We start from the raw sequence: 60,478 nt of genomic DNA, 5'->3' as shown, positions 1-60,478 counted from the left end.
AATAAAATCTTCCAGACTGGTATAATGCCTGATGACTGGAGTTCTCAAATAATCATCCCTATTTTAAAAACAAACAAATCTCCAAATTTTGGATCCAACTACAGGCCAATCGCTCTTTCATCCACCCTCAGTAAACTTTATGAAAAATTAATTAAAAACCGATTAGAATTTTTTGTCGAGAGTAAACAGCTTCTCTCTCCATCTCAATTTGGATTTAGGAAAAAAAAATCCACTCAGGATAACCTTGCCATCATCAGCACTGATATTAATTTATCAATTTCTAAACAGGAAGTTTGTCTTGCCGTCTTTATAGATATAGAAGGCGCCTTTGACAATGTTTCCATCCCAATCCTGAAAAAAAAACTTCTAGGCCTTGGCCTTCCCCCCATGTTTGTCCAATCAATTATTAATCTATTTCTAGATAGAAAAATTTTCATTGAACTTCCAGATATTTCTCCTCAAAGTAGGTCTATTTGGAAGGGTTTACCACAAGGCGATGTATTGTCCCCCTTACTGTATAATATATACACATATGATATGCATGTCACTATTCCCCCACAAATAAAAATTATCGAGTTCGCAGATGACATAGCTTTCTTCTTATCATCCAAAATCATCCCTCTTGCCGTCAAATATCTTAACGAAGCCATGAATGCCCTTTGCACATGGCTCACGTTACATGGTCTTGAACTTTCAATCCAAAAGACTCAGTGTGTCACCTTCTCAAACCGCCATAAAAACCCCCCCGTTCAAATTTTATTTAAAAATTCTCCAATCTCCAACGCTTCTGAAGTAAAATTTTTGGGAGTAACATTTGATAGGAAACTTAAATGGTCTTCCCATATTAATAATTTAGTTACTAAATGCGAAAAAAATTTAAATATCATCAGATCATTATCTGGCGTTTGGTGGGGAGCTCACCCTACTTGCATTAAGTTGCTTTACAATGCACTTATTCGAAGCCATCTCGACTATGCCTGCCCACTTTTTAGTACTGCCTCAAAAAATGTACTTAATAAATTAGACAAAATTCAATCTAAATCTTTGCGAATAATAACTGGAGCGATGCAATCGTCACCCATCAATTCCCTTCAAGTAGAATGTTCTGATCCTCCTCTTTATTTAAGGCGTCAACTATTTGCTGACAAATTTGTTCTTAAATGTTTAAATTCTAAATGTCATCAGGTTATCCCCAGCGTCTCGTTGTTCATTGACTCAAACCATTCATCTACAATCAGAGCTTCAACTAAACCTCTTCCTGACATCTGTAAAAATTTTAAGTCTCTCTCAGAGCTCCACATCATCCAAAATGATCTACTTCCCTTATACAAACTAAAATATAGTCACGTCACCCTATCCCCAACAATATTAGAAGGGATCGGAATCTTTAAAAGTCATTCCAATCTCCCGGCCCGAACTGTCAATAATATGTTCAATGACATTATTTTATCTAAATGGCCCAACTTTTCTCTTTTATTTACTGATGGATCCAAATCTCCCGACTCTCCTAACTGTGGTATAGGTATTAACGTTTACCACAATAATTCTAATGATAGAATATTTCATTCAATTTCAAATCAATTTTCAATATTTTCAGCTGAGTGCATTGCAATAATAGAATCTCTCAAATATATAATCAAAAATAATTTTGAACATTCCCTCGTTCTCTCTGACTCTCTCAGTTCCCTCCAAAAACTTAAATCCAGTCCTCTTCTTCATCCTGATGATCATTTTGTATGCCTTATTCGAGTGATGATAGCATCCATTCAAAGCTCTGGTAAATCTGTAACTCTGATTTGGATTCCTGGACATGTTGGTATCATGGGTAATGATATTGCGGATGCCTTGGCAAAACAAGGAGCGTCCAACCCTGTTATTACCCTCGTAAACCACATTCCCTTATCTGACATTTTTTCCATCATCAAAGAAAGATCCCGCAATGTTTGGTCAGAGTATTGGCACATTGCTAGTCAATCCAAGGGAGCCTGCTATGCCTCAATACAAAGGACTATACCATCAAAACCGTGGTTTCAGCAATTCCCTCATTTTTCCAAAAAAGAAATTTCTTCACTCATTCGAATGAGGATCGGTCATTGTTCCGTTCCTTCCCATCTTTTTAAAATTCACGTCCTTGACTCCCCAGATTGTACATTCTGTGGTCTAGAAGTGGGAACTTTAGATCACATATTTTTTGGTTGTCCCTCTCTAAACAAATATCCTCTCTTCTATCAAGCCTTAACTAAAATTGCCTCCCCTCCATTCAACATTTCATCTCTTTTAAGTCTGAACTCGACTCCAATTTTCATTATAATTTTGAAATTTGCCTATTTAAATAAAATTAATATTTAAATTCACCTTTCAATACACCTTTCTCAATAATTTTAAATGATGGCCAAGAACACCCTTGAAGGGTGAAAGCCAGAAATAATGGAAAAAAAAAATAATAATAATAAATCAAAACAGTTTCTATTTTATAGAACGGCCAAAGTATTGTATTCTTATACACAAATAAGTACCTATAGACAAAAAATATTACAATAAGCGGCGATTAATTAGTTAGTACTATAAAAAATAGTGATATATATTATTAATTTTCAGTATACATACTTTGTATCCTAATGAAGACATCTTGAAATTTTTTTTGGTTTTGTAGATAATATTTTATTAAATAGTGGTGTAAACAAAGTTTGTTATTTTTAGTTCATTTTAATAACTGTCTATAATAACATGTGTATAAAAATTAATATATAATATATGTGTATGCAAAGATTAAGCAGCTACATCGAAAAATCTGTCTAACAGCGCCGCAATCTGAGCAGAATTGTACTTCAAATATTTATCAGGATTTTTGGAGAAAGATGTGTTGGCATATGTTTCATAAAACAAGTTATACTTGGGCAGGAGAATCTCCTTATTGTCCCTTTTCAGGGATTCCCTCAGCTCTAGATCTGGTATGGAATAACTTCTCTGGACCTTGGCGCACTCTTCCATTTCTTTGTTGAAAGTCTGAAAAAGGACAAGGTAATAATTATTAATTTTACAATTAAATTAAATTTAACAAAACATTTAATTGACAACTTGGAAATTATTTTTGTACACTTATTTACTTTACGTATTTCACTTTCAATCAAATTTCCACTTAGAGCCAATGAAAGGAAACAGATAGATAGATGCCCTCGAAACCTGGAGCTAGAGAAGAATGCTCAGGATACCATGGACAGCCAGGCGTACTAATCTATCCATTCTGGAAGAGTTAAGGATCCAACATTGTCTGCCAACTATCTGCTTACAAGGTATTTGTATTGAATGTGAATGCAACCCAAAAGCCGCGAAGCAGCTTTTGACCATGACAGGAGAAGAAAGCCAGTATTTACGTTACATCCCCTTCCCGACCTGGAAGATTTCTTCATACCAATGTCGGGCTAAGGACCCGCCGTACAATTTAATCTAAATAAAATAAAAATGATAGGATGAAGTAGTTTACACGTGACGAAGCGGCATGATGTACTACTGCAAACATCATTTTAATATCGACAATTAAATACACATGAAAACACACACGAGGCTTCACAGAAATGCAACTCGTTATCGAGGGGCGGCACTCGCGCGCGCACCCAAATTTTGCACACGGCCCAAGCCACCCTATAAATATTGCACAAAAAACATTCACAACTCAAACCTGCAGCTTTGTTGGTAGAAATTCAAAACAGTATTTGTATTATAAAGTGTACAACAACAAAAATCTGAAAAAAAAAAAAAAAACAAAACTTACAGAGAACTTCTCTTTGATAGCCGCGCGGTCTTTGTCCTTTAATTTGGAAGATATCTCTTCATCACCCAAAGTGATGGTTGACAACAGCTTGTTCCAACTATAAACAACACACAACATTAAAGAATTGAATGTTACAAAGAGTTACAATTTAAAGAATGAATTTTAACACAATTATTATGTACCTCTGTAGATAGCTGGCTTTATGTTCTTGGATCATTTCTCTGTAATTTTGTTCACAATTCGGCTCTGATAGAGTTAAAACTTCCAGTAGTTGCGATCGTTGTAAACCCTGAAATGAAAGTACAATAAATGAATATAAATCAATCTTATTGGTATTGTTATTGTCTACTTGTATTGGCAAGTATTGTTCCAGTAAAGCAATTTAAAATAATTGACACTCATCTTCTGTTCGAAGAAGAGTATCCCGGTATACAAATCTATAGTTTTATTCTGAGATAGATGAAATTTTGCACACTTGACATTCAGAATAAGAGGAAGGTCACCCCACCCTCCTTTCACGCCCTTAAAGCAGAAATAATAAGACTTCAGCTAGTGATAACAGTCAGTCCCCACCAGGTATTCCCAAAATCTAATAAAAGAAAAAAGCCTATCCTTTGTCTGAACCAAAATGAATGAATTCTTTAAAGATAAAACCAATTAACACATTCTCAATGCGCAGAGCCTACAATGCACTTGGGGATAGTGAGGAGATGTCCCTTTAGGCATTTGGTTTATTCTTTGCATTTCTTTCTCAAAGAAATCTGATAACCGCGCATGCTTATTTGAATGTGAATTTTGAATACCGAGGGGACAGTACATTGAATCCCCTCGTAACAAAATGCTGAACCATTTGTTTTAGTTCAAGAAAGTTTTGCAGTTTCGGGTGGGAATCGCTTGCACTCAAGATATGGCGTTATTTTATATCGTTATGTATCTATTGTCAGCAATAATAAAAAGCTAAGTAAATGGTTACGATGAAATACAATATTGTCTTCACGGTCTATGACAATAATAAAATCTAATATTCAGTAATATTATATCGCGCATCGCCCAGTTCAAAAACCCAGCCATTCAAAATTCTAAAAAATATTTACTGCACAAAAATACAGAGTACAAAGGGTATAGCTTATAGGTTACATCCTATTTCTTCCAGCTAACCCAAATTAAACCCATTGGGACGGGACCAACTCTTCCCGGGTGTCCAGCAGGTCCGGTCAATCTCTTGATACGCACGGCAGCTGGAGTAGTTTGTTGGCCAACAGAGCGCACCTCTGGTGGCATAAGAGCGAACCAAACGATTGTAGCGCCAATATTTAAATATGCAGCTAACACTACAGACATTTTAATTTATTTTGTGCTTAGGCATCTGATAAGGTGGCATAACTTGACCATGAACATTTTATATTACATTCTCCCCATCCCCACCATCAAAGTGCTCGAGCCGCCACTGGTGATAATACATCAGAACTTTCGTCACCAGCCATAAGTAATCATTTTCTTGTTTTTATCAATTTATTATTATTTTTGATAGAGGAAAAAAAAAGACAAAAAGGAAAAAGCTGCCTATCGGACGATGGGAGATGGCATAGAGATATTTGGGTTTTCTACTGAACTATGAAATAAAAATTCATAAAGACTGTTGCGAAGGTTAAAGATGTGTTCGGTGTTGAAAGTAAACCATGTTATATTTTATAATAGATTTATTACAGCAAGGATTATTTGAGTAATCGCGGCGCGAAAGGAATAAGTTATTTTGATTAGCGCATTCAAACTTAGCGCGTAGTAGACTGACTAAGTACCTTCCCGCAGTCGCTTATAAATAAGGAGCCAATACAATTCAAGTTGCACCTAAGAACGTTCCCGAACATTCTAGTAGCTATGGCTACAAATGTTGCCACCCGTAACGCTGAGCAACGGCCGAAATTTCCAGTATGTTCTATGACAGCTTAGGTACCTTAGTCAATAGACAATTCTCTTTCAATAAATAATATCTCATCTCATCTCTTCCCCTTGCAGATGTTCGTACATTTGTTGACATTTTGTCAACGTCCAGCCGGCAAGATTGTTCCCATTCACGTCGTCGAGACTTTAAACATGGCGTCACTTGTACCAGACATTTTTTAACATTGCTCGGAACAAAACAGTCAACAAAGACAGGATATAAAAAATAATAGCTACAGCAACTCTTTGGTTGTGAGTGGGGTTATGAAAGCATTCTAGTTTTGAGGTTTCGAGAATTTAAAATTGGTGGCGATGCGGGTATGACTGTATGACAAGCTATTTGCGATGTGAGTGCACAACATGTGTATGAGATACTTGCGTATCCCTGTGGAAGAAGGGCCTTAGTGCCCAAGCCAACTTATTTTTGACTTTTGAATAAAGATTAGCAGCGGTTCGATGCAAAGCACATCTAATAATGCAGAGATAGTAAAAATGATCATTCTTACCATTAGTAAATAGTGATTATTATTCAACCGGAACAGAGCACGAAGAGCCGAGTCTCCGTATTGTTCGCTTTTACTTCTCAGGGTTAAGTTCAATTGCACTAAAACTTTCCCTGTAAAATATGAAGATACATAATTAACAACAGATTTGGATTTTCAGCAGGTTATTAAAAATTATTTCAATACTATTAATTAATTTCCTTACGAACATAGATGGCGAGCAATGCTCTAGCTTTTGCCTCCTTATTTGAAGCAATCTGAGTATAGCACGTTAATAAGGCCAGTGAATTAACATAAACCATTTCTTGAGATAAAACACCACCTAAAATCATATAAATCAAGTGCAGCATGTAATATTTTATTTAGAATATGAACATCTCGTAATGTTTCCGCAGGAATAGGCAGAGAGGATGGACCACTACAAACTCCTTGCTTCATTGACATTCAGAGTAATTAGATACTTTCATTATCGCCCTGGTGAAAGACCATCATTCAGAATGGAAACATTGCTTGAAATTACTTTAACGGGGTTTGGTGATCAGATATCAATAGCCAGATACTTCCCCATCTTCCCTCACCCATCCCCTTCCCAAACCCTCTACCTTAAGCCTCACAACGTGCCCGAATTGGGGATGCCATAGTAGCTACTGGCTCCAGAGAAATTCACATATAAAAAAACTATGTGCTCTCTCATTATTGAGTCTTGACATCACCCTCTAGTCCTGACATGACTCAAGTATTCAATTCACTTAATCATGCCATGTTTTCCTAAGGTATTATCGACTTCTTTCACCATTCATATATTCTCCTTACACTCCTCTCTTTGTTCATCCGCTCTACGTGTCCAAAGCATCTAACTTATTTATCAAGCTATCACAATCTCCACATTTTCATTACGGTCATACATGGTTTTATCACACATACGCCTCAGGGATCTCATTTGTACAGCATTCAATCTACTTTCATCTTTCCTCTGCCAGCTCCATGCCTCACTGCCACACATCAGGTTTGGTATTAGCACACCATTGACAAAATAACACCGCCATGGATTTGATTATGATTGTAGTAGTTACAGAATGCTCACCAATGGTATCAGCGTAGTCCAATAGCTGATCGAGGAAGACGAGTACATTTGTGGTTAACTCGTGAACAGTTCCGTCCACCGGCAGAACTCCACTGTCTGATTTCACTCCATCAATGAAATCTTCAAGAGCCTTAACTCCCTGTAAAAAAATCATTTTTATTTATTCTATATATTCAAATCGAAAAATAATGATGGAGTTTTACCTACCATTAAAACTCTTATTATGTTGTCTTGCTTATCCAGAATATATAATGTGAGATATCGCGCTTATTTCTCGCCAGCGCCGTCGCATCTGCTGCCGTAATCTTGAATTTCCCGCCTTTCTTTTTGTAACACCCTTCAGTTGTCTATTGTCACCTTAGCAGTTGGCGTCCTGAGACGCCATCTTGATTCAATTTGGACTCACCAAGCAGAGCTTAAGTATATTCTGGATAAGCAAGACAACATAATAAGAGTTTTAATGGTAGGTAAAACTCCATCATTATGTGTGTCGTTGCTTATCCAGAATATATAATGTGAGAAGTGTTTGTTATCGCTTGGTGACAATTCTAAAGCCAAAATTGTGACTATTACTGTATTGCTTGAAATAACTTAGTCAAAGACTGAGAGTGAATGGGGGGATTCAGCACCTCAACATTGAGAACTCTGATTTGCTTTTTATAATATTTCTTGAAAGTGTTTTCTGAACGCCAGTTTCCTCTTTCCAAAATGGTGTCTATAGGGCAGTCTTCCAGCCAACTCCTTGAGGCTACTGCTGATCTCAAACTCCCAGGGGAGGCGTCAATCCCAGCGTCCTTCAAAATAGTTTTAATCCATCCACCAATAACAGTTCTTGAGGCTGGTCTTGCAGGCCCCAGTGTGGAAATAAACAGACATTCAACACCAGCTTCATGTCTCCTGTTCTCACTCAAGAACATAAGTTTTCTCAACCAAAATATAGGATCTATATTACGATCCTCTGCTTTGCAAAGCTTCCAACCAGACTGTCTATGTGTAGAGGTGTCCGTCTTAGAACCAAAAATTGGCCATAATATAATGTGATCATCATTGTCAACAAGATTATCAGGAGATGTATGTAGCAAGGTCAGATCATGTACTCGTCTTCCTGACGCCAGTAGTAAAATAACAGCACATCTACGAGATGCTTCGAAAAGAGTCAGGTCCTTTGGAGGATTTTTACAAAGCCAAGACACCAAGAGTCCTGGATCCCAAGTAAATGCTCTAGGCTTCTCATTTACAGAATTCCTTATACCTCTCATCACTCGCTTGACCAAGGGATGATTACTAGTTCTCAAATCGCCATTGGGGTCACACAAAACCGACACTGCAGACTTGTGAAGGGCTATGGTACTGGGAGCCAAGCCTTTTTTCACTCTTAGGTATGCTAAAAACCGTGCCAGCTGAGATCCCGAAGGGTTATTAGGACAGGTATTGTTAATGGAGCACCATTCCTTCCAGCTCTTCCATGCCATGTGATAAGTTGAAAGCGTAGATTTGCGCCAACCCGCATTCAACAGAGCTTTCTCTTGCTGTGACCAATCGTTCAATGCTTCACTCCACCCCCAATCTTCCACACCTGTAGTTGGAGCTTCTGGACCTGTTGAGGATGAAGTCCTGTCGATAAGTCTATCAAGTTGTCGACCAACATGGGTATTATGTGAGGTTGGTCTAGGGCTCTTTTCTTTAGGTCTGGTAACCACAACACTTTTGGCCAATCTGGGGCTACAACCAGATACACCCCTGACGACTTGTTCAGGTGTGCCAGCACTCGTGGCATTAAGCAGGGGGGAGGAAAGATCCATGCCAAGGGGAAATGCCAACTCCTGCTGAACGCATTGTGAAACATCGCTCTCTTGTCGTGGGGATCTATCGAGACATACTGATCCACGACGTGAGCCCTCGAAGAAGCGAATAGATCCACTACTGGACTGCCCCACTTGTGAAAGACAGCTCCTACCGCTGGGGGTAGGAGGTGCCATTCTGGTAACGTCATCCCTCGGGATAGATGATCCGCGAGGCCATTGTAGCGTCCCGGCAAATACTGCACTTGTAAAGAGATTCTGTGCTTGTCCAAAAGCGCGAGAATCTGAAATGTCAGATGAAGGAGACCCATTGACTTGGTGCCTCCTTCGTTCCTCAAGTAGGCTACAACTGTCCTGTTGTCTGATTGAATGAGTAACGAAGAACTTCTCAAATTCTGAGTCAGAGATGTTAAGGCATTTAAGATTGCTGTCATCTCCTTCATGTTGCAATGTCCCCCCCTCTGACTGTCTGTCCAACAACCCGACAGAGGTACATCGTCGATCAAGGCTCCCCAGCCGTGATCCGCCGCATCTGTGGTCAGAAAATGTGTTGGGCTGGGAACATGAAGAGTTGAAACATGATCTAAGTTGTTCATCCACCATTTCATTTCCGACAAGACTTCCTTCTTTATCGGAGATTTCTGCTGAGGGGTCAGCTTCAGCATTAACTGCAACTGTAATTGTATCAGTCGAGTATGGAGTCGACCTCTGGGGACCACAAAGGTAGCAAAATTCAACTTTCCTAAAATACTCTGAGCTTCTTTCAGAGTCCATCTTCCCTTTGTCACGAGGCTCTGAAGTGAGTTCCAAAGACCTTGTTGTCTGTATTCGGTTAAGGTCTTCTGATTCAGATGGGGGTTCCAAACAATTCCTAGATATTCCACTGACTGTGCTGGCTGACGGACACACTTTTGGAAATTTACCAACCAACCTAACCGCTCCAATAATTGAAGAGCTTCTCGTGTTTGACTGAGGAGGACCTCTCTGGTCTGATGAGCCAGGAGAAAGTCGTCTAGGTACACAATGATCCTGATACCCCGTCTCCGCAGGATTTCTGCAATCCAATTTGTGATGGCTGCAAAGGCCTGTGGTGCACTGCTCAGGCCTTGAGGCAGGCATGTCATCTGTAAGTGAAGGCCTCCGTAATACAATCTCAGAAAGCAACGGTGAGCTTTTGCGACCGGTATGTGGAAGTAGGCCTGTGAGAGGTCTATTTTTGTCATCCAATCGTTGGCTTGAAGAAAGTGTGGGACCTTGTGGTGAGATATCAGAGAAAACTTTTTCCAAGCTACATCTAAATTGAGAGCTTTTAAATTGAAGATTGGTCTTCTTGAGCCGGCGCTCTTTTGAACCAGAAAAAGTGTTGATAGGAAGGAGGCATTGTCGCCAGCTCTTTCCAATGTACCATCTCTCATCATCTTTCTTATTTCGAGTGTCATTTCCGGGGTTACTTTTGTTTTGAATCTCCTTGCGAGAGCTTGGCTTGGACTTATCAACAAGGGCTTTCGGATGAATGGTATGCGGTATCCCCTTATCATACGTAAGATGGTCTCTGGGGCATCTAGGGTCCGCCATTCTATCCAATAATCCTGTAGTTGACCGGCCCGAAATGGTTGATAGTCATCTGTTGAAGCGGCCACGAGAGGTCTGCCCCCTCGCGCCACGCTTCTGTTCCCTACCCCTACCCCTCGCTCGGGAGGAATACTGGGGGTCTCGCCCGTGGTCTGCCCGCCGGGGAAACGAGGGAAATGCCATCTTTTCCTTTGATGTCTGCTTGGGGGGAAAGGCAACAACTTCCTTAGATGTTGAAGGGCGGTTGTGCGCCGAGTGGCTACCCTGAGGTAGGCGCACTTGACTAAAGCACTTTGTTATACCACCCAGTTTCTGCAACTGTGCGGACAGTGCTTCTTCCCCAAAAAGATGAGTGGAAGAAGGAGCAATTCTGCTGAATAGCTTCCGTTCCACTCCAGTCTTACAGCTGCTCAAAATCTTATCCCTTCTGTGCTGAATGATTTCAGCTCGCTTTCCGCAGGTTATCTGCAAGATATCGTCAGAGCATTTTATAAACTCGGAGTCCTCTCCTAACAGGCTGTCCAGTTGTTCCTCTAAAGCCTCGCCTGACAGAGAACTTTCTGAACTGCTTCCCCATTTAATGAGTTTTTGGAGAGCCTGTTGAAGGCACTCTCTCTGCTTCAATGAGGCATGCGTTACCGCAGCCAGCATCTTTTCCATAGCCGGAAATATTGGTGAGGCGGAGTCAAATGCCAGCACCTCGCAGTTCACCTCCAGCTCCTTGAAGCCTGGATCAGCCACATATTCTTTTAAAGCGGATGCGTAGCGGACATTGGCCCACTCGCTCGAGTTGAAGCGTTGGAGATTCTCCACCAAACCCAGATGTGTTGCAGAAGGTTTTGGCGCTGCAGACTCCTTCAGAACAGTAGAGGGACCCGGCATCTGATACTGCCTTTCAGGCGACAACGAGCAAATGCTCCCAGATGCATGCGAGGGTGCCACTATACTTGGCGTGCTGACAGTGGCTTCCTGCGTTGACCTGTCCATGACAAAATCTTGCAGGGTCTTGACTTGACATGCTAATCTTTTGAGCAGATGTCTGTCATTCCGCTTACGTCTCTTTGTGCGCCTGCGTCGCCTACTATTTTGCGACGCCGAACCGCTAGATTGCGAGCTCGACGAACTTGTTGATATTGAACGGCGTCGCCTCTTTCGATCACGTCGTTTAGAGGTTACGTCATCTTCTACATGGTCCTTGTCTGAGGCCATTTTAACCCCGTGCACAAAATGAAGACGCTAATAACTGTCAAAAATGTTCGCACTATCACTAGCACTAATTTTCATAAAAAATTACGACAATTTGCGGGTAGCAACAGATATTCTTTTCGTTAAAACAATCCCAAACGAAAATTACACGACCGGCGTGGGTGAAAAAACGCCAAAATTGAATCAAGATGGCGTCTCAGGACGCCAACTGCTAAGGTGACAATAGACAACTGAAGGGTGTTACAAAAAGAAAGGCGGGAAATTCAAGATTACGGCAGCAGATGCGACGGCGCTGGCGAGAAATAAGCGCGATATCTCACATTATATATTCTGGATAAGCAACGACACACATAATAGTTTTTATGGGTTATGTATATGAACTGGAAATGTTTTTCTTTATTTTTAAATGAATACGGTTAATTTTGTTAATATGTATTTATTTCTATTAAACTTACTGTTGTGTGAAGTGTGGTTAATATAGATGTGAATTTGGATTTGACATTGATGTCGCAATGTTCTACAGTGCGTTCGAACTCTGGCTTGAGCGCCAGTAGTTGTTTCAATATGGGGAACACAATCAGGACAGATCCAAAGTCATGACGGCTCATGCACTTCTTGGCCCTCGTTGCAATATTCTGGAGACATAAAAACATAGTAGCAACGTTAATTTAACCTTTTTACCTCCGTACCGCCACAATTTACGGCTGCTATAAAATAAAAACACCGGGCATTTTTATTATTGTAAATTATTGACAAATTAATCATCCATTTACAGAACAGGATTTCTTATTTTAACATTTTGGGAAGATGGATATAGAAAAGTTTTAGAAATTTCATTAATTACTTTTGTCATGCTACGCTGTGCATCGTAGAGCATCTGTTCTACCGTGTGGTATTTTGAACAAGTCGTGGCAATGACTATGGCTAAACTTTTCAGGCACTTATGAGAGACTAGCTGCGAATATGTACATACATAGTATGACATTTTCCAAGATATACTATTAAGGCGATGCCATACGTAGTAATTTAAAATCATGTGTTTTTGGTTTGAAAATTTGGTCGCCTAGAAATGTTTCAGATGCTTTAATTAAATACTGCGAGTAGAATACATCTTGGCCTTTGAAATAATCAGGTATTTTTTAGATAAATATTTTTATAAGGCCAGAAAAAAATAATGTATAAGGCCTATGAAAACTGCTTTAAAGTTCAAAATCTCCTACTTACGAACCCATTTTCGGTTATGGTTTTATTTTATAATGTGGAAAATTAAGTTATTTATAAAATGATCGGAAAACATTTAAATATTTGTGCCTGAACATCCACAAAATAAAATAAAAGGCACTTTTTGGCCATGTTTTTTTCTTGCATAAATCAAAACAGGTGGATGGTGTTAAGCTGGAATTTAAGCCTTATCGTCATCTACGTAAGGTGTTTTATTGATAGCGGCTCGATTCAAAATATTACACGACATAGTGCATAGCCTTAAAAGGTACGGTTGCGCGGCCCTTTTCATACAAAATTTAAATTTGGTATTGAGGTCAAAATACTTGACTGAACTAAATAATTCTTTTTAATCAAAATGAGTAGCAAATATTTAGTACGGATATGTGCTACTTAATTTATTTGTGTTTCAAATTATAAAATATGAAAATCGATTTTTAACGATTTTAGACGCAATTTTGGCAATTATTTGTGAGTTAAGGATAAATAAATATTTTTTAATTGCCTATTTTGCTACGCAAATATAAAATCAAAAATATTAATTATTAAAAAAGCATGTTGATGAGCTTCAATTTAAGCCTTAACCTCTCAGAAAAAGACTTTTATTTACTTTGTGTTCCTTTGCGAACTGTCAAAACGCGAAAATTTTTGTGTTATTCACAAGTTTTGTTAAAAGCTTCATAACTCACGTTTTGGGAAACGTAGCCTCATTCTAAAAAATGTTTTGGAAAGATTATGAAATTCACTATCGTATTGTTTTGTTTTACGTAAATATTTGCGTTTCTAAATATACATTTTCTGAAAACGTCAAAAATATGTAAAAATCGCTGACCATTATTTCAAAGCTGTGAAAAATGTACTTTTTTCTGAGTATCATAAAGAAATAACACTTTATATATTGAAGAAATATAATTAAAAACTATTAGTCACCTCAAAATATTAACCGTCCAAACTAAAATATTTTTAATAAATTATTTAGAAACGCAATAAATTATGAACGAACAAGATGACAGATTCAATCGACTTAGATAATGCACCTCTATATTCTATAGATATTCTTGAATACAGACGCGTAGCGTTATTCATTATCGATACTCTGTTTTTTAAATCATGGCAATCCGTATACTAGTGATGGAAATAAATCGATTTTTGTAAAATCTCGCGCGTTTACGTGAAAAGATGTACTAATGTCTTGACCGCTATTATCATATTTACGTCTTTTGACGTTCTAATGTTCCGAGTGGTTAAGGTGATTTTTCACAAAAACGGCGCTATACAAATCATCCAAATATAATTATTATTTAAATTACAAATGACCGATTTACATTGGAACACAAATCTGTTGTACATAAATTTTAAATTTCTACCCAAAAAACGCCTTTTTTACAATGTTATTTTATATTTACATAGTGGGTTGGGCAAGATCATTTTTTTAATAATTAACATTAACTCACAAAAAAATTGCTTCAATTGAAGTGTTGTTGTTTTTTTTTTTAAGAAAAACAATCATTCCCAGATTTCAAGTAACTAGACAATGTTTGAAAATCTCCTTCTACCACTACAGTAAGTGGAAAATGTTGCTTTTGTTGTGATGGATGACTTTGCCAGCCGAGGAATTGAACGCACAACAGTGGGACTCAAACGCGATGCAAACTAAGCCACTGACCAGTCACCCATGACTATGTATCTGATAGTATTATTATGCTATCGTCTGGACGTTTTCGGCCCTCTGATTGGTCGAATTCAAAACGTACGTGAATTATCGAAGCTCATAGAATTGAATGAAAACGAATACGCAATTCATAGACTTAAATAATTCATCTTAGACGTGACCGATTTATTACATGTTTCAAATACGACAAAGTCCTCAATAACAAATTAACTCCCGTTTAGTATCAAAAAGTACATACAAAGTGCCAAAGTATCTCAGACTTGTGATGTCCCGAAAGAAACCATTCATCTGTTCTGAATGCAATTTCTAATGTTATCCAAATTGAACCTGGTAATAAATTACATCTTTGCGATTCTTTCAAGGATAAAGAAACCATCCTGTCACTTCGAATGCAATCAACAATGTTCTCAAAATTTGTTTTGACAGCATCGCCATTCCATTGTAAGAATATTATGTACTAAATACACAATTTGGCTGTCCTGAAACGGGAATCCTTCCCAGTTGGACAGACAAAGGTTCATTTTGTTTTGTATTGTTTGTAATTTATGTATATATAAAATAAATAAAAGAAATATTAAAGTTAATATTTCCATTAAAAATTGGAAATGTATTGGTTTTACTCAATTTTTTAGGACTTATCCCAATAAAATAATTCTTAATAGATTTAAAAGTTGGGGTGAAGGGTGTTCCTCTCATTGTCCGCGCTCTGACTACTACAGAATATCTTAATATTATGTATATACTTGAACTAATATCTACCTATTAAATTTAATGTAACTGTAAAGTAACACTTAAACCGGGCGAAGCCCAAACAAGTGCCACCCCGCGGGTTTTTTACTGCTAGTTATTATTAAATAATATAAAATAAAGTCACTATCCGCATCTGTCTGTTTGTGCGCTTAGTTCTTCTAAACTAGGAAACGGATTTTGACAGGGTTTCACTATCATTATGAGATTTTTTTCCAGAAGGTTTATACACGGTGTCCGGAAACTCGTAGTACAAGCGGGAAACTGGAGAATCTACACCACATGGGGAACCCAAAAAAACATAAAGTTTTTTGATTTGAGCATTTTCAAAAAAAAAAAAAAACCAAAAAAAAATATTTTTCGGCTATTTTAGGGTTAAAGTTTTTTCTGGTGTTTAGGGTTGAATAACAGATGTTTTAACCCTGCAGAGCAGAAATATTTTATGATTACACCGGGTTAAATGAAGGGTGATTTCAAAATAATGCTTCAAATCCGAGTTTCTTCATTTGTTTTACTTTCAAATAGTTTTAATTAGTTGGGTACTTTGATCTTCAGTAATAATTTATAAGAATTTTATTAAAAAAAAAAAAAAAAAAAAATCAACTTCAAACTCGATTTACTCGATAACGAAAGCTCAAATAAAAAAAAAATATACTACAAAATCGACTCCAAATGTGATGTAGATTCACCAGTTTCCCGCTTGTACTACGAGTTTCCGGACACCCAATATATAGAATACATGGATATTATATTTATAGAAAGTAGAGAAAAGTTGATGTTTTGTAAACAAGTTGAAAAGAGAAATTCTAACGCTGGCTAAACCTTACGAGATACATTAAAATAATGTACTACGGAATTGTATATCTTAAAAAGCGTACATAAAACTTTACAATGGTATATGTCTATCTCCTAAGGATAACCCCCAGCAACATCGGGTACACATCAGCTAGTGTATTATGTATAAATCACACCTCTATAGTGAGGCCCAAATGACTCCAGGCTATCCTAATCTCAGGCTATAGCTGTAGTGATGTGACGTTCATTGTTACCCGTTGTTGAAATGGCTTTACATCCGTTGTAATGAACATTGTTATGTTAATAAAGTACTGCATTAATTACCTCGCCATCTTGGACAACAAGATCTAAAGCATCTCTCACAATGCTCTCAAAAACAGTGTGCTGCTGCGCCAGGGGGACCAAACCAACGAGAAGCATCTGCTCGGCCTTCATCAGCCTATGGAGTCCCATCACCAGCTCCAGGTACTGCTCCATGTCTTGTTCAGCGCCTCCTGTCCAATCGTCACCTTCTAAAATTATGGACAAAGGTTTCTTGCGATAAGGTTGTTTTTTTATATATAAGTTTGTGCAAAAGTCCTCACAAGATTTCCTAAGGCACTAACTTTTTTGTAAATAAAAATAATTAGTTAATCATTTTGCGTTCTTGAGGAGTATAGCCCTTTGAGACCCGGCCAATACAATCGTGATGGTTAGTTAAAATAATTATTTCTCATAAACGGATTGAAGTTTTTGCGGTATGCCGAGCCGAAACGCTCGGGCAGGTTCATAGTTATACCTTGATGGTGTTTGTTTCAAAAAATACCGCTAGGGGGATAATTATCGACTGTCAAAATGTCACAACAACAACGAAGCCATTCTTTGCATCGTAAGTATTGAATTTAAAAAAATATATGTATTATTAGTGTATTGAGTAAAACCTGGTCCGCCATCAATAGGTTAAGCGCTTGTTATATGATAGCGAAATTTCGCAAACTGTCAAAATGTCTTCATTTTTATGTCACTAGAGGGCGGTAGTTGTACATTAATGAACTTGTTAAAATATAACGTCACACGTGCGTTTGTCGCAAAGCAATGAACGTATAATATGAATGTGAAATATTAAGTAAAACAAACAACTTAGTAAAAAAGTATGACTTATTTGCAGAACTTACTATTTTGGTAAAGCATTTAATTTGACATTTTTTATAAATGTTTCATCATTCACTTGCTGTTGTCATTAGTGTTGAGGAACATTTCCGATACATATAGTTTGTTTTACACGGTGTTCGGAAACTCGTGGTATAAACGGTAAAACCCTTTATAGGTCATAAGCTAAAAACGGATAGTTTTGAAACCTGCAACATTAAGGTTTATATTTCTTTATGTTTACAAGTTATAAGCCCTTGGGTTGTAATCATTCTGAGGTAACGCACAGAGGTCTTGAATCGAACCAACCGCCCAAAGTTCTCACATGTTGAGTAAATTTACGAAAATCGCGTCCTGGTCAGTTTCTCTATAAAATTATCAAAGCAGTTATTCATTTATTGTCAATTTTGGGTTATGACTTTTTTTATTTGAGCTTTCGTTTTCGAGAAAATCGAAGGTGGATTTATTTGGTAAATTTCTTAATTTTATATTTGATAGAATATCTATACATATTAATACCATCATTAATAAATTGACCTCGAGAAATGAAAGAAATTTTATTTTTTTATTTATATATTTGTTAAATTATTCTGTGTTATTTAGTACAACTAAACAATAATCTTTTTTCATTTATTCGTTACTTGAAGCATACCTTGTTTGGAGTATTTTTTCCGGCTGCCATGGATAAATCATAATATTGATCTACAAAGAGAAAAATAATATTGGTAATTTTTGGTTCAATTACCAAACGTGCCCTATGATAAAACGTTCACTCTCCCACTTGGTCAGAGCGCGTAAAGACAATGAATTCTCTCACACACACTTGCATAAAGATGCCGCCAGTAAACAATGTAATGTAAGGAAAATGTTGGGTCGCCAAATGTAATGTATATTGTTGTAACATTCCAATGTTTACAAAAACGGTAGAGCAGAGATGTCCATCTCATGATTGTGGGATTAATTTCCTGTCAAGTAAGTTGGGTGATCATAAATAATAAGAATGAATTCTTAATGGAAAATATATTGAAACATCAAGAGTTACAACAAAGCAGTACAGATGATAAACATTGTAACCATAGAAATAAATATAGGCACATACCCGATGGACTCCTGAATCAAACTAAACTAACTTAACGTGAAACGAAAGAACGACAACGGATGGCGAACGAAGACTTGCTCTCGGCAGCGGGGAACGGACCCGAGTCGAAAGCCAGGACATCCTTCTCTTGGTGGAAGCAGGAGGACGCAACTCCTTCAATGGACGCCTGCAGGGGCATCAGGCCTGCAGCACGTGGTAGTCGACCAGACTCTTTAACAGAGCCAAGACAGCAATCCGTATTCTTAGTGGCAGCGGGAGAACGCAGCTCCTTCAATGGACGCCTGCAGGGGCATCAGGCCTGCAGCACGTGGTAGTCGACCAGACTCTTCAACGGAGCCAAGACAGCAATCCGTTCTCTTGCGACACGGGGACACTCCGCCAAGAACAACCAGCCACAGCTAGGACCAAACCCATCTCGGTTTCAAGTCCGAAACACGAGCACTCCGACATGACCATCGGCCAACACTCAATAAAAGCGGGATTCCATATTCCCCACTAAAATAATAACAAACACGAACTGTTCGTGAATGGATAAACACCCCGCGCCTTTTTTTAAAAGAAATAATAACTCCTATTCACATGATTAACTCAGATTGAAGCCCCTTTAAAGGATAGTGACTGGATCCACCGACCCACCGGCAAGGCAGGCCGGGGAGGAAGTGACCATAAACAAAACTGTACTTCCTTCCTACAAAATATTGCCAGAGTTTGAGAAAAAACACCATAGACAAAATAACCCCAATTAAGCAAGAACTAAACTTGTCACAAAATATTTATGTGACAATTCCCCCCTTCCCACAAAATGTTTGCCCTCAAACATGAACAACTAAGACCACTAATAAACTAAACTATGAGTCCAACAGGTGTCTAGAAAAATGAAAACATAAACAATAATTAGTAGTTATAATAACAACTTAGAATTAAGTTTCTTAAAAACTAAATTTCTTAAAAATAAATTTCTTAATAATAAAGAAAAAAAACAAGATCACTTTTCCTTGCACAGGAAATCAAGGCCAATTTGGCTTCACTTTAGGGTGGTTAAACAGCCCTCACTTACACTGAATTTACGCTATAATTAAATAGCAAAATGAGAAACCTATCTAACTAAGTCCATCCGGTTTAACAGTCTTATGACAAAACTTAAAATTAAACAATACTTAAAATTAAACAATCATATATAATGAAAATATCTTTATAGATATACATTTTTTTTTTTTTTTTTTTACAATTCAGAACAATGGAGTTCAAAGTAGGCAAAATTAGTACACAAGAAAATACTTTTCTGTGTTATTAGTAGTATAGAATCAGTTTACAAACTGTCTATTAGACGTGACCAGAGTAGGGGTTTGTATTGGATTATTTATCCATCATTTTTTTTTTTTATCGTTCGTTATTGAACCAGGATTTACAATTCCGAAGAAATACCAATAAGTTACAGAGTCGTCAAACAAGAATAATATTCAAATTATTCTTTTTGCGAAAGTCAAATCAGGTCAGGTTTATAAAACTATAAATACCTGCCGATCAAGGTGGACAGAATAGGGTTTACATAACACAATACCTATCTATTTATCAATCAGTTCATGACCAAAGTCAAATGGTACTAAAAAGCAAAACAGAAACTAGTAAGTTAAGCTCATACCTTAGGATATACAAAAATCCATATAACAATCTGCAGCAAACACTCAACAGAGTGACATTGATTGTAAAAGAAAAGAGACCAAGGCAATACCCAAGCTGGCATTCCTTAAAAGAACACTCCAAGTGTAGACAAAACGTCAGCATTTCTTGTACAAACAAAACAAAATTGTGTGATCAACTATGGCTTTCAGTGAGTTGACACTATTCGAGGGGTGATCAATCCAAAATTTAATGAATGACACTAGTAATACTTAATTTATAGTCTAATACTGGTATTAATAGTAAGACTCTAATGTTTATCACATTTAGACTTAAAAACTAAACAGAAACACACTTTCCTGTATTAGAGGCAAAGTGATAATTCCAAAGGAATTAATTACTAGTTAAGCACGCCAAAGCAGTACTTACTTTGTTAGAGACAAAACAACTTTCTTATGAACTAAGACTTATTTAAAGAACTTTTAGGAAAGCTATACCATACTTAAAGTTTATGAAATACAAACTAACAATAAAAGAACTAACAGAACTTTTGTGCATCAGAAAGTAGCTCAAGTCTCTGAAACACAAAATTCCAAGATATACATTCTCAAGTTCCCTGGAGGTTCAATGGGCCGATAAAAGGGCCTCCAGTGGACTAAAAAAGAAGGGCTTAAACTTAAAAATAAAAACATTACAACATAATCCGTTATACAGACGGAACCAAGAAATAAATCAATGTGTGTGCATGTATGTAACTAAGTGTATTATAACCAATATAATCAAATATTTGAGACTAAAATCCCAAAACCAAAATCCCGAATCTAGTGTATGTTATTAATAACAAGAAAAACATAGTAACGAAGAAAGAAAGACTTATCTAACAAAATTTGGGCGCCAGTGACCACAAGGATCACGTTCCAGTTTACCGAGGGTAAATAAACGGTTTATCGTCGATAAACTAGATTTTAGTGTCCGTACTGAGCACAAGAAATGGAGGTACCAAACTCCAAATCATGAGAACAGAACAGTCACAAAAGAAACAAATGCCATAATGTGAAGGGTTGGTAGGCCTACACACTAAAACATTAGCTTCCTTAAAGGAAAAAAAACAAAACTAATCTACCCGAACAATATCTTTTACGTGAAAATTGCCTACAATTTTACCTTGCATATCTGCCAAGGTGTATACTAAATCTGAAACTTTATTTTTTATAACATTACGCACGAATCTTGGTGCCAACTTATGAGAAAAGTAATCCGGACCACTGGATTGAACAAAATTCTTCCTCCAAACGACATCACCTATATCATAAACCACGGATTTACGGCGTAAATTATAATGTTGGGCATTCTTTTTAAAGGCCTGTACTAATGCATTTGAAACTTGTTCATAAATAGGAACTAAGTCTTCCAACTTCTTTGCAAAACCGGCTCTAGACTGATCTAAAGGTATGTCCGTGGGACTAGAAGAAACATTAAATTTATGTAAATTACCGTCAATAATTTGTTCCCTGCCGTGCATGAGGAAAAAAGGCGTGAAGCCTGTAGCAAAATTAACAGAATTATTCAAGGCTGACTGTATCTGAGGCAGAAATCTAGACCAATTACGATGGTCAGACTCGGTCAAGATAGACAAAGCAGTCCCGACAGTTTGGTTATACCGCTCGACTACATTGTTTTGCGGGGTGTAATACGCGTTATAAAAAGGCATAGGAACATTATAATCGGACAACAATTGTTTAAACTCTTTTGAAATAAATTGTTTACCATTATCACACACAAAGGTTTGAGGAACACCGTGAACCAGAAAAATGAATTGTTCAACATTTTTTACAATGCTTTTAGCAGTAGCATTTCTTAGCGGAAAAATCCAAGTGTATTTCGAAAAGACGTCAACAACCGATAAAATATACATAAATCCCGCGTAACTACGTGGAAGAGGACCAACAAGATCGATAGACAACATTTGCATCGGTCTGTTGACTATTTTAGGATTCGTAGAAATACCCGCCGGCGCTGATGTATTTATTTTATGTGCTTTGCACGTTTTACACTTATTAACAAATTTTTTGACATCATTGTACAAACCCGGCCAAAAATAACGTAGTTGGACTTTTTTATATGTTCTGAATACACCTGGGTGGCAAGAATTAATAGACTCGTGTTCTTTACTTAAAATTGCGTTACGGTCCTCAAAAGGCACAACCAACTTCCAGGCTGTATCCTCCTGCAAATCGAAACGAGATTTAGAATGTCTAAATAAACAATTATCTTTAATTTGGAAATTATTGAATCGTTGTGGATTATTCATACAATTGGAAAACAAATTATTATACCAACTATCAGAAATTGTAGGCGTAGAATCTAAGGCAGCAACGGTAAAATCATCTTTACGAGAAAGAACATCTGGAACAGTATTCAATTTTCCTTTTCTGTGCACCACATCAAAAGAATACTGAGAAAGACGCGTAGACCAACGAGCTAGTCTACCAGTTGGATTGGACAACGAAACCAACCACTGCAAACTGGAGTGATCCGTTACCACTGTGAAATGAACTCCTTCTACGTAAGGCCTGAAATGATTCACCGAATCTAACACCGCAAGGAGTTCGCGCTCCGTAACGCCATAGTTTCTCTCGTGAACATTTAAACACCTAGAGAAAAAAGAAACAGGATGTTCTTCACCGTCGAACACCTGGGTAAGCACGCCGCCGATTCCAACGTTGCTCGCGTCGCAATGTATAGTAAAGGGCAAAGAAAAATCTGGGCAGCTAATAACGGGAGCAGAAGTAAGAGCTTTTTTTAATTCTTTAAACGCGTTTTCTGCTTCTGGAGACCATGAAAAATTACTTATTCCCATTCTAGAACCAGTGAGTTTAGTCAACGGGGCCGCAATAGTAGAGAAATCTTTAATAAAACGCCTGTAATAACCGCACAGACCTATAAAAGCTTTAATTTGTTTAGAATTTTTAGGGGTAGGGTACGTTCGAATACATTCTAATTTAACGGGGTCTGTACGAAGACCTTTCGCGTCTACGATATAACCTAGATATTTCAACTCTTCTTTACAAAACTCACATTTTTTGAGGTTAACTGTTAGGCCCGCATCTCTTAAACGTTCATAAATTTTAATCAAAATCTTCAAATGTGATTCAAAATTCTCTGAAATAATAATCAAATCATCGAGATAGCAAAATACGTTCTCGTCGAACTCAGGACCAAAAAGGGCATCCACAAGACGCTGCAATTCGCTGGGAGCATTCTTAAGACCAAATGGCATCCTCACAAATTCAAATAAACCGTGGCCTGGTACAACGAAAGCCGTTTTAGGACAGGATTCCTTATCCAAGGGAATCTGCCAAAACGATTTGGACAAATCTATTGATGAAATAAAACGAGCACCCCTAAGTTTATCTAAAATACGTGAAATATACGGAAGAGGATAGGAATCAGCCAGAGTAACGCTGTTCAAGCGCCTTGAGTCCAAACAAAATCTGACAGAACCATCCTTCTTAGGGACAATCAAAACTGGGTTTGACCAAGCCGAACGAGAACGACGGACAACACCTAAATCCAACATTTCTTTTAATTGAGCTTCTAGTTGCTTCTGACGAGTTTGAGACAAAGGATAGTAACGCTGCTTAATAGGATCCCCTGTTGTCTTTATTTTATGACGTACCAAATGGGTTTTTCCTAAACCTCGTTCTTCGAAAGAAATCGACTTGAACTTAAATATAACCGAATTTAACTTTAGATTGTCTTGAGGGGACAGCAAGGAAGCTGATGTTAATTTACGAACCTCACTGACAACATTCCCAAAATCAACATTGCTGTCAACTTTTGGAAACAACTGAGGGGCCCACGTTGGGCGCCAAATGTAATGTAAGGAAAATGTTGGGTCGCCAAATGTAATGTATATTGTTGTAACATTCCAATGTTTACAAAAACGGTAGAGCAGAGATGTCCATCTCATGATTGTGGGATTAATTTCCTGTCAAGTAAGTTGGGTGATCATAAATAATAAGAATGAATTCTTAATGGAAAATATATTGAAACATCAAGAGTTACAACAAAGCAGTACAGATGATAAACATTGTAACCATAGAAATAAATATAGGCACATACCCGATGGACTCCTGAATCAAACTAAACTAACTTAACGTGAAACGAAAGAACGACAACGGATGGCGAACGAAGACTTGCTCTCGGCAGCGGGGAACGGACCCGAGTCGAAAGCCAGGACATCCTTCTCTTGGTGGAAGCAGGAGGACGCAACTCCTTCAATGGACGCCTGCAGGGGCATCAGGCCTGCAGCACGTGGTAGTCGACCAGACTCTTTAACAGAGCCAAGACAGCAATCCGTATTCTTAGTGGCAGCGGGAGAACGCAGCTCCTTCAATGGACGCCTGCAGGGGCATCAGGCCTGCAGCACGTGGTAGTCGACCAGACTCTTCAACGGAGCCAAGACAGCAATCCGTTCTCTTGCGACACGGGGACACTCCGCCAAGAACAACCAGCCACAGCTAGGACCAAACCCATCTCGGTTTCAAGTCCGAAACACGAGCACTCCGACATGACCATCGGCCAACACTCAATAAAAGCGGGATTCCATATTCCCCACTAAAATAATAACAAACACGAACTGTTCGTGAATGGATAAACACCCCGCGCCTTTTTTTAAAAGAAATAATAACTCCTATTCACATGATTAACTCAGATTGAAGCCCCTTTAAAGGATAGTGACTGGATCCACCGACCCACCGGCAAGGCAGGCCGGGGAGGAAGTGACCATAAACAAAACTGTACTTCCTTCCTACAAAATATTGCCAGAGTTTGAGAAAAAACACCATAGACAAAATAACCCCAATTAAGCAAGAACTAAACTTGTCACAAAATATTTATGTGACAACAACATGACGTTAGTGCTAACCGTTAGGAAAAGGAACGCATATTAAATGTTGAGTTTTAAAATATGACACTTGAAAAAATACAATACGTCAAATTTACATGAAAAAAGAGAATTTGTGAGTAATTACTGTTTTTGTAGCTTCATTAGATTATTGCAATGCTTCAAGTGAGTCGGTATTCTACTTTTAGACCCATTAATGAAACATTTTGATGGCATTTTCGAAATATATACGCCGTGAAACAGGGAGCGATAGCTTCAGTACCGTTCACGGGGGCTTCTCACCCGTAATAAGTAAAATACTGTGAAATGTCTTGAAAATTTGGTGCAAGATGAAGTATTTATTTAATTGTTAATATCCACAGATATCATAACGATAATAAGAGGCCGTACTTCTACAGATGTGTGTATTATATACATATTTTAAATTAAAAATATTGTGTAAAAGCGTTTTTAATGCGATAATCATGGATCGAAGTTTTAAAAGTGGGTTGTATGGTGTATCAATGTTTTTATTTTTTATAGTCGAATGCCTACAACAACTACAAAAAAAAATAGGCAGACTGAAAAATAATAGTCCATTAATTGGTATAAAAAAATATGAAGTCTGAGAATGACATACGAAAGGTAGTATTAAGCCGTTTTAGGGAGCTGTTTTCCAGCAAATCACCATTATGCCCTATAACCCACTCTTAAGGTGCTCCCATAGCCGCTGTGCCCACATGATGCACAGATGGGGCCTTAAAGAGTCGGCGATGTGTGAATGTGGTGCGGTGCAGACTACCGAACATGTGGTCAACGAATGCCCGCTCCATTCATTCCCCGGCGGGATTGATGAGGTCCACATGGCGACGCCTGAGGCCCTAAAATGGCTCGCAGATCTAGATGTCCCCCTCTGACCCCCCACCATACGAAAGAAGAAGAATGTATTGATTAAGGCGCTAATTTGTTTTTTCAGTATTTTATTTCGAATTGTGATATTTATTAAGGATTAAAATAACACGCACTATTGTGCTGGCTGGGTCTATCCTTATAAATCGTGTCACAAAGTTGTATGAATAGAAATGTCGATGTTTGAGTGGATTTTATTGTAGTTTTTGTGTTTAATTCGTAGAACTCCATTTATTTTTTTTTTAAATTTAATGTAAATCAAATTTAATAATATTATATTTTTTGGTTTTTGTTATTGGAGCTGTTTCGGCTTTCAAGATCATTTTCAAATTGTGGTTATAACCACGTTATATAATTGCAGAACTTAATAATAATATTATTAAATTTGATTTACATAAAATTTAAAAAAAGTAGTTTTTTATTACTATTTTAATAGATGAAGTCACTGAAGTATCACTAAATGAAGAGGGATTCGAAGATTTTGTACTGGATGCTATTGATGGCAGAAATAATTCTGAAATAGAAGAGTATTCAAGCGAAGATGTTGACCCTGTGGCTGATACTCTAGCATTATTAGCACACAGATCCATTCTCCCAGATGCTGATTCTGAATAGTCTTATAATGCATGTATAATGCATCCACGTCATACGAGAGAAAACCTATTTGGAAGGAGAGTGACTTCCCAGGGTGAGACCACACTGAATTTGATGTTGGTGATTGATTTTTCCAGCAGATATTATTTACAATAAAAGATATAAATTTGTTTTAGACCACTTTAATTTTAATTGCACTCTACCGGTTTCGGAAGCACCCTTCCTTCGTCAGGAGAATATTAAAACTAACCTATGATACAAAATATTGACAGATATATACACAAAAAATATAATTTAGGTGTTTGCGTGGGAGGTTAACAAATTGGGACGGGTAATTGCGGGAATTCCGGCAATAACAGAGCGGTTTACTGGAAATATATCGAGAAAGGGACTAAACGATAAATTAATTTGGTTATTCAATATACTAGCGTTACTAGTTAGGGATTTTTTGATTTCAAGGGCTTCTAAGTTATCTAATCTTTTGCTTTTATTATTACGGTGAAAAATTTTAACCTCTGTGTCCTTATTAAAAGGATGATTGGTGGAAATAAGATGATTGGCAAACTCTGAAAAATTATTGTTATTTAAACATTTTAAATGTTCCGTGATTATAATATTTATATTTTTGGTTGTCTTACCTATGTAGAATGATGGACAATCATTGCAACATAGTTGGTAAATGGCTGAATGGCTCAATTTATGATCTTTATCTTTAGTTTTTTTTAATAATTTATCTAAGGTGTTATCAGTATAGAACACGGGTTTAATGTGGGAAGGTAATTTTTTGGTATTAACTGAAGAAAAATTGGATATATATAAGATCCTACGCCAGTAGAGTGCAATTAAAATTAAAGTGGTCTAAAACAAATTTATATCTTTTATTGTAAATTATGACGAGCCACAAAGTAAATGCTTATTACAAATATGAGATATTATTTACTCAAATTGGGATAACAACTCAATCCGATGGTTCCTGAGTTAAAGAAACTGTTTGAAATGCATGTAATGTTTGCCACCCACAATTCACATGTACTGGCAGAACAGGTACAAAAGTACGGCTATGATCATCTGGCTGTATTTGATGATAATCTCACAGCATCAAAAATTTGCCGTCTAGAAAATTGTAAAAGTAGAACAAAAATGATGTGTGAAAAGCGTAAAACCTACTTGTGCCTTTCGAGAAATAAGCATTGTTTAAAAAATTTTCACACTTAGAAATAGGAGAGGAGAAGAATGGTGTTTTAATTCGAAATTTATTTTTGTTTACGCACAAAAATTTATATGAGTTTATAGAAGTCATCATCAGGGCATACAGTAAAAAATAATCGAAATTATATTTTACAAATAACATCTTTAAGAAATATGAGAAGAATAGGTACCTAAATGTGAAGCACTCCTTCTCGGTCCCAGAGTTAGTCCAGTAGAATGCTCTAAGGTTTGTGAGGCCTTCAGAAACATTTTATTTGCACGCTTCTCGAGTCTGAAAACAAACAAACAAATTATTAGAAAACCTTGTGAAGTATGTAATCTCCAATCTAATTATTATAAAGCTATTAATATATGTGGGTTTTGGAAGAGAGAGAGAATGAAATGACAGATGTAGAATCACTGTTTTCATTATGATTGGTAATAGTGTTGGGGAATTAGATAAATGCAATAAATAGACGAGCGCGGATCTGTGACACGGTGAAGACCCTCTACGCAGCAACTCCAAAGATGACTCCTGTATGGAGTTAATCTAAAAAATATATATATTCAACCACTTTGTTCACTTACGCCTTATGGATTCGACTGGAAGTTTTCCTAGCGGTGCTTTCAGTGCGATGAATCAACTTTGTTCTCTGGAAAATTAAACAAATCTCAATTTAGTGAAATATACAAAATACAATGATAAACATGGCCCAGTTTTTCAGTTACTTTTAAAGCTCAGCATAATTGAGTGTTAACATGTGATCTATGATTTTAATACACGAATGTGCTTCACAACTATACTATACAAAAGCAAACTGTCATGGAAAAATTAACAACTTACTTTTATAAATTTGCCAGTCAATTTTTACAAATTTCTGTGTTTAACCTAACCTTTAAAAAAATATATATAGTTTACTTCTTTTAAACTGTTTTTTATTAAATACGAAAAAACTCCAGTAAAATCATATTAATCTAACTATATGTACTACATATATTTTTTTCTTTATTCATATTTCTTTTTTCATTTAAACCATAGATAATGTAACCACCACTGTTTTGAGTACATAACTTATAATGCCCACTTACAGGCTTCGCCTTTGTTGGATTTTTTTGTTACTGTCTTATGTTTTGTATAATTATATATAGTATTAAAAAAATTGCCAATAAATAAATAAAAAAAACCCCCTTAGAGCTGAATTAAAACTGGCAGTGGTGGCAAATATTTGGTGCTTGATAACAATTGGTAAATTTTTTTTTAATTTTTTATTTTTTTAGTTAATAGTTTAGAAGTTAGTGCTAATTTCATTTGAAAGAATATTAGGTCTCAGAGGGAGTGTTTCATATAGATAGACAAATAGTACAGTGTGTACCAAAAATACAACATAGACAAAACATTGAAAAAATACCTTAAAAACTTACATTAAAAAAAAATTGAGAGAAAAAAAATTCAGTCGAGTTTCATATAAAAATCACCTTCCAAAATAATATAAAAATTGGCCTTGCGTGTAGCTAGAACCAAAAAAAATTGTGCCCCCATAGTCAGTTATACCACAAATTTGAAAATGAAAACTTCCAATTTTTATTTGCCTTAAGATAGTAAGGAAATTTTTTTGAAATCTATGTATTTTCAAATATACACACGGTCTGAAAGAGTTAAGTCCATGTTGGTTATTATGTATGTATACGTAAAAGATAACCACTAAATCTGAGTTTTCATAAACTAATGCATAAAATGTCATATGCAACTTTTAGGGTAGGTAACATTGCCAGTTTAAGTAAGGCATAAACCGAGCTTTAGAAGAAACTGGGGCTGGGCAATAATAATACAATATATAAATATAGAAATCTCAAAGTGTCAAAGCAATAAATACTAGAGTGGAGTGAAATCTTTTTTTTCACTGGACGGTAATGTAAGAGTCAAAATATGGTGCCTTTTAGGTTTAATTTAAGCCATGTAAAATATTATACCATTTGGTTTAGGGTAACTGCCTCCGCAACGGCATCGAATTTATGAAAATAATCGGTTTTACACTCTAATTTGAAGTAATGTTTATGTACGATATTTTTGAATAAACATACCTACCTATTTTTATCAAGAAAGTTTACTTGGTATAATATAGATTTGACACAAAATAAAAAGAAGTTCGAATTCGTGTTTTATAATTTAAATAAGGGGAGAGAGGAAGCGCGGGAGGTGATACTGAGCTTGCTTGCACTTGTCGCGTCTCGAGTCGCGCGTCGTCAGTGCTCTATCGTTCGTGGCTCGGATCAGTCGCACGCTCGTTTATTGTTAAAAATACGTTCGATAATCTTTCGTTGCAACCATGCAAAGAACTCGGAGTGTATTCAAATGTCCTCTATTTGGTGATGTTTGTGAGATGAAAAAAAACGTTCTACCTACTTATGAAGATGTAGTGAAATACTATGAGTGGACGAGACATCAACTGAAATTGCAATTAGAAACTGCAAAAGAATTAATTTTTGGCGAGATAGCAGACATAGTAACGTCGAGAATTGAAAATATATGGCAAACGGCATCTATTCCCACAGTGACGCGGACAAGGATCATTCAAATGTTGAAAGCATATCATCTAAAGTGCAAAAATCTACTCAAATCTATCAAGAGGCTCTCCCCGGACGAGTTAAATAGTTTTCAGCAAAGAAGTAAGATACTTTTTGATATTTCAGCATGCAAGTGCAAAGAATTCGCTCAATGTATCTGTCCTAAGGATAAAAAGGTTCTTAAACGAGAGCAAACTTTTTTGACCGATCAAAGAACGTCTCGGATAATGGTAATCAGCGGAATCGACGTAACTGCTACAAAGAACATGCAAAAAACTCTAAAAAGGAACCATGAACGAGAGAATCGCCGAAACACATCCTTAAGCACTTCAACGTTAGCTGATTTAAATGCTAGTATTTCTTCAGCGACATCATCAGAGACAGAAAAATCTGATTGCTCCATGATCAAAGGCGTTATTAAAAAGGAAATAAAAAAATCGACGCTTAATTTTCCTACGTTATCGAAGACATGTGATAGGTATGGAGTGTCTGACAGAGCAGCAGCAGTAATAGCATCATCTGTTTTGTTCGACATTGGGTCTGATTTTGAGGTCATTGATCGGCACAAGTTACGAAGAGAGAGAACTAAAACTAGAGAAAAAATAACGGAAAATGCAACAATTACAGAGCTCTTGGCCTTATACTTTGACGGGAAAAAAGACAAAACTTTGAATATTGTTAAAAAGGGCGGTAAATGCTACAGGACTATGGTTGTGGAGGAACATATCTCACTAATTCAAGAGCCGGGATCCATTTACATGGGATACGTGGTACCTGATGTTGGGACAGCAAAAGGAATAGAAACCGCGATAACAGGGTTTCTGTTACATAAAGAAGTTTCCCAAGATAGAATTATGGCAATTGGTTGCGATGGTACGAATGTAAATACTGGAAACTATGCTGGAATTATAAGACTGCTTGAGAAAAAGCTACAAAAACCACTTCAGTGGATAATTTGTTTGCTTCACATGAACGAACTGCCTTTGAGACATCTGTTTCTTCATCTCGATCAGAGGCGGTCCCTGCCTTAGTGCATTTGTGCACTGCACTGCCAAACTTCGATATACGTCAGAAATGTAAATTCGTATATCCACTCACGAAGAATTCCCGCCAGATCATTATAATATTCTTACCAATCAAAGTATGTACTAGACTCCCGCGCGTGCGAAAAACAGTGTAATATATCAACCCGTGCATTTTTGGCTATGCCCGAGACATGCCATGTACCTTCTATAGGCACTGTCTCTAGAGGTCGGAACCGTGAAATGAGCGAGACAGGTAGAGACCCATAACGGCTGTTGATGTGTTAGAGCAGTGGAGATAGAAGCTGGTCTGTGCATTATCGGCGCATGCGCCGAAACATCCTGGTATATATCAAAAACCTTAAACATGCGTAAAACGTTTGGAATGCATTAGTTAGGATTGACAGATTTCGAACTAATTAACAATGTTATAATATTCTAGAGTTACCAGCGCGATCTACATAATCTGCAAACTTGACAGTATTCATTATTGGCGATTGACGCGACGTTTAAACGGTTTTTGCGAGTTTTGCTCTGCAAAAAGTTTTTTTAAAATGAGTGCTAATGAAAACATTGCGGTTAACATTGATTTTATCAAAAGTAACCGAAGTTCATTTGAAAATAAATTGTTTTTGAAAAATAATGGCCCTCCCAAACCATTGCTGAACATAATACAAGTTTGTAAGGTTAAGGAAAAAACTGTGAATAGAGCATTTAAAAAAGAACTTTATTCGAAAGCATTTTGGCTTTGTGGATGTGATCGTTTAAACACATTTTTTTGTTTTCCGTGTACAATTTTCGGAGGTGATAAATCGTGGAGTGAAAGTGGTATAAATGATATTGCTCATTTTACTGAAAAAGTAAATAAACACTCATTGTCCCAAGCACACATAAATAACGTATTACAATTTAGTTTGTTGGGACGAGTTGATATACGATTACAACTTGATGTTGGTTTTCGCGAATCTGTTAAACAATTTAATGAGAAAGTTCGCCAAAACAGATTGATTTTGTCCAGAATTATAGACTGTGTTAGATTTTGTGGCGCATTTGAACTAGCTTTAAGAGGACATAACGAATCTGAAGATTCTACGAATAGGGGAGTGTTTCGTGGTCTGATAGATTTTGTAGCTGAAATTGATTCGTCTATGAAGGATCATCTTGAAAAAGCAACCGTGTTTAAAGGCGTTTCTAAGACTATTCAAAATGACTTATTGGACGCAATATTACGTGTTTGTCACGAGAAAATTTTGCAAGAGATTTCGGAAGCCGATTTTTTTTCGATCCAAGCCGATGAGACCACTGACGTCTCTATATCAACCCAGATGGTTTTAATTGTACGATACGAAATGAAAGGAGTAATATATGAACGGTTCTGGAAATACCTAACGCCCAGAGACCAAAGTGCATCAGGATTAAGCCAAGTCATTTTGACTGAAGTACATCAATTTAACAAGAACAAGGAAAACATCAAACATAAATTTATTGCACAAAGTTATGACGGGGCGAGTGTCATGAGTGGACATTTAAATGGAGTCCAGGCAAAAGTAAGAGAGGTGTATCCATACGCACATTTTACCCATTGTTATGCACATCAACTTAACTTAATTCTTGAAAAATCTGTTTCGAAAAATATACATGTGAAAAATTTTTTTGCACATTTACATAGTTTTCCAAATTTTTTTTCGCGCTCAGCAAAAAGCACCGCTATTTTAAATGAAATCGTGTCCAAAAAAATAGAATCAGTCCCCCAAACACGATGGAGCTATAATATTCGAACTGTTTCTACTATATTCGGTGACAGACTCTCATTAATACAGTGCATGGAAAATATAACAAATTCATTGACAACAGATACTAATACTCTAAATCAAGCTGAAATGCTATTACATTATCTAAACGACGAAGAGTTCAATTTTTGGCTTTCTTTTTTTAATGATGTATTACCACACTGTGAAGTACTTTTCAAACAATTGCAAGGACGGTCAATTGATACTATCCAAGTAAAATCGTTCATTGAAAACTTTGAAAAGTGCATTCAAAACGTTAGGAATTCCTTAGATAGAAGAGTGGAGCCACCAGCAAAAAGGATACGACTAGAACGACCTTTTTCTGCATTATGTGCAGAAGTTTGCGATCTTATAACAGCCGGAATTACTGACCGTTTCAAATTCACGCAGCACTTGCTAGCCGCAAAATTATTTTTTACTGAAATGTTCCCTGTGTACAAAAATAATTTCCCGGAGGAAGAGTTTAAAGTGACTACGAGTGTGTACGATTTTTTGGATAAAGTGAAACTTCGAAACGAATTACGTGTCCTTTACTCTAGAGATGATTTTGCGAATGCTGACGGAGCAATATCAATTTTACAATTATTTTACAAGTGTAACTTGGTGGAGTGTTTTAGTGAAATAGTGAAACTGTTAAAAATAATTTGTACTATTCCGATGACAACTGTCGAGTGCGAAAGGTGTTTTTCTACATTGAAACGTGTAAAAACATTTCTGAGGAATACTATGTCCCAAGATCGTCTCAATGCTTTATCAATGATGAGCATCGAAAAAAGTTTGATCTCGTCTATACCAGACTTTAATAATCTAGTAATTGAAGAATTTTCTCAAATGAAAGAGCGACGAATGGATTTTCTCTACAAATGAATTATTTGTACTGGGTATGTAGTTCCCTTTAAATCACTTTATTTTTCTATTTTACATGTTACCATTATTTGTGAAATGCACTGCTGGCAAATTCTGTCACGAGCCGCCTCTGATCTCGATGGGTGTACTTCGGGACCTAAATCTTATATTGGTCCACTGGGAAAATCACTGGAAACCTGTGAAAAGCTGCCTGTTAAAAATTTTGAACGCATCGAAGGTCAAATGCTACCAGAAAAGGCCAAAGATCTGAGTTCAGACCAACAGTACTTGCATAAAATTGTCTCGGCGGTGATTTCAGGTGAATTTCCAGAAGACCTAGGCAATAAATCTCCAGGAAAACTATCACATGCCCGTTGGATCACGCGTGCTAACCGAATACTACGTTTGTATGTATCTACTGAAGAACCATCTGAAAATTTGAAAACTCTGGCTACTTTTGTGGTCAAAGTTTACGCACCGTCTTGGTTCTCAATTAAAAATAAACCATCATGCAAAGATGGCACGCGTCATCTGTTCAATATCACTAAGGCCTCCAGATACCTGCCAGAAACTCTAAAAAAAATTATAGATCCTGTTATCCAAAGAAACGGCTACTTTGCGCATCCTGAAGGGATTCTACTTGCGATGATAACAGATGATAAAAAAACATGTTAGAGAGCTGGCAGCCCGCCGCATACTAAAGGCACGCAGTACTGCTCAACCTCCAACACCTAGAATGTTTCAAGTGCCATTGATAGATTTCAATGCTTCTACATATATTGATTTAATAAATTGGCAGGAAAACTTAACCGAACCACCGATTTTGAAAAACTTATCGGACCAGGAAATTCAGAATATCGTGGAATCTGGTGGCGAAAGCGAACTATTGTTTATAAGGCTTCCCTGCCATACTCAAGCTGTTGAAAGAGCTGTAAAGAATACGACAGAAGCTTCCATTTCTCAGTGCACAAGAAAGTCGCGACTAGGTGCCATAAATGCCAAGCTTGAATCGCGGAACATAATGCCTAAATTTGAAACTAAAAAGGATTTTAAACCTCAATAATAAATGTATAATTTTTCAAGTTTGTTTTAAATTTCAAGAGCTGTAAAGACTTCGACAGAAGCTTCCATTTCTCAGTGTACAAGAAAGTCGCGGCTAGGTGATGCCAGGCTGGAATCGCAGAACAAAATACCTAAATTTTAAACTAAAAAAGGATTTTAAACCTAAATAATAAATGTATAATTATGTTTCAATTTTTTTTTTAGAGCGATGCCTTAATAAACATCTTAAAATATATTGTTTATCATTTAACACCTACTTACCACTAAATTAATCATAACGTATCGCCTTATAAACTTTTAACTTTTTTACCCTAATTTTCAATTTTTGGGGTCACTGCAGAGGCAGAAGATCTTAATTAAATGAAATGAAAAATACCACGTATTTTTATTTTAACATAAGGCACAAATCCCCCCCTCTTAGAACTCTGAATCATAAATTTTTTTTTTCATACATCCGTGCTCCAGGCTAATAAATACCTCAATTTAGTGCTTTCGATTTTGTAGTTTTAGTACTAAACTGCCACGCGACGCGTAAGGTTGTGTGCTACCTCTAAGTAAATTGCATTAAAAAGTGCCAAAATGTCCTCGTGTGTGATGAGACAATGTTTTCATTACTCGGCAAACAATAGTAAAAGTCAAGGAATGATATTTCATTTGTGCATATCATTGTTATTACTTATTATTATAAATAACACAATTGTTTTCCGCCCGAAGATTTTATGGGTCATAGAGAAAATGCAAGGCCAACTAGAGTACAGGTCTGTGCGCAACAGCCAAATTACGAGGTCAGTGTTGTCGCTGAGTAAACTTCACTGTTTAAAATAGTCTCTTCACTCTGTCTATTTATATGCCTGAGGTAAAAAAACACACCAAATCAACAGTTATAATGATTATCAACAACAATCGCTGCAAACTGTCGTTGCTCTATTATGGCGTGGCGTTGACTTAATCATTTGACACCTCAATATCCATCAGGAGCCCAGGCATGTACTTATGTCGGCCTTGAGGTGGTAATTGACGTAACTTTTGAATACGAAAATGCCACCCGGTCCTATTGTTTATTATCGCATAAGTGTGTTTCTTACTTGTCAAATTTTATCTTAATTTTGTGAAACAATAACAAGTCTAGATGTATTTTGATGTCATTGGGGCTGTGTACTTCCAGTATTAGATCAATGTTTCTTACGGGCATTGGAGAATGAGTCTGAAATGATCTCTGCATGCTTCCCAGGCTGTTGCATCTCTGGTGTTCCTTGAGGGCGGTGAGAGACTTGTATACCACGGCGCTCCGGACCGTGCCGATGAGAGAGGTATAAGAATTCCTTCCGGCGTTGTTGAGCCACTGACACATGGACCGCAAATCTTCCAATGCGGCTATGGGTACTCCCAGACTTGGAGGGGCACTCTCCACACTGGAATCTTCAATAGATCATTTATGTATTTGTATACGTCCAAATGGGCTTCAGATGTACTCATTAATATTGTATATTAAATGAAAAAACACACTTTGAAATACACTACTTTTATTGGATTAGTAAATGACAGCCAACCAGGTTTCGCTTATCTCAAGCTTCATCAGGGCTTATCTTAACTAATCATAATTACATACAGACATATATATAATCTCGACTAAGGAGTTCTCTAGTGAAATGAGGCTTACGATTTTGTTGTAATATTCTCCTTTTTTTAATAAATAAATCAAATAAAAAATAAAAAACATATTGCAAGTCTACGACTCATACACGAAAATAATGCAAAGAGAGAAAAAGATAACAATATAAAAGAAGAAGGACACCTTATTGGCAACAGAAAGAGATATAACTAGAAAAGAGGGAGACAAATTATTATATGAGGTGTAGGTAAGGGGAAGGAGGAAATAGTTCCAGCGGGGATGAAACTTCTGGAACTAAAATATTACATAAAAATGGAATAGGAATTAGATTAAATAATTTAGAAGTTTTCAAAATTAAGAAAGCGGTCAGCAATAACTCCAACATAATAATTAATAAGCAAATAAATTTAACTGAGTTTAAGCTCTATCGGATGTCGGGAATTGGGTTAATTTCCGCTTCCAAGATTTGCATTCATTCATTACCCAAAACAACAGTGAAAATCAAATAGAAGTATATATGTAAAAAGGACTGGAGTTCCTTATTATGTTTGATGTCAGATGGTAGGAAATAAAAAGGACTGGAGTTCCTTATTATGTTTGATGTCAGATGGTAGGAAATAAAAAGGACTGGAGTTCCTTATTATGTTTGATGTCAGATGGTAGGAAATAAAAAGGACTGGAGTTCCTTATTATGTTTGATGTCAGATGGTAGGAAATAAAAAGGACTGGAGTTCCTTATTATGTTTGATGTCAGATGGTAGGAAATAAAAAGGACTGGAGTTCCTTATTATGTTTGATGTCAGATGGTAGGAAATAAAAAGGACTGGAGTTCCTTATTATGTTTGATGTCAGATGGTAGGAAATAAAAAGGACTGGAGTTCCTTATTATGTTTGATGTCAGATGGTAGGAAATAAAAAGGACTGGAGTTCCTTATTATGTTTGATGTCAGATGGTAGGAAATAAAAAGGACTGGAGTTCCTTATTATGTTTGATGTCAGATGGTAGGAAATAAAAATGGGAGGAAATGAGCTGAAAGAATATTTGTTGTGAATGTGAATATTTGTGATATTATATATGGTGAATATTTACGGAAAAAATTTATTATTTACCTTCTTCCAATGCAATGAGATCCAATAAAATAATTGGAAGTAAAGGCTTGCTGTGTTTAACCAGCTGATCTTTCAATTCACTTTCCAATTTAGCAGCACCGGTGAAATATAAAGTATTCTGTAAACAAAAAACAATTAAACATAAAATTAATGGAAACAGACACAGCATTCCATAACAAGTAAACATAAAAGTAATGGAAACAGACACAGGATTACAAAACAAGTAAACATAAAAGTAATGGAAACAGACACAGCATTCAAAAACAAGTAAACATAAAATTAATTGAAACAGACACAGCATTAAATTTTTTATGTTTTTTTTTTTTTTTAAAAGAAAGACAAACATTCCCGGGTTACGAATAACCTGACAATATTTGAAAATCTCCTACTACCACCACAGTAAACTGAAAATGTTGCTTGTGTTGTGATGGAGGACTTAGCCAGCCGAGGAATTGAACACACTACGCCTGGGTGGGACCCAAACGCGATGTCAACTCGGCCACCAACCGGTCATACATATATATGTGTGTAAATAATAGGTTAAACTTACAACATTTTCTAGTTCCACACTTTGAGGGTTATTTTTATTAAAATAGGTTTGGGCCTCGGATAGTTTATTCATTGCCTGCAAATAGAAGAAGTAAAATGTATTTATTTTAAAAGTTGATACGTTATTAATAAATACAGATCTTCGGGACCATTTATCAAATAACTTCATTAGTCCGGACCCAAATTGAGTATAACTCATCTATTTGGTCAATGCATTATAACATTCTTTTGACGTACAGCACAATTTTTTAAGATACATATATAAATCATAAACTTAATACATGATATATGAAAAATCTAAAATTAATAAAGCTAATATTGGTATCTAATGTCATTTTCCTTTTTAAAATCATTAATTCCCTTATTGACAGACATGTATTATTGCAATTGATTTCATTTCATTTTCCTAATAGAGTCACACAAACTAAAACAATAATGTCAATACCAATTCGTTCATAACCAGGGCCGGCCCTGAGCTAAACGGCGCAAATAAAATTTTGATGCCCCTTATCAAAACCAGTAAACGCCTACTGTTATCAATATTATTCGCATGATTTGTACATTTCTGAAAAATAATCTTAACACATTCTTTGCGGGAAACGAGAAAACTCGTCATGCGCCTTTTACAGTAAGACGGGAGACGAGTTTACTCGTTTTGTTGTGCAAAGCGGTAAGGAGCGGGAAACTTATAAACAAGGGGTTCTAAATGGGTGCGGGGTCATGTGTTTTCTATTGTCGGCGGTACCCGATCTATCTACCTGTCAATACAATGAGTTTTAAAGACAGCAAAAAAATAAAATCGTTGTCACATATGTTCTGCTCACAAACTACGCAGTGAAACGGGGTACATGTGCAAGTTTTTCAATGTGCCCCTGCATAAAGGAAAGTGTTTCGAATGCTATCACACATTGAAGCACTATTAGGTTAAAGTTTTTTTTTTATATGTATTGAAAATTTTTAAATAATCTTGTAATTTTGTATGAATAAATTTCGATATGTTATTTCGATTGTGAAATACTGTTTTTTCTATGATTCCCAAGAAAGTAGAAAGTTTTTGTTCATAAAAAAAGGAATTACACATACATTGCTAAGTAAATAAATAGAGACATTGTTTTAAAGTAAAACACTGAAAGTTTCATCGGAAAATATCAAATAGATATGAATATTTTGCGGAAAGAGTAATTTTGGGGCTAAAATTTAAAAAAATACCCGCGCTTCGCCCCCAATTTGGCGGTAAAATGCCCGACCATAAGGGTGTACCATCATTAAGGGTGATGTGTTAGAACTGTTATTATCACCAACAATTTGGTGACCAGAGCGGACTGCTCCAATTGCGGCCGCATATGGCCAGCCCTGTTTATAAACTCACTTATGCAACGCATACACAGCTTAGGTAACTAATATGCAGAAGTAGCAAATATTTTTAATAGCACCGAAAGAACTTACAAAAAACATTTCTCCTATTTTTTTAAAACAGTAATTAGTTAACATTTTGTTTCTTATAGCCTGATTGTAAATTTTAGCTATAAAATTTAGTTTTCATATTAATATGTTTACACTATTATTGTTTTGTAATCCATTTTTATGAAAAAATGTTTTATTCTGCAATAAAGATAATTGTTCTGTAAATAAATAATGAGTAAACATTGGATTATGTGTGGGTATATGGGTGCTTTTTGTATTTCACTTACGAGACTAGACGCTTGTATGGTCTAACTGTTAAATTTACAGTTAATTATCCAATATATAAATTGGGAATATAATGGCCACATACATTGCGGTCTTGCCAGTTTAACTATGCGACTGTTGCATTTATGATCAATCGGCGGCTAACCCCATAAGAGGATATACTTTCATCAAAACATACATATAATATATAATAAGAAAATATTCAGAACAAATTTATGAAACACCTATGGTATCGTTTTAGTGACCATCGATTTGTCCCTGTCACTTTATATAAACGCAGAAAAATCTCTGATGCATTATTCTTACACAAAATCGTGAACTGCCTTGTTGATTCATCATATCTGTTAGAAAGGATTGCATTTCGTTGCCCCAAGCAAAACACCAGATCGAATGATTTATTTAGAATAGTACGTATCTGTGAAACTCACAATGCCTCTAGAGATGTAGACATTTTCAACCATAACTTGATATCATATAAAATTCAGCATAATAAATTAAAATACTTTTAATTTATTCGATTTTTTTGTTGTGAAAATTACATTATTATAACCCATAGTGAATAGTATAGCTATGCGAAAAGTTGTATTTTTTCTATTTGTTTTTAATTTATGTATATTTTTTTGCCATTTAATATGTTGTGTAGGTAAAAAATACTAAATCAACATTTAACTTAATGGAACTTAATTGGTCTAGAACATATGAATGTTTATTGTTATAATTTTTTACTGTACGACTGTTTGCTTCCTAAATAAAAAGAAATAAAAAAATTAAAAAAATATAGTCTAAGATCCCTTAAAGAACGACCGTCACCGAGATGTTTATTTGATGAAACGTATTTTATATTTAATTTAATATGTCAATAAATATATTGCATATCGGTTGCCTAGCAAATTTTAGTCCAGGGTATTTTTTTATTTATTTATTTATTTAATACATGTTACATTATTATGAAATTTACATAGAGTAGATATAATGAATCACCATACTAGGCGGCTGCCTAGTATGGTGGTATGATTAATTAATAATTTAAAAAAAAATTTTTTTTAAACATTTCACCGGTTTGATTATTATAGAAATTCTATACTAATCGAAAGTATGAAACCCATAGAATATGCAAACGTTAGGTTGCCTACTCTTTTCCGGTCACAACTCTCAGGTTGCCATGTATAAACAGGTAAATCGAAAAAGCATTTTGCACCGGTCTGATTATTGAATAAAAATTATATGAAATTAAAGATTATTTCATTATGAACACGATGGTATAAGGTTGCCTGCTAAAAATCAGTCCCGAATTCCGGTTGTCGAATTTTGAAAACTAAAACTTTTTGAAAACATGCCGCGAATTCTCGTGTGCGACTGAGAGGTCCCAACCAACCATCCCATGCGATAGAAGAGGACAAAGCATAGCAGCTGTCCGTCCATTAAAACAAAGAGAGTGCGCATGCTATTTGTTCTTGAAAATGAAAAGGATAGCGCTAGACTCGTGCAAGGTACCATCTAGTCTAGAGTGCACCGAGTGACGGTCGTTCTTTAAGGGATCCTATACTAATAGGGTAAATTGCATTTAAAGGGCAACATTGTAAAGGTTAAATAAGAAAATGCATAATACAATCTGTATAATGTCTAATAATGAGTATATTAATGTTTACCTGAAGAAAAGTGTTAAGATTTTCTCCTGATGGTCCGGCGTTGACCACATCGGAAACCTCATGGGCCACAAAATAATAACTGATCACATGGTCTAAAGACTGCAAAGTTCTCTCCAGATCTGGATTTCATGAATTAAAGAAAATAATCACAAGTAGTTTAACTCTGCAATCGATAACGACACACATTTGGTTGTTGGCTTATTACAAAATTAAGTACATATATCAATAAAACAACAGACGAAAGAAAAATGATGGATTGGAGCTGAATCTCAATGTTTAACCCACACACTGCTCAACAAATTAGGTCAGGTAGATCACCTAAAGCGGCCTAAATTTGACAATTTTAATTTATCGTTATGTTTTTCACGTTCGGATGAAGAAAGATATTTCTTTTTGAATATTTCTCAGCGCGTGATGCCAATAGAATAAAGAATAAGTCACATTCAGTTCGGTACCTGGGTTCAGTACCATTCAACCTATTGTCCGTTCCGCAAAAATTAGATATAATTTTGTTATTAATAATTTTTGTTGATTACTCATGTTTTATGTGACAGTCACAGTTGGCTTGTCTTTCAAATCATAAATATACAAGTGTGTCAGTCCTACTTAACAGGTTCATTGCCAGTCTTGAACAGTGAAGGCTTGAGAAACTCTGATGTATTTCATTATTATTTAGTCTCCATATTTTAATTATAAAATAAGTCCAAAATATTATTTTAATTTTCTCGAACACTCCAAATGCTCCATGCGGAGTTGGCTGTAAACCTGTCAAAGGACAGAAAATGGCAGTCGTTTAAAAGGATACTTTGTTGTTTGCGTTGTAAATGCGCAGTGTCATTATAAACCGGGAGAATAGTCTGCTCCAGTTTGGCCAATCTGTGTTCAAAAGAATCCAGAATTCCAACAATTGATCCGGTAAGCTGGGAACTTTTATCCACCCGCTCTTTGAGCAGGTTTAGATTTGACATTTCCTGAAAAGAAAACAAGGTAATTATTTACCTAACCGCTGCACTTTTAGCAACAGATTATGGAAATTAGACTTCGTTTCAACAACTACTACAAGAAACAACTTATTACACAAAAAAAAACTATTTACATAATAGGTTCATAGTTCTCAAATTTTCTATGCAAGGAACATTGGAATATTCTGCCCATATCATCCTGAAATGGGCGGTTAATTAATTTTTATTATGTTCATTAATTTTATCTTAGCATCATCCAATTTGATAATTGTTCATTTTGCTTATTATTTATTTATTATTCACTAACGCCCTATCGGGCTGTCAGAGGAAATTGACAATTTATTTATATATATATAATAGCATAAATATATATATAAAATAAAATAAAATTCAAATACTATTACTAAGATTAACATAAAATCCAAATAAAAAGACCTGTTATTGTAAATAAAGCAAAGTTTCAAATAGAAAGTAAGTATCTACATTGTACATTTGTATATGCATACAATTATTCATGTTTGTTGCAAACTAGTAAGACTGAAAACAGGCAAATAATTTACTCGTAAGATATATATAAAAATATATACTGATATGTATTATAAAACAGAAGTTTAAAAAAAGAAGACAAATAATGTCTGTTGTATATAGAAAAAAAAACCTAATAAGTAATGGCCAAATACCAACGCTGTAATTAATATTGAATTTAAATAATAGTGCTTGAAATGGTAAATAAATCAAAGTATAATACATATATATATATATATCAAGTATGTTCGTACATGCATACAGTCATGCATATTTAGATTGAAAAGAAACTCTTACAAGTCTATCCATACAAAAAATCCAAAATGGCGGCAAAGGGAGATTTTGAACTTTGATTGGATAAAAATGTAATTCTAATGCATCTTTTACAATCTCTCCCGGCGTAAATAGAAACTAAGGCGTAAGGTGAACGTTGTGTAATTTCCAAAATCTGTATTATTAAGCGCGGTGGTTAGGTAAATATTTACCAAAAATAATACAATGTGATCTATGGTTTCAGACAGCCTAGTGAACATCGATTATCAGGAAATATTATGGACCTAAAAGCCCTGGAAGGAGCAATTCGAGAGCAATTTGAAGCCGCGGGGTGAGAGGGAAGGTGTACGGAAAATAACTAAAGCAACTTAATTTTTTTAATGACGTATCCTATTCCTTGTCTCATCAAATATCCGAAAAAATCATAAGCTGTTATAACTGCATTAACACAAAAATAAAATAATAATAGTTTATTATGCACCACATTGCATACAAATCAGTTAAAAGTTAGTCATACAAGATGGCTGCCAGGCAATTTCCCCTCACCATAGATTTGGCTTCAATGCCATTCATACTAAATCGCACTAATGCTCTGTCCAGGGCTTCTTAGGTCCATGGGAAATATGTAAACCTTTTGTATTGAGTTACGCCCACAACATCAACTCCCCTATATAAATGATGTGGTAAATTTTGTAGCTCTTCAGTCTTTAAAGAATATAGCGGGTTATAGTCATATAAATAAGAAATAATAATAAACTGTGGGGGTAAAATATTTAATCCATTATCTACCTTTTCCAATTTGGACTCGATCTCGAACTTTTTCTCCATTGTGAAGAAGAAACGTTTTTATCTTGTTCAACAACTAAAACTCATTACACGATCTCAGCAATTAAAAATGAAAATATTGTTTGAATGCAAAAACACTCGTTATCATTTTATTTTTGCACATATTTTGACATTTAAGCGATTTGACAGAAGACAGAACAATTGACAATAATGTTTCCAATGAAAAATATCCAGCGTTGCCATATCTAGAGAGAAATCCCTAGATCTAGGGAGAAACATAGAGTTCACGTGTTTTTTCAGAACAAAATTATTAATCATATGTATAACATTGTATAATGCGTCTAGTTCACTTTGGACCAATGCATTGGGCCAATGCGCTGGCCCAACGGGCATAGGACCACTTGGAGTACGCACGCGTTGGTCGCCAAAGTGAGTGGTTTATTTATGCCAACATTGGCCGGCCAACCCGATTATTGTAGGTGTTCGTACACACGTCAAAGGATTTTGGCACCCAAAGCATTCACAAGTTGGCCCCGTCTTCAGTTCGATAGATAGTAGTGTTGATTATTACGTGAGCGATTATTTATGTTTACGAATTACGATGATGATTATGATGAATAATTAATCGTGCTGCACAAATAAATTCCCGCGGCTATGATAGTAAGAATAGGGTATTTTCATTGCTTTCTTTTTATTCTAAAAAAAATTACGATTGTGAAAGTATTTTTCTGTTGACGAATAAATTTTCTATAATTATTTGGAATGTTCCATTTTCGATTTGCCGCCTAAATGACATGATCGTTTTTATTCATGAACTGGCCAAGAGCATTGGCGCCAACGTCGGCCAACGTGAACTAAGGGAATGATGTTGAAACATTGGTATTAAATTTAATGCAAGTTTCGTGTCAACATTTAAAGGTAATTTTCATTTCACCTACTGCTACTATTTGCTGAATTATATGAAATCCTTATCGCACGACAATCATATTATCTCTTTCACTGGACATGTTAATAAGCTATTTTAATTTTCTTGAAATAGTAAAATGCAAGGGCGTATATAATGGAAGGGGGGGGGGGTACAGGAGTTCACCATCCATTCAATGGCCTCAGCATTGCGTAGGAAAAAAGAGAATAATAGAGTAGAAAGTACTCAGAGATCACTTTCGTAGAAAACACAACTATATTGTTTGCGCCATCTCTTTTATCAATGTGAAATAAATAATAAATTTTAAACTCCACTCCACCCCCTTATTTTTTGTCTCCCCAAAAAGGTGGATCCTCCTCTTACGCTCAATTCAGACGTGGCGATTTTAATTGATCAACTCTCTGTTGAATGACACTTGAAAGCTAATCGACAAGTGTTAACACCCTGTCAACAAAGTCGATCAAGTTTTTAGTTGAGCGATTAAAGTAGAAAGCTCGTCTAATTTTGCTGTTTAAGTGTGAGTCATCTTTCGAATTTTTCACCTGGAACGCCTGGAATTTCTGGAACGACTGCGTGTACACTATATGTTATTTTTAAATGACTAAATTGTTAAATAGAAAAAATTCGTCAAATAAAATTTACTTTTTTTTTATTTTTTTATAGTGAATACCTCACAAGAGTCCCAACTGCTCCCGTCTGGAGCCAGTGAGACTATGGCATCCCCAATTGGGGGATGTTGTGGGGCTGAAGGTAAGTGGGGAAGGGAAAGAGGAAGGTGGGGAAGTACCTGGCTATTCAGATCTAGTCACTAAACACGGCTAAAGCCATTTGAAGCAACGTTTCAATTCTGAATGGTGGTCTTACACCAGGGCGATACTGGTAGTATCTTCCACTCTGGAACGTGCCGCAAATATACTATATATTATTTTAATTAATTAATTGTGAAATAACACAAATTAATCAAATAAAATTTATTTGCGCACGCCGGGTTCGAACCCGCGACCTTCGGAATGGCAGTCCAATGCGTTACCACTGGACTATGCCGGCCGTCTTGCGCACACTGGCACTTGAACCCGCGACCTTCGGATTACTAGTTATTACCCCTTGACCACGGAGGCCGTCAAATCTAGATGGATATGGAACTTATCGCAGCCGCGATAATTTATGTGTAAAGCGCGTTTAATTATTAATCATAGTAATTCGTAACGCAAATAATCACTCACCCACTAATCAACACGATCCGCTGAACGCGTATTGCGAACTAACGGGGCCAAAGTGTGAACGCTGTTAGCGGGTTGGCGCCAAGATCCTTTGATGTGTGAACGAAAACCGACAATAATTGTGCTGACCGGCCAACGTTAGCATGCAACGGCCAAGTTGCCCTGTACACGTTGGGCCAACCTGTATATTTTTATTTTTATTTTATTTTATTTGGAAAACCAACAGTTATAATAATTACAAAGTATGGTGTATTAAGTGTTAATTGTTTAACCAATAATAGGTTTTCATTTAAGTATATGCGGTATCATCATCGTTCCGAATTGTTCCGAATCGTTACCGTTCTTAATTGTCACAGAAGTGAATTATCATGATCTGAATAATCATGTGATAAAAAATTTAGTAAGTCTTAGACACATTACGCTACATTACGCTAAATTGGGCGTGGCATGTACGTATTATACATTGGGCTAATACACTACTCTATAATATTCCTCAGGAGTGAGGGTGAGATCGATTCGGGGACTGTCGTGGAATATAATTTCTTTGTATGGTATCTGTCACTTTGACCGATGACTGCCGCATAATTACTGCGCTACGGAAGGAGAAGGGGTCTCATGATTTTCAAATATAGCCTGGCTAGCAGATCACAGCGCATATCGTCGCCACGCCCACACTTCATCATCTTTTTTAAGGTGTAACAAGTCTCCATGGGATTGTATGGCGAGCAATATGGAGTTATATAAAACGCTTTGAACTTATAGCGTAATCTGTCACCCCCTTCATGCGAAGAAAATTTTCGAGTTGTGTTGTCTGGCTGTTCGGTCACCCCAAAAATCAATCATTTCTCAACAATGGTGACTGGATAACTCAACAATATTGTCCTATAAATATATATTTTTTAAAGTGAGGAAAAGTACGCATATTGTTTATGGTACATTCAGTTACCACGTGACCTTTTCCATTGCGGTGATTGGTTGAAACATAAAACGTTCGAAAGTCCATAGACAAACCGAAGCAAGCGACTTGTAACCAGCTGTAGACAAATAATAATGTTCATCCGGTTTGGATTTGTTTGTTAGTTAATAATTTTCGGTTACTGCTCCTTGTGGGCGCCGCTATTTTCCTAAATATAGTGCGCCAATCAAGTTCCACGATGAAACTGTTGTAGTATTGAAGATGCTGTATAATTCCGCCACAACTTATCTTCTGTAGGGATTTTTCGCGGTTGGTCATATCAGTCAGCCAACGGTTATTCCTATCCGTCTTTTCATAACATTTTCGAAATGGCTTCGTTTCAAATTCACGATGACCAAGAGAATTCTCTTCCCGATAGCAATATTCTACGCAAAGAAACAATTGAAGCAACCAAAAACCAACGTAGAGCCCTGGGGGGCATAAATCCAAACAACAACCAGCAACGGATTTTGAAATCGGTAACCTCGAGTTTTGTGATGAGTTTTGTTGTATTTCTGCTGTCAATGTAGCTTTATTAATGTGTGTGTTTGTTTTCAGAAGTTGCAAACTAACGATGTTAATATTCGCAATAATGAAAATCGGGCGCGGGCCGTTAACAAACGTGATAAAGTCCTTCCCTCGTCACAGTCTTCTGTCATTCCTCCGGTGGCGCAGTTTGAAGCATTTAGCGTTTACGAAGATAAGTCGGAAGAACAGAAGAACATCCCCAAAGAGCCGATCAAGATTCATGTTAAAAAGACAGAAAAAAATGTCCCCTCTTCTGTTTTAAACTTACATACTCAAAGGTATGCTATGTTGTTTGCTTCCAAATTTAAAGTTTCCTAAATTTTCTCTAATATTACACTTTGATGTATGATCCCAATCAATGAAACAAGTCGAGCAGATTTTGCATGGAGAATGGAGATGCTTGTCTCGGAAGATTGTGAAATAGTCCCCTTCAACACAATTATTTCCACCTTTTACATTCTTCATTTCAGGTTATTGTCTAATTCTAAAACTGAAACATTTCAAACTAACAATAATGCTTATTTTCTTTTAAATTTAAGTTCTTATAATTTTATTGATCTATTTTAAATTTATTTTAAAAAATCTAAGGAAAACATTTAAAAATGTGTAGCGCAATAGATATTATAATAAAACAATTTTATTAATAATCTAACTGCATGTTTTAGAAAAAGACACAAGAAAGGTTATTCAACTCTCTGGGCATCTGTTCTAAGCGCTTCACTTTACGACAGTATCCCTTTTTTACCTGTTTTATAATACTGCAGTATTAATTAATCTTCTATATTTTATACAAATTCTTTCTTTTAATACAAACTCCTTACATCTAATTAACACTCTAAATTTATCACTTTTTTGTTGAAAAACACCAGTGAATTATTCTATAGGCATCCATTGCAAGAGAAGATCAAGGATGTCATCAACCCCGATACACCAATGTCTGTGGGACTGGACTCTAGCCTTTGCCCAATGTCCATTTCCCGCTCGGACACCAAGAAGGAACCCGAAGAAGAGAAGAAAGCCACCGCCAAAACGGTCAGGGAGTTGTTTTTCCACGTTGCCGAGTACAGAGAGGATATTTACAAGTACATGAGAGATATCGAGGTAAATATTTATACAACAAAATTGTACTAATCATGTTTTATATGTTTGGAGTGGAGGAAGCTTAGACAAATCAGATTTGACCTTAAATAATGCGGAATTAATTAACCCCTCAAGCTTCTGGCATATTGACTGTTATATTTCTTAAAGACCTTGGTCAGAGAATTTTCTGTGTATTTCCACATTGCAATAATATCAAAATAAATGGATTGTTTCTGAACGTATTCGAAAACTAAAAACTGTTTTTGAAAGTTCGAGAATGAAATTCGCTTTCAAATTTTATTGTTAGAAATAAACATATAAAAAGTTTTTAAAATGGCTCACCTTACGTTTTTTCATATAAACACTGAACTAAAATTACTGATAGCCAAAAATACACTTTTGTTTAGACAAATGTATTATAAATTTAGTTATAAGCCACTAGTAATAAGTTTAAGTGATAGGAATAGATTAAATGCATAAATTAAGTTGTTAGGTTGTCACCTTGAGGTGATTTTCTCACAAAAACGGCGCTATACAAATAAATCAATCATTATTATTGTCACCTCACTTTTTTGTCGTTTCATATAAAAAATACTAGCTGTACCCCGCCACGTGTTGCTGTTGCTCAGTGTGCACATAGAGAAATAATAGAGCGTGTTGCTTTTACGTCCAACAGATATCGCTGTTTAAAAAAAAAAGTAAGAAAAATACTAGAGTATTCAAATGCAACGTTATGTCAAAATTTCAAAGCAATCATTGAAGAACTTTCGAAGATGTAAGATTTTGAACAAAACTTACATTAATATAGATTAGTAAAAAAATCACAAAGTTTCATAAATTATTCTCAAATTACTTTCGGAACCTTTAGTTTCACAGATGTGTACATTTTAATTATTCTATTGTTAACTTCTATTTTTGAATATAAAGCGAGCCGTTTTCTCAGTAAGTAAATTAGCCTGAGGGGTTTAAATACTTCCAGAAATTAACACTGGAAAACACGGCTTGAAAAACATTTATGCTTGAGCACTATTTATGCTTATCTGCAATAGTACATGAACTGAACTGAATTTATACTTGGCTGCATTAATACAAGAACTGAACTGAATTTATACTTAGCTGCATTAGTACATGATCTGAACTGAATTTATACTTAGCTGCATTAGTAACTGAATTTATATTCACGGTCTGTTAAGTCATTTGAACCTACACTATAAAACTCATGCTTATGTATGACTTTTGGTCAGTCTCGTTTGGCTGCAAAAAAAAAAATCTAATTATCTTAACACATTCTTTTCGGGAAACGAGAAAACTCGTCATACGCCTTTTTACAGTAAGACGCGGGAGAAGAGTTTACTCGTTTTGTTGCGCAGCGGTAAGGAGCAGGAAACTTGTAAACAAGGGGTTCTAAATGGGTACGGGGTCATGTGTTTTCTATTGTCGGCGGTACCCGATCTATCTACCTGTCAATACAATGAAATTGAAACACAACAAAAAATAACAAGGGTAAAAATAAACAGTCAGAACATTGCAATTATTTTATTACCTGATATACCTGATAATTTTGTTTTTGCATTTTCGTTCGTCTTGCCAGTAACTGCTTTATACCGCTTTCGTACAGACGTCTTATATTCGTGTTTCTGAGTTTATTTTGCTTTTATTAAACATTTTTGGATATTAAATTTTCGTATTAAATACCTAAGAACTATTTGTGTTGGTAAAAAAAATCTCAAGTTTTTTTGAACTGCCTTTTGTTTCTTGAGTGATATTGTTTTTTAATGTTATACATGATTTAACTTTCCTAAAGATTATAATTTTACTTTATCTAATTGTTCCTGCCAAAGTGACATAGAAAGTTTATCCTTGTAAAGAAGATGTTATTCCTCTTCCATCAACGTTTACCTGAAGAAGAATAAGTTCATCATCTAGTTCTGAATTAGACCATGGCGAAGAATGGTCATCAAGAGATACTCCACCAGTTTTGGAGGAGTATCTAGGGCAGCCAGAAATAAATACCGAGGACGTTCCTGACAGCGTGGTAGATGCCATAAATTTGTTTATCGACGACAATTTGTTTGTGTTCCTTGTGGAGGAATCAAACCGTTATTAACCGTTAGTCAGCACCGGCAAAAATGAAAATGTTTTACTTCGTTGTCGCGTATGTTCCGCTCACAAACTACGCAGTGAAACGCGGTAAATGTGCAAGTTTTGCAATGTGCCCCTGCATAAAGGAAAGTGTTTCGAACGCTATCACACATTGAAGCACTATTAGGTTATAGTTTTTTTTTATATGTATTGAAAATTTCTAAATAATCTTAATCTTAATTTTGTATGAATGAAGTTATTTCGATTGTGAAATACTGTTTTTCTATGATTCCCAAGAAAGTAGAATGTTTTTGTTCATAAAAAAATGAATTACACATACATTGCTAAGTAAATAGATAGAGACATCTTTGTAAAGTAAAGCACTGAAAGTTTCATCGAAAAATATCAAATAGATCATAAGATATGAATATTTTGCGGAAAGTCTAATTTTGGCGCTAAAATTTAAAAAAACACCCGCGCTACTCCGTGATTTGGCGGGATAATGCCCGACCATATAGTGTTAAAACTTGTAATCTGGTGTGGGAAGTATAGGAAATATTTTTTATTTTACCTTCCAAGAACTACCTAGATAATAATTTGTCTTCCGAGTAAGAAACGTCAAATCAAATGTCTGTCATTATGAAATGTTTTTGATCTGCCAGTACTTATACACTTTCTGTTTTTACATGAAGAATTAGTACCACAGAATGCTGTTTTATAATACAGAACATAATGGGTGGGAAAACAGATGTTAATTTTTTTTAGTTCTTAGATATATTGTACACCCCCCATACACACAAGCCCTGCTTATTTATGGGGGTACATCAAATACTTATATTATATTATGTAATTAATAACTACTATATTGTGTAATGTAGTTCGTGTATCTTTTTTTACTAATAAAAAAAAAAAAAAAATTGTTTTTTCCTGCGCTTTCATTGTGAGGTATACACGCGGGGGTGAGAAAACTCTAAGATTCTAAGTAGAATAGATATTACCATTATATTTTGTGAACCATGTTATTTCAAAATCATGTAAATATAGATTTGACCGAGCGTATCGAAGTCTTGTTTTAACTTGATCGTTTTGCATTTTGCCTGTCGTTTTACATTCTGTTTCAAGATGGTGGCTTTTTTAATGGTTCAGTATACTAAGAATTAGTAGGAGGCAAAGCCATCACATCATGCCAAGTTAGAAGGCAGCCCTTGATATCTGCATGCTTTAATGCCGTCTATTATCTGTCTATTTGTGTTTAAATTTGAGCGCCATTTGGTTGCAGTGGAAGCATCGCCCCAAGGCTGGCTACATGCGCAAGCAGCCCGACATATCACACTCGATGCGCGCCATCCTGGTGGACTGGCTGGTGGAGGTGGGTGAGGAGTACCGGCTGCAGACGGAGACGCTCTACCTGGCTGTGTCCTACATCGACCGTTTCCTCTCCTATATGTCGGTGGTGCGCGCCAAACTGCAGTTGGTGGGCACCGCCGCCATGTTTATCGCCTCGTGAGTCGACTTCATTCATTTTAATGTTAATCAACTTTAATTAACCTGTGGAAAGCTGGAGTAGAAAATCCTCAGAATGCACTCGATTGCCGTACGATAGTACGTGGAGCCTTGCGAAAATTACTTTTTTGAGTTTTGCTCAAATATTGGACCAAAGACTAGCTTGTTTTATTATTTCTACATAAATCTGAATATGTACCCTACACTCTACACGAAAACAACAATCATTTTCTTTTCAAAGAAATAATTCATGATATAAATAGAGTAGAATCTACTGCGACATTAGCGCAACCGATTCTGATTTGGCTTCTATAATGTTTTCAAAGCATAAAGGTTAAAATCGCATCGCAAAAAATGATAGTAGAACGGTCTCATAGTTGGCACGTTCAGTCACTATTATGAAGTGAATCAAATACACGAGTTGGGTTATGTCGATTAATAGTATTGAGTAAAGGTCTGATGAATAAAAGAATAGTAAGCATCAGACAATATGAATTTAAATAAAGCAAGTGTATATTCTTTTAAAGGCAGTCAAATAAATAATTATTTGGAATTTTTTCCTCCTGTACATATAAAACTATTCTGACTCCTGACTGATACAAATTGTAATCTTTGTAGGAAGTATGAGGAGATTTACCCTCCAGACCTGGGGGAGTTTGTGTACATCACGGATGACACTTACACCAAGCAGCAGGTCCTCCGCATGGAGCATCTCATCCTCAAGGTGCTGTCCTTTGACCTCTCCACCCCCACTCCCCTGGCTTTCATCTCACACTTCTGCATCGCTAATGGGCTGTCACAGAAGACCCTGTATTTGGCTATGGTAAATTAAAAAAAAAAATTACATTTATTGCCTTCGTGATTTCTCTGAGTAATGTTGGTTTTTTTCTCCCTTTTTAACCTTTTGAACGCGTTAATTTGCTCCGTTTTATCTATACCCGTACGCGGTACATATTTTCAAATACAGTAGAACCTCGTTAATTCGAAATCCAGCGGACATCAAAAATCAAATTTCGAATTAACGAATTCCCACGTAATTCGAAATTTTTTTAAAAAAAAAAAAAAAAAAAAAAAGGCCAAAAACCGATTTTCTCGGCCGCCTCTTCAAATCCGGGTGGTATTTTAGTTGTAAATTCGTATTAATACCAATTATTTCTTTATTTTCGCGGTCGATTACCGTAGCGGCCGGCCCTTTAAATTCAGATATTCGCAATAAATTCGTAAAAATGCTATATATTTACGCGTAAATCGAGATTTCGCTGCCGATTTCGGTCGCGGCCTACCCTTTAAATTGAGATATTCGTAAAAATACGATTTATTTCGGCTTAAATCGAGATTTCGCGGTAATTTTCCGTCGCGGCCGGCCCTTTATTTCAAATATCTGAATTTGAATTCGTAAAAATACGATATATTTCCGCGTAAAACGAGGATTCGCGGCCGTATTTCGTCGCGGCCGGCTCTTCAAATTCAGATATTCGAAATAAATTCATAAAAATGCTATATTTTTACACGTAAATCGAGATTTCGCTGCCGATTTCGGTCGCGGCCTACCCTTTAAATTGAGATATTCGTAAAAATACGATATATTTCCGCGTAAATCGAGATTTCGCGTTAATTTTCTGTCGCGGCCGGCCCTTTATTTCAAATATCTGAATTTGAATTCGTAAAAATACGATATATTTCCGCGTAAAACGAGAATTCGCGGCCGTATTCCGTCGCGGCCGGCTCTTCAAATTCAGATATTCGAAATAAATTCGTAAAAATATGATATATTTCCGCGTAAATCGAATTTTGTCGGCAGTTTTTCGTCGCGGCCGGCCTTTTAAGTTCAGATATTTGAAGTAAATTCGTAAAAATATGTCATATTTCGGCATGGATCGAAATTTTTCGGCCGATTTCCGTCGCGCCGTATTTTTTCAACTCGGATATTCGAAGTAAAGTTAGTAAAAATACGATATATTTCCGCGTTAATTGAAATTTCGCGTCCGATTTCCGTCGCGGTGATGAAATACGATATATTTACGCGTAAATCGAAATTACGCGGCCGAGTTTCGTCGCGGCCGACCCTTTAAATTCAGATATTTGGCGTAAACTCGTAAAACTACGACATATATCCGCGTAAAATGTATTTTCTCGGCCCTTTAAACTCGGATATTCGAAATAAATTTGAAAAAATACGACATTGCAGTGTAAATCGATTCAGATTTACAAAATAATAATACTAATTAGGACGATGTATAACCACGAAAAAATACATTTTTCGGCGTTTTACCGCCACGGCTGACTTTTAGATTCAGATTTACGAAATATTATGATTTATTTTCGCAAAAATCAATTTTTTTCGAATTACACGAACAAATTTTCGTGCGCGGACAAAAATAAATTTCGAATTACGAATTAACGAATTTCGAATTAAAAAAAATTTTGTATGAAAAAATTTTTCAGCGGAAATTTTTTTTGCGAAAATTTCGAATTACGCGTTTTTTCGAATTATCGGGGTTCGAATTAACGGGGTTCTACTGTACCTATGCACGCAATTCAATGTCAAATTATAGCATTCTGGCATGATTTATTGGACTATATAGACAGAACAGATTATTCTCCACAATATGATAACAAATCCTCGTGTGTCAACACTCTTAGAAGTTTATAAAAACAAAAACATAAAATTTCATACAAAGACGTACTGCATCTTTTGAATGTGGTCCCGCCATTCACTCGGCGTGTGTTTACTTAGGCCACTGCGTTGATAAACACAAGCGGGACACCATGAACACTTATCATTTTTAGTTATGAAAACTTTTTCTAAAACTGAACACTTAAATTTTATGTCACGTAATATAATAACAAAATTGGACTAACGCCATCCGTTGACAAAATTGTAAACTATAGCACTCGAAGGCGCAAAGAGGCTCACTTGATTATCGATGTTTTTTAATAAAATACAATTTTATTTTCGAGAAATTCTTGTAGATGTCAGCATCGTGATAGTTCTACGAATGTTCAAGCGAGCGGGAAATAAATTTATGTCGAAAGACCGCTGGAATATCGGCATTCAAAGTTTCCGTATCAACAGTTGATACATCCGCGTGTGAGTATGGACTTTTTGCCGTAACAACAGTTGATACGGCCGCGTGCAGAGAGTTAAGTAAGATTTTATTTTTGATTTTAATTAAGTTGGTATAATTTAATAAACTAAAAGTTCATGATTTGAATCGATGATTGTTCATACCGTTGCAGTTTCGCAGTTGATTTTACTTCAGAATTCCAACTGAAACAGTCAAAACTGCTCTTGACAAATAGTAATTAGGTATATGAAAATTTAACCATTTCTTTGGCATCCCTCAATCGATTTTCACGTTTTTCAGCAATACGTTTTTTAGATTATATTGTATTTTTGTTTCCCTTTGTTGTTTTGGCATTTAATGGTTTCAATTTTCTGAGCATCAAATGCATTACATATTAATATATTATGAAAAAGTATCTTATTAATTCCTATTAATTATTTGATATTTTAATTCCAGCATTTAGTTGAATCAACTTTTTTTTAGTATTTATATTGCTTGTTATCCCTACAGCAATAAATTGTGTTGACTTAGGGCTGGTTGTTTGACCAACTGTCACAGTTGACATCGTCACAATCGACAATCGGTGCCATTTTGACATTTGAATGATTTTGTCCTGTCAGGGCTTGGTTAATTTTTGATGACCATGCTTGGCTATTATATTTTATGATACCTATAACCATAATTTTCTTTCTCCAGTACATATCTGAAATGGCCCTCCTGGAAGCTGAGCCCTACCTGCATTTCCCCTCTTCCATCCTGGCGGCATCCTCGCTGCTGGTGGCGCGCCATGCCTTGCTGTGCTGCCACTGCGAAGGTGGGGCGGCCACAGCCGCCCCCTCGGAGCTGAGCGGCCATGAGCTGGCCTGCGAGGCAGCCGCCTGGCCCGAGAGCCTGAGAAAGAGCAGCGGATATTCACCGGCCCAGCTGGAACGCTGCGTCAGGCACCTGGAGCGCACACACAGCGCCGCACCGTCGCTGGCTCAGAGAGCCATTCCCGACAAGTATAAGAGCAGCAAGTGAGTATTCCTTCTTTTCTATTTGTGTTGTTCTCTCTCGCCAGCCAGTGAGTATTCCATAGACATCCAAATTAACAAACCATCCCATCAGGGAAACATGAACAAACCAAATGCGCGGAGCCATGAGGCGGCCTGCCTTTCTGTGATTTTTTAATAAATTAATCTGACAGTATAAAGACAACTCGCATTATAATATGTATCTCTATATAATCCTTGGAAATAAAATCGGTTACGAATTACTAATCCTTTTTACACTGCGCACAGATTGCTGGCTGCGTAATAAACTTTCACATCAGGGAGTAAAAAGTATTTCTTATTTTGTCTCGAATTGCAGGAATGTAGTTTTAATAAAAGACTTGAAAACAATTGTGTTTTTGGTAGTTTTCTGGAACTTTTGAATATTTTTTTGTTCTTTGAAGCTATGTATCTCGGCAAGTATTTAGGTATTCAATAATTAATTATTCTAATAAATGGTAGCAATTTTTTCTTTTTTTAAAGAGTGGTTGAATTTTTTTTTAAGGATGCTCTGTTTAAGAGTTATTTAGCGAAAACCTAAAAATATGACACAAATCTGGTTGTTTTAACACAAGCCTTGCTTCATTCACACTCATACATCATCTCACATATACTGCCATAGCCCAACTCAAGTATTTTATTCCTCTGATCATGTAATGTTTTTCTCAGGAGTCCCCTTTGATGAATTAAAATAAATTACTTTGTGTTTTACGTAAAATTTTATTGACAATCTTCAGGTAGGAATATAATATTGATTGTGTTAACCTTTCAGATATGAAGGTGTGTCCCACATTGAAGCCAAGCCCATGTATCCCATTGAGCCGTTGATAGATGAAAAGTCCAACTCCTTTACTAAAAAGCTGAACGACAGCGACCTGTCTCTTAACAGCAACAGCAATCAAATGAAGCAGACCAACCTCAACGAGTCAGGTAAGACCGCTCTCAAGGAGAGTTAGTGAAATTCACAAAACATTATAGTTTCATTGTGCCCGTGCCTGAACTTGTTATAAAAGCAATTGTGCCTTCTATATATTCAGTACCTCAACACTACTAGATTATAAACGCTTTCAAAATTGTTAAAATTTAATATATTTGCTGAGAATTTGACATTGGTTGATGTAATATTAGTGTGTGTTTATAATATGATAATGTATTAAAGTTCTAGTGTGTGCACAGAAAGCCGTGTGTGACGTGCCTCGTGTACTTTTCTATATAATTTGTATTGTTAAACCTAATTCCCACTAGGTTTTTTTTTACTGCTATTTTACTTGGTTACGTTAAACCATTTTCCTTTCTTTAGTTAGTCGGCATTATTTGATAGGAAATGATTTTATAGCTAGTACAAAGTAAATATTAATTTATATATTTTTATTTTACTAAACCATAATGTATTTATTATGTATCACTTGTTTTGCTTAGTTTTAGTTACTCGCAATTTATGCTTGGCTAAGTTCTGTCAGGACTTTGACGGTTATTGTTCTGCATCGCATAAAAATACATGTACCATTAAAAAATAATGATATTCTCTTTTTAAAAAAAAGCAATACGCTTAGGAGACTATTTCGGTATCCATTGTAACATGCAAATCTGTCAAATCTTATTATTTATTTATAAGGTGCGATTTTATTTTAAAACTAGAAGTTGATTGACTGGATGATTTCCCACAAAATTCACAATACATAATACAGTAAGGACGGGTTGTTTCGGAGAATTTGAACAATTCATCAAATTTCAACGTTCATTTCCGGGTACTGTGAAAGTCCTATTCAAGTTCTGTTATTATATCATCACAGGCTAGTTGCATGACAACACTGAAATAATATCAGAACTTGAAAAAATCTTTCACAGAACTGGAAAATTAACTTTGAAATTTGAAGAATTGTTCAAATTCTCCGAAACAACCCGTCCTTAGTGTATACATTCAGAAGGTCCCAACTGTATTGTTAATCCAAATACCTTTAACTAAATACAGGCAAATCATTTTAAAGAGCGCACGTTTGAATGAATTTATGCCCAATGTTAATATTCAAACTGTACATAAAAATAGTTTGAACTAGTTTGGAGCATCCGCCTGCAGTCTTATCCCATAGTAGTTCTAGGATACAGTACACCACAACACAAGCTAAAATAGCTTTAAAACGATTTGCCAGTATACCTTTTAAAATGCAGTTACATGTAAATTTTGCAATCGATAAGTTTAGTTATTTTTAAGTTTTGCATAGAACAACAATAGTGATTATTAAAAAGACGTATGTATTTAGAGTAACAATGTCTCGGAGTAATTGCTACAATATTAGATATGTTATGGAGTAGTTGGCACAGTCGAACAATCACTCGTATGCCATTAGAAATTAATATATTTCATATAAAATGTACGTGTGCATTCAATAAGAATTAGTTTTTTCCGTCTTTTGTTTAATCTCCTTATACTTCTGATGGAGAGTTCTGCCTCTCGTAGGCCCTCGCCTACGAGTGGGTTCAATCCCCACACAAGGAACTATCAGAAGTACGAGGAACACTGCAAAAACCAATTAAAACGGTAAAAATTGAAGATAAAGAGAATGTGTGGAGTTGAATTCACACTTGGAACTGAATGTTTGTGGATAATTTGCGTACCAGTCATAACCTACAAAAAGCCATAAAAATGATATTTTGTCTGATAGTTTTATAAAGCAGTTATATTGCTGACGACTGATCTAAATCATGTCTTGATGGTTATTGCATTTGCAAAGAATTCTTATTTCCTACTTTTGAACATTTTTTTTTATACGCTTTACCAGAGGTGGCTCGTGGCTTCTAAGATTGAAGAATACGAATTTATTTATGTTTTTTTTTTTCTAAATATGTATATTGATTTTTATGTGAGGATTTTCGGTGTCCCCATCCAAAATATCCTAAAAATATTCATGAAAAAAATTTAAATTATGAAAAAATAAATCATTTTCAGCCAATAGTCATATATTTCAATCTTAGCACTCTAGCTCACCAAAGTCAAGAGCCGCCACTGCACTGAAATCAATAATGGTTAAAAATCAGTATCTTTAAATAAGTATGACAGCATATGAGTGAAGAGTAATTTTTTTGATGCAAGCTGAATGAATCGATTAAAAATGTGTCAATTTTAAAAAGGACTTTTTTACGCTTTTACTCCTTGTAATTTCTAGTAAATATCTTTTTTCATTTTTTTAAATATTTTGACCTTATGTGATGATTTTATATAATGTTGGGACTGTTTTCCATTCTATTTATTCTCAATATTCCTCGTGTTTGTGGCATCTCATTTGTTTTGTCGATTATGTGTTTTAAAATGGGCTTTGAAGTGGGCCCTTCTGGGTGTTTTTAATCTGTATGTAATGTTAAATGTGTGTGCACTAATTTGTGCTCCATTTACTTTGAATAAAAATGAATTTAAAACAATTGAAAACCTTGTTTCTTTTCACAATCAAACATAACAGCAGAATTATCTCAACTTGGAAGCAGAAAATCTGCATGCTTAGGCAGCAAAATGTCTGGAAGAGTTCTGGCGTTGTGAAATTGCTCTACTGACTAAAAAACAGTACAACTTGCAATATTATTTCTGTTATGAGCTATGGATTTATCTGTCTAAAATTGTGAGAAGTTCCCATATTATATTGCCTGTTTTAAATTCTTCATTTGTTTTATAAGAAAATATTTGGTGAAATCTTGGGTGAATATTTTTGAAACCGCATGTTACTTACAAGATGAAGTTGAGTTTTGCATTTGATAGAAAATCAACTTTTTTTTCTAAGGTTACAATATTTTTCAAATATGGCATCTCAAAGTTCGATGGAACATAAAAAGAACACCTCATTTTTGTAATATGAATAAGGTATACAGGGTGTATCGGCACGTACCCGACAGCGATTCCTGAGCATATATGGAGT

At 35.9% G+C, this 60,478-nt stretch overlaps 2 protein-coding genes across 3 annotated transcripts; one reads left to right on the top strand and one right to left on the bottom strand.

The window, feature by feature from the left end:
- Positions 1-2,485: 2,485 nt before the first annotated feature.
- Positions 2,486-44,381, bottom strand: Exo70 (exocyst complex component 7). The gene is made up of 16 exons (XM_089631790.1): positions 44,185-44,381; positions 42,441-42,606; positions 41,636-41,754; positions 38,299-38,373; positions 37,749-37,866; positions 36,213-36,445; positions 28,330-28,394; positions 27,933-28,033; positions 16,640-16,827; positions 12,336-12,515; positions 7,301-7,439; positions 6,422-6,538; positions 6,220-6,329; positions 3,955-4,061; positions 3,773-3,869; positions 2,486-3,006 (listed from the first exon to the last, which is right to left on the bottom strand). Exons 1-16 carry the CDS (start codon positions 44,221-44,223, stop codon positions 2,770-2,772), a joined length of 2,091 nt encoding a protein of 696 aa, XP_089487916.1. The 5' UTR covers positions 44,224-44,381; the 3' UTR covers positions 2,486-2,769.
- A 2,969-nt stretch (positions 44,382-47,350) lies between these two features.
- LOC149423752 (cyclin-A1-like) lies at positions 47,351-59,966 on the top strand. Of its 2 annotated transcripts, none has more exons than XM_089632101.1 (7): positions 47,351-47,760; positions 47,840-48,087; positions 48,694-48,910; positions 52,251-52,474; positions 53,093-53,297; positions 56,239-56,558; positions 57,346-59,966. In XM_089632101.1, the coding sequence occupies exons 1-7, from the start codon at positions 47,611-47,613 to the stop codon at positions 57,527-57,529; spliced, it is 1,548 nt and encodes a 515-aa protein (XP_089488227.1). In that variant the 5' UTR covers positions 47,351-47,610; the 3' UTR covers positions 57,530-59,966. The 2 variants fall into 2 exon arrangements, with proteins under 2 accessions (XP_089488227.1, XP_089488226.1); XM_089632100.1 differs by having other exon boundaries at positions 48,679-48,910.
- The last annotated feature ends 512 nt before the right edge of the window (positions 59,967-60,478 follow it).

The sequence above is a fragment of the Hesperophylax consimilis genome, chromosome 5 (genome assembly GCF_061612785.1).
Source record: "Hesperophylax consimilis isolate HC1 chromosome 5, BYU_Hcon_1.0, whole genome shotgun sequence".
Lineage (NCBI taxonomy): Eukaryota > Metazoa > Arthropoda > Insecta > Trichoptera > Limnephilidae > Hesperophylax > Hesperophylax consimilis.
Note: the sequence above shows the minus strand (reverse complement) of the source record. Positions and strands in the feature narration are given on the sequence as shown.

Coding starts and splice junctions, on each gene's coding strand:
- LOC149423752 (XM_089632100.1), top strand. CDS start 47,611: ATGGCTTCGTTTCAAATTCACGATGACCAAGAGAATTCTCTTCCCGAT. Junction 48,911..52,250: donor AGTACATGAGAGATATCGAG/GTAAATATTTAT, acceptor ATTTGGTTGCAG/TGGAAGCATCGCCCCAAGGC. Junction 56,559..57,345: donor GACAAGTATAAGAGCAGCAA/GTGAGTATTCCT, acceptor TTAACCTTTCAG/ATATGAAGGTGTGTCCCACA.
- Exo70 (XM_089631790.1), bottom strand. CDS start 44,223: ATGGAGAAAAAGTTCGAGATCGAGTCCAAATTGGAAAAG. Junction 28,034..28,329: donor TCCAGTCGAATCCATAAGGC/GTAAGTGAACAA, acceptor GTTTGTTTTCAG/ACTCGAGAAGCGTGCAAATA. Junction 6,539..7,300: donor GGACTACGCTGATACCATTG/GTGAGCATTCTG, acceptor ATATGATTTTAG/GTGGTGTTTTATCTCAAGAA.